At 46.6% G+C, this 68,307-nt stretch overlaps 6 protein-coding genes across 6 annotated transcripts; 4 read left to right on the top strand and 2 right to left on the bottom strand.

Moving 5' to 3' along the window:
* Nucleotides 1–9,258: 9,258 nt before the first annotated feature.
* Nucleotides 9,259–10,075, bottom strand: LOC124678126. The gene is made up of 2 exons (XM_047214050.1): nucleotides 9,983–10,075; nucleotides 9,259–9,861 (listed from the first exon to the last, which is right to left on the bottom strand). Exon 2 carries the CDS (start codon nucleotides 9,818–9,820, stop codon nucleotides 9,488–9,490), a length of 333 nt encoding a protein of 110 aa, XP_047070006.1. The 5' UTR covers nucleotides 9,821–9,861; nucleotides 9,983–10,075; the 3' UTR covers nucleotides 9,259–9,487.
* Nucleotides 10,076–14,590: 4,515 nt separating this feature from the next.
* Nucleotides 14,591–18,207, top strand: LOC124674896 (14 kDa zinc-binding protein). The gene is made up of 5 exons (XM_047210949.1): nucleotides 14,591–14,720; nucleotides 16,236–16,293; nucleotides 17,366–17,455; nucleotides 17,605–17,722; nucleotides 17,811–18,207. Exons 1-5 carry the CDS (start codon nucleotides 14,665–14,667, stop codon nucleotides 17,876–17,878), a joined length of 390 nt encoding a protein of 129 aa, XP_047066905.1. The 5' UTR covers nucleotides 14,591–14,664; the 3' UTR covers nucleotides 17,879–18,207.
* A 422-nt stretch (nucleotides 18,208–18,629) lies between these two features.
* LOC124672635 (probable E3 ubiquitin-protein ligase RHA1A) lies at nucleotides 18,630–19,280 on the top strand. The gene has a single exon (XM_047208833.1). It carries the CDS (start codon nucleotides 18,630–18,632, stop codon nucleotides 19,104–19,106), a length of 477 nt encoding a protein of 158 aa, XP_047064789.1. The 3' UTR covers nucleotides 19,107–19,280.
* Nucleotides 19,281–22,627: 3,347 nt separating this feature from the next.
* Nucleotides 22,628–24,985, top strand: LOC124674827. The gene is made up of 9 exons (XM_047210884.1): nucleotides 22,628–22,831; nucleotides 23,042–23,202; nucleotides 23,311–23,397; nucleotides 23,492–23,548; nucleotides 23,625–23,705; nucleotides 24,153–24,187; nucleotides 24,331–24,420; nucleotides 24,514–24,670; nucleotides 24,773–24,985. The coding sequence occupies exons 1-9, from the start codon at nucleotides 22,705–22,707 to the stop codon at nucleotides 24,887–24,889; spliced, it is 912 nt and encodes a 303-aa protein (XP_047066840.1). The 5' UTR covers nucleotides 22,628–22,704; the 3' UTR covers nucleotides 24,890–24,985.
* A 113-nt stretch (nucleotides 24,986–25,098) lies between these two features.
* On the bottom strand, nucleotides 25,099–28,088 carry LOC124674828 (ABSCISIC ACID-INSENSITIVE 5-like protein 2). The gene is made up of 3 exons (XM_047210885.1): nucleotides 27,282–28,088; nucleotides 27,095–27,166; nucleotides 25,099–25,411 (listed from the first exon to the last, which is right to left on the bottom strand). The coding sequence occupies exons 1-3, from the start codon at nucleotides 27,831–27,833 to the stop codon at nucleotides 25,331–25,333; spliced, it is 705 nt and encodes a 234-aa protein (XP_047066841.1). The 5' UTR covers nucleotides 27,834–28,088; the 3' UTR covers nucleotides 25,099–25,330.
* Nucleotides 28,089–52,484: 24,396 nt separating this feature from the next.
* Nucleotides 52,485–56,547, top strand: LOC124673901 (ELMO domain-containing protein A-like). Its single transcript, XM_047209950.1, has 10 exons — nucleotides 52,485–52,531; nucleotides 53,069–53,215; nucleotides 53,305–53,425; nucleotides 55,023–55,120; nucleotides 55,188–55,256; nucleotides 55,365–55,480; nucleotides 55,572–55,626; nucleotides 55,714–55,834; nucleotides 55,922–56,064; nucleotides 56,167–56,547. The coding sequence occupies exons 2-10, from the start codon at nucleotides 53,075–53,077 to the stop codon at nucleotides 56,266–56,268; spliced, it is 966 nt and encodes a 321-aa protein (XP_047065906.1). The 5' UTR covers nucleotides 52,485–52,531; nucleotides 53,069–53,074; the 3' UTR covers nucleotides 56,269–56,547.
* Nucleotides 56,548–68,307: the final 11,760 nt, after the last annotated feature.

Here is a 68,307-nt window from a genome sequence, read left to right as displayed (position 1 = left end):
TATCCTACTATGGTACAGATACACGGGCAAACTAGCCCAAACTTTGTATACAAGGCCGATTCATGTATTTTCTTCCATGTATATTCTTCAATCGCGGCCCACCTCTGATCCGGTCAAATTCTGGTGATAACAGTTTCGAAGACAAAACCATATAATGGCATCATCTTTTTTTAACTCATTTGTTACATGTGTGTCTTTTTACTCTACTGTGCAAGACTGCAAAATGAAGCGGATAGGTGCAACCTAGATATTGGACCAAATTTTTTCAACAGACTGCGACGGTAATGATGAGGACGTCGACTGCAAGGATCATTGATGTTGCGAGTGAAGATGAAGATCGTCGTGGTGTTGAGGATCGATGGCTACACTTTTTGGGAGCGATTCTAGTTTGGGCATGAAAGGGAAAAAAAACTTGTGGGGTGCCCTTTGTTGTTTTGCTTATCTTTTGTGATCATGTATATATGGTGCTTCCGTGGTTGATTCAATCTTCGCCATAGGATATTCCTAGTTGTTAAAAATATGTGGGTCGTTGTAGTTTGTTTAAGGTATGGTAGTTGTTACTTGGGCTCCGTTCCTTTTTTTTCCTTTTTTCGCATTTGGCACGAGATGCCTGTAACTCGATGTTTTGTTATCATTTGCTAATGGAATTGAGTTCTCCCGCAGGAAGAAGTTTTTTTTTTGAAACGGGCAAAAAAGCTTTGCCTTATATTGATATAGGAGAAGCAAACAGGGGCATGGCAAGAGCCATGAAAAACAAAAAAAAAAAGAGGAAACGGGGGAACAACCTCCCCTCCCCCCCCTGGACTAAGGGAAAGGGACTAGCCTAGAAGATCCGCCATGTGAGACGCTCCGGCAAGGATCCAATCCTTCCCCTCTTCTCTGATCCTATGCATGACCACCGCTGGTAGGGAGGACTTATTGTTGAAAACCCGCTCGTTCCTTTCCTTCCAGATCTCCCAAGTGATAAGAGTAATGGCTGAGCGTAAGCCTTTTGGGGAGGAGGTGGTGGTCTTTGAAGCGGCCAACCAATAGTCCAGAACTTTAGGCCGTCCTTCACCAAGGCTACTGAGAAGGTCTGGACAGGAGAGCCAGGAAGCCGCGGCAGTCCAAATGCACCTGGAGAACCGACACTCAAAAAGTAAGTGTCGAGCAGTCTCTGGGGAAGTGCGGCATAGCCGGCGGTGTAGGTTGATGCGGCCACCCACGTTTGGCCAAGCGGTCGGCGGTCATAGGCGATTTTGCACCGCGAGCCGTGCAAAGAAGCGGCATTTTGGAGGGGCCCAGTGTCTTCCAAACGATGTGCCCGAACTGGCATGGCAAGGAGGCAAGGAACTGAACCTTGTAGGCGGAGCTGGCAGAGTAGCACCCGTTTGGGGTCAACGACCAAGTAATGGAGTCCTCCGTGTCTGGGTGAAGCTGAACATCTGCCAAGAGATCCCAAAGGCCGACATATTGGTCAAGGTGGTCGACAGTGAAGGCCTCGACCGCGATGTCCGAGATCCAGTTATTATCAGCGAGGGCGTCTTGGACCGATCGATTTTTCCTCTTCGAAGCCTTGAAGATCAGGGGGGCCAGGTCTTTTGGAGGGGCACCATGAAGCCAAGAAGATGACCAGAATGATGCCTTAGCACCGTTTCCGATGGTGACACGGGTAGCCGCATTGAAGAGGTCTCGGTCGGAAGCATCGTTGGGGGTTTCAGAACCCACCCAAGGTTTCTCAGGAGCCGTCCATTCATACCATAACCAACGCAGCCTAAGGGCCCGAGAAAACTTCTCCATGTCTAAAACCCCCAAACCGCCAAGATCCTTGGGGCGACAAACCTTTGCCGCTTGACTTTGCATTTCCCTCCGCTAACAGCCTCCTTGCAAGCCCAGAGCATACCGCGACTGATCTTAGCAAAGGCTTTGAGGATTCCTTTGTCCGCCTTTAAAGCTGTCAGCAAGAAGATTGGCATAGAAGAGAGCACAGACTTAACAAGAGCCGTACAACCGGCGCGGTTAAGGAACTTCCCCTTCCACGGGAGAGGGGCAGCCCCATGTACTTGATGGGAAAGGGGGTCGTGGCAGCCGGGAAATCAGTAAGGATCTCTTCTAGGTTTAGGTTGGCACATTGGATGGGGGCAATCGAACTCTTAGCCACGTTGGTCACAAGGCCAGATACTTCCCCAAAACTTTGCAGAATGTTTGCCAAGCCTTCGACATCATGCCTCGTGGGAGAAAGGAAGATGGCGGCATCATCCGCATAGAGAGAGACCCTGGGTCCTAGAATTCCTCCTGGCATAGCAGAAAGCAGCCCCGATTCTGTCGCCTTTTCAAGCAGCCTCTGAAGAGGGTCAATGGCGATGTCGAAAAGGAGAGGCGAGAGAGGATCGCCCTGACGAAGGCCTCGACCATGTAAGATGTCTTTTCCAGGGACTCCGTTGAGGATAATCCTGGAAGAGGCCGTGGAGAAAAGAGTCACCAGTAGGGCTCTCCACCTCTGAGGAAAACCAATACGTTGTAAGAGATCCAGCATGTAGTCCCAGCGAACCGTGTCAAAAGCCTTTGCGATGTCCAGCTTGATGAGGAGGGACGGTGTTCTGGTGCGGTGTAGCCGACGTGCAGTGTTCCTGACATACATGAAATTATCATGGATACTTCTTGTCTTGATGAAAGCACTCTGACTTCGGGAAACAAGGTCGTTCATCTTTGGGCTGAGACGACGTGCCATAGCTTTAGCAATGATCTTTGGGACCACATGTATGAGACTGATGGGTCTGAAGTCAGAGATAGATTCCGCACCGTCCTTCTTTGGCAGGAGCACGACGTTGGCAGTGTTGATGATGTGAAAATTAGAAGCCGACAGCTCGGAGAAGGCGTTGATCACGGCCATAAGGTCGGTCTTAATCACATCCCAACAGGATCGGAAGAAGGCGATGGAGAAACCGTCAGGGCCCGGGGCCTTGTTGGCAGGCATGTCCTCAAGAGCCTCTTTAACTTCGTCTTCAGAGAAAGGCAGGCCGAGGTCCTCAAGAGGGTGGTTTGGGAGGTCCAAGGAATCCTAGTTGAAGTCAAGTGAACGGAGAGGGGGCCGGCCGAGAGTGCGCGAGAAATGGTCAAAGATCAGCCCGGCTTTATCTTCATGAGACACTTCCCATCCGGAGTTATGCTTGAGTCTGACGAAGTGATTTTTACGCTTCCTCGCGTTGACCCTCAGGTGGAAAAACTTGGTGTTGGCGTCGCCCTCACGGAGGTATCTAATTCTGGAAGCTTGTCGCTTGCGGGACCTCTCGAGTGCTGCAAGACCTTTGACCCGGCGTTTCAGATTGGCACGGAGCCAACATTCCTCTTCGGAGAGAGCGCGAGATTCTTGAGCCACGTCCAGCTCCAAGATGACGTCCAGGGCCATGAGCAGTTGTAACTTGCTGTCAGAGAAGAGGCCCTTGCTCCAGGATCTGAGCCCTTGTGCAGTGGCCTTGAGCTTGTGATTGATGATATGAACCGGATGAGTATGGGAGGATGGCACAGACCAGGCTCGTTGGACCACCTCCATAAACCCCGGCATCTTGGTCCAGAAGGACTCAAAACGAAACACCGGAGGTTTCCGCGGACCGCTCTGGTTGGATAGCAGGAGAGGGCAGTGGTCCGACAAAGACGAGGACAGGGCGTGAAGCACATGATTTTCGAACGTGAGGTCCCAAGCCGTATTGCAGAAAGCCCGATCGAGGCGCACAAGAGTGGGAGTTTGCCTTTCATTGCTCCAGGTAAACTTACGATTTTGTAGCTTCAGCTCGTTGAGCTGACAAGTGGTGAGGGCTTTTTTGAACAGGCCCATAAGGCGGAAGTTGAGATTGCTGTTGTTCTTATCTTCCGCTTTGTAGATGAGATTAAAATATCCAATGATGAGCCATTTGGAGTCGTCAGAAGGCTTGGTTGCGATGATCTCGTTGAGGAAAGCTTCTTTTTCGGCGTGGTCTGTAGGGCCATACACAGTGGTAAGCTTGAAAGAGGTGCCGCAGGCCCGAATGAAGATGTTAGCCGAGATCAAGTAAGTGCCGAGGTGGACGTTGGAGACCTCTACATGATCCTCGTTCCACAGTAAGAGGATGCCGCCACGAGTGCCAATGGCCGGCCGATGGGCGAAGGAGCGAAGTCTAAAAACGCCGATGTAAGAAGCCGTTTGTTGATCGATGTGGTCGAGCTTGGTCTCTTGAATGCAAGCAATATGACAGCGGGTATCGGCGAGGAAGGCGTGAACGGTGTCTTTACGGCCTTGGTCATTGAGACCACGAGTGTTCCAATCAGCGATAGAGATGTCCGGACCGATCATAGCGAAGTAAAAACAAGTCGGGGTGGCAGCACTACAAAGACGAAAGCAGGGAGTTGTCCAACAAAGATGACAAGAAGAGGGAAACGCGGCTGGAGAAGCCAAACTAAACAGTCACGTCAAGGGCCCCGGACTCGCACCCTCCTGGGCCTCCCATAGCGATAAGCGACTCTTCAGCATCGGCCATGCTACGGATGTTGAGCTTGAAAAGCTTGGTGAGGGCCTCGATCGTCTTGTCCGGAAGCGGCGTGCGGAACTTGTCGATGTAAGCCTTCCTAGCGTCCAACAGAGGGACACCAACATCGGCCACCCCCATCTTTGTGTTTAGAACTTGGATGGCTTTATCTAAAGCATGCATCTTCGGCTTGTTGCTCAACCGGGCGCTGCGCCTCATCTCAGAAGAGGGCTGGATCTCTGGATGCTTGGGTAGAGGCGGAGCCGGCGAAGGGCATGGAAGGAGCGGCGCTTGAGGAGGCACGAAGAGGTTGCCGATGGTGGCATGAGCATCCTCCACAAACACAGGGTCGTCGGGCGCCTGATTGAAGACCTCCACAGCGGTGTTGTCCGCAGCGTCTTCCCAAGAGTCCGGCACCACGGCCGGACAAAGCGCCGGAGAAGGGGTCGCATGACGAAGAGGCGAGGACGGGGGCGTAGCGACGTTGTCCAGCTCTTCTTCTGTCCAAGAGCTGGGGAGGGGCGGCTGGTTCAGCACTTGAGGCGGGGGCGAGGCCAACCGCGAGAACCCCTGGGTGAAGGCTGGCGGCAGCTCTTTGATAGTGGAAGACCAGTCCTTGCCGGCCGTGTCGCAAGAGATGACGGAGGGGAGCTTCATCCGCTTCGGGGGCTCGTCGCAAAGAGGGAGAGGAGCTTCCTCCGCATCAGGGGCAGCGGCACCGTGCTGCTTGACGAAGTGGCGGCGGTAACCATCGCGACGGCCAAAAAAACCGTCGGCCACGCGCCCATAAGAACGTCCCTCTCTGTTGCCATGGTGATGTCCCGCAGACTTGGCGCGGAGGGAGCGGGAGGAGTAGCGGCTTGAGGACTCACGGCGAGGCTTCCTCCGATCTTCGTCATCGTCGTCCTCCCTGTGGTGGCGTTTGCGTAGCATCCTGTCGTCGCAGCGAGAGCCCTTGCGAGAGCGACTGCGTCGACGGTCCTTAGACTCCGCTGAAGGAGAGCGATGATTGCTCTTGGCCCTGGACAGGGAGCGGCGCGGCGCTCGGTGATCGTCCTCCCGAGAGCGAGAGTGGAGCGTGTCGTTGAGGTCTCCTGAGACAACCGAGTGTGCCCACCCGCGTCGTTCGCTGTCGTCGCGGCGTTGTTGGAAGGCCGGGCCGAGCTCACCCAGAGCTGGGATGGGGGCCGGCAGGATGGAGCCCGTACCCACGTCCACGGGCCGACCGTCGATGGTGCCCAAGTGGCAACTTGGCAAGGAGTGCACAGTCGGTTTGAAGCTGGTGATCGGTTCGCCACCGTCGAGGACCGGAGCGGCGGTGTAGTCCTCGACGCAATCCACGTGAAGGAGAACACGGAAAGAGACGCCCCTTTTCCACTGATCAGGGCGATCCTCGTCGATGCGTACCTTGGAGGAGAGGCCGCCTGCTCCCTTGTTCACAAGCGTGCACCATAGGACTTTGGGGATGCGATGAGGAGAAGGCGTCCAAGCCCAAAGCCCAAAGGAGGAGGTGTCCTCCATGGTGGTGAAGCCGTCGTCGAAGCGTTGGACAGCGCACTTGCGTCCCACGAGTTGGTCCACCACCTCCGGCCTCCAAGCGAAAGGGGGGAGACCGTCGACAACCACGTGGACGCGGAAGTGGAGGTCGGCGTTGTAGGCGTGGGAGATGGCACGCCATGGACGAAAGTGGACGTCGAGGCCATCCATCTTGAAGTTGCAGCGCTCCGTGCGCATGACCTCCTCCCGCAGCTCGACGGAGGAAAACTTCACCAGGTACTGCTCCGGGTAATGGGCGCTCACCAGCAGCTCGGAAGCACGTAGGCGGAACTTACGGCGAAAAACATCCTCCACGTCGGAGCGATCCGTCCCTGACGGCGCCGCGATAACCCACGCCACGATGGCGGTGCTCTCCCAGTCCAAACGCTCGCGGTCGAGGTCGTATGAAGTCGCGATGAAGCAGGTATCCTCCTCCTCGCGTGTGGAAGGGTGGCCGAGGAAGGACATGGCCGTCCGAGGAGGAAGGGGCACGCTCTGTCGCCGTGGCCTGCTTGACGGAGGCGGACGAAGTTGGGGTCGACGGTAACGTGGGAGGGAGCAGGAGGCGACTAGGTGGTGAGGGGAGCTGCAACGATGGCAGACCCTGGCCACCGCTTTTGTAGACGAGGGAGCCGAGCGGGCGACGCCTCGGGTCGAGGAGCCGAGGCGGTAGCGGCCTCCATTGAGTGGATCGGCAACCCTTCGGGCTTCCCGTCGCGCGCGGCGGGACATAACTATTGTCCAGCCGTCTTCCGAGGTGGTGTCGGCCGGATCCAGCCGTGCCGAGAAGCGTGGAGAAGATGAGACGTCCTGTTGGTTCAAACAGCGGTGGTGGGCCCCACGGGCGCGGTCGGACGCAGGCGCAGGCAGGATGAACCGCACGGACTTGCGTGGACCTTGTCTCGTCGGAGCTCCCGTAGCGGATGGAGCGCAGAGGATCCCTGCCGGAGTGGAAGAAGAAGCCGGGGTGGGCGACGATGCTGCGCGGCGCCATGCAGACAGGGATGCGCAGATGGCCTCGCTTTCCTTGCGTGAAGGCTCGTCGAGGGAGGGGCTTCTGACGACCAAGCTCTGGAGCCGAGGAGGTGTCCTCCCGACGCACGCCGGCGGTCGGAGGGCGCGGGGCGGGGCCGCCGCCGCAGATCTTTGATCGGAACTCTTGGATGTTGGAGCTGAGAGAGCCACAACGGTTGGGGAAAAACCCGGTGGAAGGGAGGGAGGCGGTGGAGGGAGGTGGCGAGCCTCAGGGGAGCGTCGCGAGAGGAGAGGGGGAGCACCGTAGGGGAGCGGCGGGGCGCCGTCGCGCCGGACGGCGTCGCGGGAGCGAGGAGCTCTAACGGTCATCTCGCTTGATTCTCCACAAGTGAACCAAGTATCCCGCAGGGAGAAGTTAAAATCTTGTGGAGCTATGAGCTTTCAAAAATTCTTAACTAGTATTCCAAAATTTACAACATTGCTTACACTTTATCTTCAAAATTTTACAATTTTACTAGTAAGTAAAGTTATTTATAGTTGGAAAAGTTACATATTTAGACGTATGACAAAGCTTGCAAAACAAGAACGAACCCGAAGATTGTTGAATTATCATGAGTGACGCCCCATGTCATGGAAAGAGAACGCGAACAAAGTGGGTACTCTTGAACCCGAAATTACTTAGTCTAGAATCAAGTTATATAGTGTAGCAATACCGACATGTTGGGAAATAGGAGTTTCCTTTAGACTGCTTATTAAGGACTTATCATTTTTATGTAAGGTACATATTTTTAAATTTGGGTTTAAAAATTGGCACGCATGCACATACATGCATCTACATGCAGAAATTTTGTGGAGGCACTCATTCCCCCCTTTTCTTCTCTCTCTCTTCACTACAGTAGCTTGGGAGCCTTATCCTCTCTCCCGGGCCGAGCCAAGGCTCTTCCCGGCGGTGATGCCGCCAGGAGGGTGCTGAGGCGAGGCGCCGGCCACCGTAGTGTACAGCATAGGTCTAGTTCTTTGTTTGTTTGGTCCATGATGGCGTCTAGGAGTAGTGCGCGAGATCTCCCTGGCCGGATCTTGTGCGTCCTGTGGACGTTCCTCTTCTTCACGACGCGCTGGTGGCGAGCGCGGTTGGGGAGGAAGGAGCGCGCCCCGGGGATCTCCTTCAATAAGGCTATGGAGTGGAGCTTCTACGTTCTGATGCCCTGGCGCTGCATCAGGAGGTCCTTCTGTGCTTCCGAGGTGGAAGGACATGGAGCGGGATTTGGAGGCAAGCTCGGTCAATAAGTGCTATCTCCAGATCAACGGAAAAGAAGCAGCGGAGCAACTCCTGGCTGGCCGTGGTGGCAAGGAGGAGCGGCTCCGTCGCTTGCTGGCCTTCTCCGACTCTCTCCCCTTGGCCTGCCGTGGTGGCGAGGGAGGGTGGTGAGTCGTCGTCCCGGTTATGATCTGGTACCCCATCGACAACCACCTGGAGCTGAAGCGCGGGTGGGATTGCGGTCTTCCTTCTGCTCGATGCCGTCAAGGAGACGGTGTCCCCGCGGAGGAAGGCTGGCCTCCCCGTCCTCCTCCGGCTCCCCCTTATGCTGCAGATCCTCGAGCACATCACGCGGCTACCAAGTTTGCCGCTGCGTTCTTCTCTGACTGAAGGCATTGGTCAGCTAAAGCGCCAAGAAGGCGCTATCCTGAACCTAGCCGGAGTTACCCCCTGTGTGCTGCCAAGTGGTTTGTCCCCGGCGGTGCTCAGGCAGCCGGAGTTGGAAGCTCTCTGCCGGTGTTGGGATACAAGGACCTGATCGCGTTTCGTTTTCGCTTTCTAGGATCCTTGTTGAAATTTGCCAGTTTGAGTCTGTAATTTTCTTTTATTTCTAGGTCTGGTTTGTAAGTTGTCCCCACCGCTTTTAATATATGCAGCTCGGGATCCTTCGGGATCCAACCCATGTTCAAAAAAAAAAAAAACATGCAGAAATTTTGTTAGAAATTTTTGGAAGAAAGGAAATACGGATTTTGGTGCCCTATCAGGTACCCCTGATCGGGTATAGTTGAGTATTCGTGCTAGATGATATTATAATCCATATTAAGGAGTTCCAGCGGTTGATGTTGCAGTGGCTTACCTAGTAACCAGAGTTAAATTTTTGCTGGGGACAGATTTCTTGAATTCTCATCGAGAATCTTTTCACTTGTTTTTGTTTTATAATCCATATATTCATGTTTCTATTCCGTATTACATAACTATTCCGTATTTATACATAACTAAGAAAAAAAGTGAAATTCACCCTCTTCTCTCAAGAACATAACTAAAAATCAAATACACTTCAAAGAAAACCAACTCTTGAAAATTTACAGAGGAAAAAAGCTGTCCACATATTCAGCGGTAAACGGGGGTCCCTCCACGGTAAGTCACATCAGGCAAACGCACGCACGTACGTAGAGGTACAACCACACACAGAACGACGCCTTCCTGCCGGCCCGCGAAGAAGAACACGCGGTCGTCTTCAGGACGCCTTCTCCTGCTCCGCGGACGACGAAGCTTCTTGGTGGGCCTCGTCGCCGCGCTTCACGTCGGCGTCGGCCGTGGCCTGGCCGGCGCCGCCGATTTGGTAGGCGTTCTGGTTCTGTCGGTGGTGCTTGCAGCGGAATGATCCGGGGTGCGTGGTGGGCGCGCAGACGCAGGAGTGGACGGTGACCCCTCTGGCGGAGCCGACGAGGCTGAAGAGGGAGTCGTTGGACCACGACTTCCTCACGCCGAGGCCCTGCACCCTCGGCGCCTGCGCGTACCGGTACGCGCGCCGCTCGCTCTCCGTCATCACCGGGCTGCCGCTGTCCATGGCCGCCGGTCTCTGCCTTTTCGCCGCTCTCTTCTGCCTATCTGATCATCAGAACAGATAGAACAAGTGATGATTTTAGTTACCTTATGCGCAGAGTTACAATCAGAGGGTAGCTGAAAGATCAAAGCCCAAGTTGAGCAGGAGTATCGCCGAGAGATTTACCTCGCGAGGACGACTGGTGATTGCTGCGATGAAGGGGACGCTCGTGATTCGGCTGTCTGCTGAAATCTTCAAAGGACTGGTTGAAACACCCGGAACCGGAAGTCCCAGTATTAATAGCGGAAGGGGCACGGGCGGCATACTATATGGCACGTCGGCTGTGATGTGTCGTGTGGTTGTTGACGCATCCAACACCGTTTCTTTGGACCGAGCAAGTAACCCGCACCCAGGTGCACGGCCACATGTCCATCATCGGTCCACAGAGAAACTTCTGCACGGCTCGATCACCAGTAATCTAGCCGAGAGAGCGCGCAAATTAATCGCATTAGCACAGTACGTAACTAAACATTCGCTAGAACCTTCTTTTGGCCGTTCCAGGAGGCAACAAAAGCGCAGGTAGCCAACGCATGCACAGCTTGCTGTTGGCCGACTTCATGGCTGCTTCCATTTCTTGGATCTTTGCGTTGCGTCCATCTGAAACCACGATAATCAAATCGGACATTCCAAGATTCCCCCGTCTCCACATTGCTCGGCGTTTCAAGAAGGGTAGGTGCATAGCAGAGCAGCCTTTGACTAACCTAGCTGGCGAACAGGATCCTGGTTAAAGAATACTCTTACATCGGACACGATTGATCGGCTGTGCTCCACTCCATCAGCCGAACATATGCGATGACATACTGATTCTCCAAGAAAAGGAAACACAATACTTTGCTCATCATGTGAGTTTTCTTTAGCAAAGAGTGAATAAGCAGGCATGCAGAAAGGATGGTGCTTCTTCTGCCTGTCCTCCCATTTTTTGTTCTTTCTTTTCTTTTTTTGAACAGGGGAAGGTCCCGAAGGACCTAGAGCAACTTTTCATTATCCGCGGTGGTGATACAAATTACAGAAAGGGTCCAGGAAAAGTAGGAAATTACAAATCGACCCACACATTTAGCACAAAGGACCTTTGACTGAGAAATGAAAACGCGATCAAGTCCAGCTCCGGTTCCACCACCAAAGAGCTCGCCGGAGCCAACCTCCATGCCACCGGGGACGAAACCACTTGGGGCATGGAGGCGGGAGCAAACTCCGACGAAGCAGCAAGGCCTCCGCTGTGGCATCATGGCCTGGAGGTTGATGTAGACCTGCTTCCGCCGACTGGAGAAACCCGTCGCCGACGAAGGAGGAGGGAGTGGTCGCCCTACGACCAGTTGGGACGACTGCCGATCGGGGACAGCCGTGGAGAAACTCCCGGGAGCAGCTGCAGTTGTCCCCCGACGCAAACCCAAGAGGAGGCATAAGAAGATCTGGAGCTTCCAGCCGCTCTCGCCACCACGGCGAGCACCGAGCAGGAAGCACAAAGCTTCAGCCGCCCTGGATCTGCACATAGCTGCAGCCATGACCCCGAATCCGAGATCCAGAGTCCTGACCACACCTTCAAGCTTATTCTTGGACAGGGTATAGAAGATCTTGAGCAGCAGCCAGCAGCACCTCGCCGTCGGCACCACCAGGACCTCTCTCACCGGCCACCCATCGCCGCTTGGAAGCGCGGGGAGCTCACCATCCATCGGCATATCGCCATACTCCACTAGGGGAACACAAGCCAGACCTAGACTACTATATACAGAGGAGGCTCGGCCTCCCCTCTCCCAGTCACTCCGGCCGGCGAGGCCGCCGGAGGAGAGGGAGAGGGGAGCCGGCGGAGAAAGATGGACTCTCAAAACACTGTTCACGCGTGAGAGGGGAGGAGGGGGAAAATTTGTTCTTTCTTTTCAACACTTGTGCCGTAATATAGTTTTTTTTTTAGCTTGAACAACTTTATAACCAACATGAGGATCAAACAGAGTTTATTACGGAGGTTTGAAAGAGGATTGCGGACGCCTAAGCTAAGCTAGGCGGGAGCTAAAGAGGGGGGGGGAGCTCAAGGGGGTCATATCCATTACACCAAGAAATAAGAAAGGAGGTTGAGGAGGAGGTGTTACATCGAAAGGCCCAGAGCCTAACATACTCAATAAATCTGCGAGAGACAAGGGACAGACTCTCCACAATGTTGTTGAAAGTCAGTGCGTTTATGCGCTTCCAGATGTTCCAAGCGATAGTCGTGTTGATGGTAAGTTCCTCATAGCTGCAGTTGCGCTTAAGGCAGAAGTCAGAGAGACTGGTGTAGGCGCGAGGGTCAAAACCACGGTGGAAGAAGTCCCAAATTTCAACCGCCCGAGGGCAGAAGAGCAGCAATTGGTCAGTATCTTCATCGAGGTTGCAGGAGAGGCAAGCAACCGAGGTAGCGAGGTGATGCCGGAACCGCTGTTCGTTAGTGGGGATTCGTTTCTTCCGAGCAAGCTAGCAGAAGATCTTGCACTTTAAGGGGGCAGCACTCCTCCAAACCACGGGCGCCACGTCATCAATCTGCAAATGCCTGAAAGAGTTGACATAGAAACACTTGTTTGAGAGTTTTTTGTTAGAGAGGCGGGTGTCACGTAAGTCCGAAACATCAAGACGGAGGTCCACCAGGCTCAACTCGGAAGACAAGGCTCGAAGGTCGTCTGCCACGACAGCAGTGAGACGTGGTCCAAGGGAGCTACCGAGGCCCAAGGATAGAACGGTCGCAACGTTGATGTTAGGGCGGGTTGAGTGAGAGAAGAGGTTGGGGAAACGTTCGTGGAGGGTTGATCATCAAGCCAGAGATCCAACCAGAAGGCCACGGAGACCCCATTTCCCAGGGAAACCTTGGAGATGGAGCCAAAAGAAGCAAGCCCGGCTACAATGGAGAATTAAATTTTAAAGTACAAGATGTAGGAGAAATTCAATTCGACTCCCCGGTGCGTATGCTCCCTCTACCAAAAAAACATATTTCGAAATGTCAAAAAATTTGGATAAAAAATTCTACATGTACATCTCCATAATGTATGTGCATTCGCTAAGTTTCACGAAAAACCAATATTTTTTTTGGTCTATGTAAAAAGGAGAAACTTTATCTCGTGAAAAGCATTATTTTTAGCACTGAATTTTGTCTTTTTTACACACGTCACATGATAAGTCGATTTTTTATGAAACGACTTTGTGAGCGCGTAGGACGTGAAGATGTACGTACAAATTTTTTGTTTCAATTTTTTGAAATTTAAAATGTTCATAACATGCATTTCAAAATATAGGGAGCATATGCACCCATGTTTCAAAACACCACTCCCATGTACTTATGTAAGTGTCGACTAAGGTATGGAGAAGCACTGATCCTTAAAGTGCAAAATATCAGATGATGGCTAGGAAAAAGCGTATGAGCAGCGGTTTTAGCATCAACTCAATGTCTCTGCTACTTGCCTCTCTTGCCCTCAAGATGAAGACACGGACTGCCTGCTTCTCTCATGCTCCCGGACCAGAAAGTTCGGAACTTCTTCCACCACAATTTCGACGCCCACGATTTCACCAGCTTCACCGACCTTTGGCTCTCGCGTTGCCATAGCTTCGAGGAATCCACTATCAACACAACCATCACCTGGAACATTTGGAATAGGAGAAATGCTCTCACTTCCAGTGGCGTTGTGGATAACATCTAATGTTAGACTTTGGGTCTATCGCTGCAACACCCGTCCTCTAAAATACTTGTAATGTTCCCCTTGTGTAAGGGAGCTCCTATTGCATGCTTTAAGCGGGAGCAAGTCTCCCTCCCGCCTGAAGCATTAGCTTATGGGCCTCCCGGCAGCGGCCCAACAAAAGGTACTCCCTCTTTTTTGGTTCTTTTCTTTTCTTTTTTTTCTGTTTTTTTATTTTTAAATCTGAAGTTTTAGAAAACCGAACATTTTTCAAAAATATTTTTAAAAAGTAAAGATTTTTAAAACTGAACATTTTTTAGAATGAAACAAATTTCTGAGTGAACATTTTTTAAACCTAAACTTTTTCAACGTGTAAACAAATTTTGAATCTAAACAAATTTCAAAGTTGAGAAAAGTTAAAAAATTAAATATGAACAGATTTCAAAAAAATCAAAATCTGAACAAAATTCGAATATGAAAAAAATTTCATAGTCTGAACAAATTTCATAGTTTGAATAAATTTTAAATATGAACAAATTTCGTAGTATGGACAAATTTCGAAATTTGAACAAACTTTAAATCTGAAAAAAATTCGAAAAATTTCGAAATTGAAAAGGTTCGAAATAAACTGAACAAAAGACCATTGAACAAACTTAAATCAGAAGGAATGGAAAAAACAAAAAAAGGAAACCTAAAGCCTGAAGGAGACAAAGCAGTCTCTCCTCTCGTTAGATGGGCCCGGCTCAGAACTGCTTTCCCTAAGTGGCGGCGTCCCAGGTATCCTCCGCATTGAGCGGAGAATAGGGTTTGCCCTTGTGTACTCTTTGCGTGGTTATTTATAAAAGTTCAGTTCAGGCTGGTGTTAGCCCGTTGTAGTCCATGTTAAAAAAAAAAACTGCTGTGTGCCTGCCACGTCAGTCACGCACACGACTAATCCGCTTTCTGCTTCTCTTTGCGTCAACTGGTGTTCCCTACCCTGAGTCCCTGAGATGTGAACTGACCGAGAAGCCCAGGGCTCCAGCGTCCAGCAGAGGCCAAACAGGAAGGGTAAAACGGTAAATCGAGGAGCAAAGCGAGGGTTTCTGGTTTGGGCCTGTCGTGCTCTTTATCTACGGAGCTCCGGCGGCGACCAGCACCACCGGGCGCTCGAGGAGTTGGATCGTTCCCTCACCAACCATGGCGTCGGAGAAAGAGGCGGCGCTCGCGGCCGTGCCCAACGACAACCCCACCATGTGAGTCCCCTGCACTCCCCTCTCCTACTGTCACAGAGCCCGCACTGATCCGTCGCAAGCTTAGCTGTTCCTCTGTTGACTGCTGCTTGATCTACGGGAGCGAGCTTCATTGCCTCATTGGTAGACGCTGTGGGATCATAGATTCGGGTTGTGATATTTCAGTACTGTCTCGATTAATTGAATGGGGATTGTAGGATTAGTACTTGTAAATGGGTAGTGCAGGACTGCAGGGTTGGTGACCTAATTGTCCCCAAATTTGCGCAATGGTTCTGTGGTGCTGGACTGCTGGGAGGTCACCAGTCTCGCTGTTATGAATCATGTCCCTAACCGACATGATGCAGTGTGCAAACCGGAGCCTTCCAAAAAAATGAAATAGGCCTATAGAAGACAATGACATTAGAACAAGCCCATTTGTTCATGGATTCTTTTTTTTAAGAGAAAAGTCTTTGCATCCCTTCTTTATAAAGAAAGCACACAGAAATTTCACTGGGAACACCAGTTTTACAACAGAAGGAACAGAAAGAAAAAGCTAGTACCACAAGCTAGGCAAACTCTTAGGCCTACTACATACACAGCCAGAAACAAAATGCTCACACAGGAGCTGGGCACAGGGTTGTGATTGTTCATGAATGTTCACTGTGTTCTTTATTGGTTTTTGTACAGCTGTATGTATCAGCTAAGTTCTATCACTGCTGGTATTATGCTTTTTTGATCATAATTATCTTTTGAACTAATCTGATTTGTTTGCTAAGACCACAAAATGTAACAACAGCTGGTTCATGTTTACCTACTAAAGTTTACGACTCCTGTGCGATCATAAGCAATAATTTGAGGAAGGCAACGTACCTAGTGCCAAGAAGAATCTGGTGCAATATGGACATTGATTGTGGCTATGGACCAACATGATTTTGGTGAAATCCTCACAAAACATCCTCAAACCACCCAAAGCAATTTACCATGTCCCCACTATGTTCATCTATCTCTTGTTGCCTTCACCTGTTCATCTATCTCTTTGTTGCCTTCACCTGTTCATCTATCTCTTGTCGTTCTCCACAACACCTCGCAGGCAAGAGCTGAGTTCCGTGGAAGCAGGAACTAGGGTGCGGGCATCCATAAAACACTCATGTTTCACTACTGCTGCTTACCAAACGGCCTTTAGATAAAACTGTTAGGTTTCAGTCCCTTATATTATGCCTATGAACTGCTATTGTAGACTTGATTCTTGCTACTGTAGCACCAATGCAAATATTTCTTGTTATCCCCAAATCACTAAAAAAATGGAGCCTCTTGGATCAGTCCTTATTATGATTATGACAGATTAAGGAACATGGCTTGGATCAGTGAGATATGATTTTATCAATAATTACAGTGCAGTGCTAGTTATTTATCTCAGGACGACTTGCTGAAATAGATCAGCTATTGCATGAGAGATACGAAAAAAGTGTAGCATTTAAATTGTGTGTAGCAAAGTCGTTTAGCAGGTGCATCCGTTTCTGAAATTTATTGCATATGCAGATTCGACAAGATCATTAAAAAGGAGATACCTTCCGATGTGGTGTATGAAGATGAGAAGGTATTTGTGTAAATGTAGTAATTGCCTTTATCTATATTCACTTAGGCTGAAAATTTATTACAGGTTAACTTGATCAATTACTGCTTTGCCATACTACTGTATATGCAAATATTCCTTGTTGACTAGAGATGCACATGCATTAAGTTCACCAGGGAAAAAGGGGTTTGTTTGCATGTACTTAGTATAAAGTTGGGGATACACAATTCCTGCGGAATGCGGGACTGCATAAGGAGATACTAGGATGGCCTCATTCAGTTAGGAACTAGAGCAACTAGGCAGATGAGCAATTCCAACTATAATCGTGTTGCCTCTTACTAGTGTTGTTAAAGCCATTCGTGGGCTGCAGATAACAGTAGACTTTTCAATATGATTAATCCTGAATGGTAATCTGAAGTTCTGAACCTTCCTGCTACAGTTTAGTTCTTGAGTTGTACCGATTTCCAAGAAAAGAATATGTACCTTAAGGAGAAACGGTAATAAATGGACCCACGTGTTTTCTTGTTTTGTCGATCTTGTCTGTTTTCTACAATGCCATTGTCAAGATAGAACAAATGAAAGATTGAAGTTTTATATGCATAGCTACTCATAGATGCTCCAGTCTTCACGCGGACACACAGCATGTACACATAATTTTACGAGACAATTTTGCGCATAATTTTGAATTGTTCCCTCCTTGTATTTTCACATATGCATTGGAGGGGACTAATATTTTGTTCTGCCAGTCAATCACTCAATCCCCGTATCCATGCATACCATTAGTTCGATGCTAGCATTCTTTGTAGGCCTTAAGAGAGCAAAAGCCATAGTTTCATTTTGTAAATGACTAGGCCACTTTCGGTACAAGACTATCAGGGTATGACGTTCTAACTACTAAAATGCCATCAGAATTGACTAGGCCACCTGGGTTGAATTGAATACTACTGTTTGTTGCTTTGGGATCTCCTAAATCCTCAATGTTCATCGATCTTATGTTCTTATGGGTCAACTGAAAGCTTTTGTGTCTTTGTTATTCCCCGTAGAATTTGGCAGCTGTACCCTAAAATGATAGAAGCGAACTGTGTATTCTTTCCAGGTTCTTGCTTTCAGAGACATAAATCCTCAAGCACCGATCCATATTGTAATCATTCCCAAAGTCAAGGATGGACTAAGTGGCCTTTCAAAGGTAAATGCTCATCAATTATCGCAGTTTACGGTTTCCATTTTAAGCCAACTGCTCATGTAATGGGTTTACTATAAATCTTGCCTGAAGTGTACTTGTCCTAAAAAGAGAATACAATTTTACTGTCATTTTACTGTAATCATTGTCCCCAGGCAGAAGAGAGGCACGTAGAGATACTTGGCTTGCTCCTCTATGCTGCAAAAGTTATCGCAAAGCAGGAAGGACTGGAAGATGGCTATCGTATCGTCATCAACGATGGCCCTAGTGGATGTATGTCCCTTTTCCATGCCCTTGGATTAGTGAACATCTATTTCCTGACCCCTTTTTCCGTCGGTGACCTGATATCCTTATTTTGCAGGCCAATCTGTTTATCACATCCATGTCCATCTTCTTGGAGGCAGGCAGATGAACTGGCCACCGGGCTAAGCAACGCCTGCTTGATGATCAGTCTTCATGTCAAGGATGTTAGTTGCATCTCCCTTGAATAAGAGTTCCTGTAACTGACATAACAGACGGTGTGCTGAACTTGTGCTATATCCTACTATATCTATGCATTACCGGCACGATCCTCCTGTGATCTATGGACTTGAACTTGGTCCTCTTATTATTGACGTGTGTTGTGTTCTTGTTAGTCTGGCACACCTGTGAACCTTGTTACCTGTCAGTGGAAAAGCCAATGAACCTAGTGTTGTGTGCCTTTCTTTGGCATGATGATCTAGAGAGAATCAGTTGGTATGATTTTTTTTGGATCCTTTTGGGTCATGTGTCGTTTCAGTAATTAAATGTCGGCTAACCCTCTTGATTACAATATCTGGTGATTAGACCCCAGGTCTCCTGAATGCGATGCTGTTCAGACTCTTCTCTGACAGCTTCACTGCAGGGCGCGATGTACTTGAAACCAGCGAACGTGTTTGTGTGGTTGTAAGGCTTCAATTTCATTACGGACGAATGGCCTAATATAAACAGAAGCAATGTATCAGTCTGATTGTGTCCTTATAATCCATCAATATATAAAGGTACGCAAGGAAAAATATGCTCCTCGTCCTCTGTACCAGGAAACAGCCACTCGTTTCTGTTTTTGACGTTGCTCTGCTCTCTCACACAATACATGCTACTCCTAATCTCAGGCAGTAACACGACACTTAGAGAACCACACGACACTTCAGAGAACCACCCAATGCCAAGTCTTCTTGCCACGATCCTGCACCTCCTCTCCTTCGTCGTCGATGCCGGCCGTCTCCTCCTGCGGTTGGCGTGTTCGGCGTCGTCCCGCTCGTCCGAGGAGGAACGTCCGGAGGTGGCTGCGGCATGCTCCACGGAGCTTCGCGACCGAGAGCTCCCCGTGGCGCGCTACGGCGAGCAGCGTGGAGCGGAGCACGAGCGGTGCTGCGTGTTCTGCCTGAGCGGCATCGAGGACGACGACGAGGTGAGGGTGCTCAGATGCCTGCATCTGTTCCACCGCTGCTGCCTCGACCGGTGGCTGGCCGCGCGGCCGGCGGCGACGTGCCCGCTCTGCCGTGGCAAGCTCCTCACGGTCACGGCGGCGAAGTACTGCCCCGGCGGAGAACAGGAGGAGTGGAGGAGCATCGAGGGGATGTGCATGGTCATGCTCATGGCCTGCGTGCATAGGCGTAGCTCGGCTCCGGCGGTTTAGAATGCCACGGCGGCCGGGGGGGCGGCGTACGTGCATTGAGGGGATGTGATAGGGTGTTGCTTTCAACAAAATGAAGTTGATGTGATCAGCATTTGGATTTGCAGTTGGGAATGTACATTATTGTTCCATAATTCAGTGATATTACTTTTTGAATACGGCTCGTGGCCCCTAGTCGCGGCAGGACGAGCCTAATTACGACTACGATGTGCAGCGGCACCATATGACAAATAAAATCCGGGCGTGACTATTTCTGAGTTGAGTAAAAACTAATATCCTTCTTAGTGAGATGATATCGTCAAATCCCGATTCAGTTACAGTTTACAGTTACAGTTGTAATTGTTACAGTCAAATATCGTAAAAACTAATATCCTTCCATAATTCAGTTACAGTTTACAGTTCATGTTGTAATTGATGATTAGCGAAATCACGATTCAAATTTAACTGTCTAGATAATTTTTTCTTAGTTGTATCTTCACTTGCAACTGAAAAATCTCATTTGCAACCTAACTTAAAACTCGTATGGCACAAATCACTATGCAATCAAACAGTGTAAAACTTGACTGAGCACGAACTTAATCCTTAAGGGCATGTGCAATGGTTCATAATATTGTTTTATCTTGCCACTACGTAATTTAGATATATAACAAGCATGATGTACAAATGAGTTATTTTTTAGTTTTATATTTAGTATCATAAATCTTAAATTTGTGATGAGAGAGATTATGCTAAGAGATAAGGCAAACCTTTTTTCCACGTTCTCTCTACTCTACCTCAACATTTACCCTATGTGTGGTATTGGGTTGTTTTACAGTGCAATTTACTAATCTCATGGACTAGTAGTATTGAGTAACATTAACCAACGTATCAGAAAAACATGCACGCGCAGCAGCCGCCTCAACCCTAGCTGTCTCCACTTTATCCTCCTTCATAGGTCGGTTCCCCCTCCTCCGGTCGGCTTTGCCAGCGTTAAGAGGAGTGGGGAACCCGATCTATGCGTGGAGTTTTTGAATAAGAGTATTATTTTCATTAGATTATGTTAGGATTTTGGTACCCGTCTTCTCGTTGGTTTCCCCTCAATGGAGATGGCATCGTCTGCAATAAGTGATCTTCGGCCTTTCGTTCGGCGACGAGATCTTCTTCGCGACGTCAATGGTGGTGTTGAACGGTCATAATTTTCTAGGTATGGGCCTTCAGATCTTGCTTCGCCAGATCGATTTTGGATCCTTTTTCATTGTTGTCGTGAGGAGGATTATCCTTGCAGTTTTTGTCCCGACTACTACGTCCTCGCCAATGGTGATTCGTACTCTCGGCTCTCCATCGACGACGACAAAGCTAGTTGGTTGTTATTCCCTGATATATTGGTGTTGTACTCTTGCCGATGTTAAATGACCGCTTTAATGATTGTGTGCGTGCACACAACCTTGGCATTGCGGCTCAAAAGATTATGGGAGAACTTTCGTCGGTATCTACAGGGTTATTCGTTATTTATCTTTGGCTGCCTTCAGAAGAGTACAAGATTGTGTTCTGGAAAAAAAGATTTTAAAGACCTCGAAGATTTGCTACTACTTTTAGACTTTATTTTGTAATCGTTGGAGTCAGTTCATGTCTCTATCATGTACTATTTGTTACTATGAATATATGTGGTATTGATTGTCAAAAAAAGAGCATCTCCAGTCGCGTTTCCCAAAGCGTCCCCCCAAATGACGCCGAATTAAGTGTTTTGGGACGCCTCCGCTTCATGTCGCGCTTGGGCTGCGTCGTTCCCTAGCCGCGGCCCGCAAACGCGCCCCAAACTTATTTTTACATTAAAATAACTATGTTTTTTGCATTTTCATTTCATTAGAGAGAAGGAACATTATACCAACTAATACGTAGTTTGGGACATGGTTAAAACGTTGAAAAATGAGAAAACCTAACTAGCGTTGGCCTCGCAGATTTTCTGTGTTCGTTGCCAAGAAAGAACACTCTCAGGCACTCTTAGTCACCCAAACTGAAAAAGTCAGCTGGCTCTGAGAGTGCCCGGTTGATATTCTTCGATGCGCAGGAAGAACATCCAGAAACCTACACTAGTGGCTTCAATTTTCCGGTGGCCATCTTCGCTGCAAAGAAAGAACACACGCCATGTTCAATCATCGTCCTCTTCGTCGTCGCTGTGGTAGTGTCGGCGGCATAATGTATCGTCGAACACCTTCACACTCATCTCCTCGTCGCCTTGGTAGCTGAATGTGAGCACGCAACCGGCTTGGATGTCGTGGGAGCGCGTGAACTTCTCCCAGCCAGTATGGAGGTACATCTTGTCGCGCCCGTCGAAGAGCACGTCCACCGGACACCGACAAAAGTTGCAGCTAGCCTCCCACGGCGACAGCGCGGCCGGCTCGTTGCCGACGACAAACTTGACGAACTTGTTCGGTAGCCTCTGGATGCCGAGTGGGTCGCCATTGAGGACAGCGATGAACTCGAACTCCCACTCCCCCTCGGAAGACGATGACGGCGCAGGCGACGGCGACCGTGCAGGCGTTGCAGCTCCAACACGGCTGCCGCGGCCATGGCCGCGACCTCGACCTCTACCATCCATGGAATGATCCTCGACTCCTTAGATGGTGGCGGCTAGGGTTGGGTATTGAGGCGCTAGGGTTTGTGTGAGGTGTGATGCGCGAGCACCCCTTTTTATACGCTGGAGGGAGGCGAGGGAGCGGTGTCACACATTAACGCCGTCACACAGAGCTAGGCGCGATGAGACGTGTCGCTGCGCCTCTGCGAAAACTGCACCATCGTTGCGTGCCATTAACTTCCGTCGCGAGGTAGGCGACGGTTGTGTGTCGTTCGTGTGTTAATGACGCGTCGGCCCGGCACTCCCCACCTCGCTTCGCGCTCTGTCCAGCACGCTCGAAGCGTTCCCTTGGAACGGGGACAACCTCGAGGCACCAGACACTGTATTAGACTGCGTTGGATAAACAAGACCTTTGAACGTAACCTTTGAACGTGAGACTGAAGCCGGTTAAATATTCCGCACACTCAAAAAGCTTTGGAAAACGGTTTAGGAGACGCCTAAGAACTAGCAAATCTCGTAAAATCCAAATGAGTGGTGGTCCGTCTGGGCTAGACAGACCATGGAACATATTCCCAAAATAGAGATATTTCTTCAAGTTTTGACAACAATGTTGACTCCAAACTGTAGAATTTATTTCATGATACAAGCAAGAGATGAGGGAGAGAGGCTTCACCATCCGATCGTGAACTTAACGGCCCAGATTGCACCTCCGTCGTACTCTTATCCACCTGAGCCCGCCCGCTCCACCGGTTCTCTTCTCCAGCGACGCTCTCCCTGAGAATCCCTCCCTTCCGTCCTGGCCGCTGCCTCCATCGAGGAGGCAAGGTCGGAAATCCTTCTTGGGCAGCAGCTCCCGCGGTGGCCGGTCAAGCTACAGCGCGGAGGCGGCGGCGGCTCGCGCAATCGAGTGCGGAGGCGGCCACGCGCGCAGACCAGCGGCGGGCGGCAAGCAGGCGCGGCGAGTGGTGAATCGATCTACGACGTGGCTCCCTCGTTCCTCGCAGTTCAGCAACCAGTTTTGCTGCCAGTTGAACAGATTAGTCTGGCATGGCAAGGCTTCCCGGCCTACGTTGTTGCGACCTCGCCGCGCGCGGTTCGCTCCCTCCCCTCGGCTTTTCCCATCGTCCTCGCGGGTCGCTGCGGGTCCCAGCTCTCCGCTACTCGTCTCTCCAAGGTACACTTCCTAGCTTCACCATTTCTCAGAGAATTGTATGGCGAGGAACTTGCGCCTGCACCTGTTCCTGTGTACTTCAGTATTCCAATTAGAATTGTCTTTCTACATAGCGGATACACTAACTTAAACTCTACACCAAGATGGATTGGCATTTCTTTGTTGGTAATGGTAATGGTACTGACCCTGTGACTTGCTTGTTGGGGCTGATAGCTGGTGACAGTCTTGGGGAGCAGGAGGTCATGCGCATGTTCCTTGAGGACAGGCAGGAGAATGGGGACTTCATCTCCAAAGTCGCCGACATGGTTTTGAGGAGAAATGCCACGGGTCTTGATGCGGTTGAAGCTACCACGTATGAAGAAAATGCTGCAAATGTAAGCTGTGCCAATAATGTCTATGCCATCCCCGCCAAACAAAAATCATGTCTCCGCTATTGTTACTCTTGCCAGGCATAGCATAACTGATAAAACAGTGGAATGCAGTTCAGGGACGATTTTACGGGTGAGGCTACTGGAGATCAGGTGGCCGTTGACGGCAGCCTAAGTGTCAGAAGGAGGCTTGCTTATATGGTCTGTCATGGTGGTGTTTTGGGATTACCGTTCATTATTCATATTTGTTGTAGACGTAGCTGATAGCTGGGAATGTTGTCGCGAATGATGGCAGGAAAGGAAGAAAGAGAGCGACAAGAGGAGGGAATTCAACCTTATGAAATATGAAGCAGTAATTTCATTTCCTGATGCATTTACTACAAAAATCGAATACATATCCATCTTCTCATTTTAGTCATTCCTCACAGATTAAGGATGAGCTGTTGCTCCTGACAGCAGGAATTGGAGCTGCTTGCACTGTATATTGTGCTCTAGTCTTCTCTCTGCAGGTATTAGATTTGAACTTTATAGCTGACATAAAATTAGACACGGTCTTTTGTGCTAACAATACATAATTAAATACTTTCATGTGACTAGTGTCACAATTAATTAATCTCCCGTTTAACTGACGTTTCCAAAACAAACCTGATTTGACATGAAAATAATCTCAAATCTACCAGACACTGAAGATAAATAACAAAAGTGCATCGGTATGTGAATCTGAAGATATGACATTGTGAATGGTTTTGGCATTTAGTGTCTGCCATCGACACCCAGAAAACCTAATAAGCTCTTTTAGGACATACTTTTAAAGAGCCTATGATCTTTAATTTCATATCGTCCAGTAAACTAATGAATGACAAAATGGTATAGCTTTACCTAAATAATTGTAGCCGATCACTAGATAAAATTGAAGAAGGATTATCTGACTAATCTTTAATGTTCTGATTGAACAGGCTGGTATCAGTTATGCTTTTGGAGTTGCTTTCAGGTTAGCTCAGTTACCTTCCTGCAATTTAAGATGATGTTGCTACGTCTCCTGTCTAAAGATTGGCAAATATCACATAAAGTTTTAATTTGTGTTTCAATGCTCTAAAATATTATAAATCTTACCACTTACATTCTATCGAGCAGCTGGTTGTATCTTCAACTTCTGTACCGACGCGCAGATAACTTGTCAAAGGAAGATGTGCCTGAAGTTTTTCGGAGGAAGACAGTGAAGAAGTAGGTTTGGACATGTCTTTGTCTATACTCAGACTTGTACCCCTCACGTTCTGATTCTTTGATTTATTATTATTGTATATATGCAAATGCTAGAATTGGCATTCGAAGCGAGGATCTGAAGAATACAGTAGAGAAGACATTGGGTGGCTCTATATTTGTTCTTTCATCCCCAAGGCTTATAATTCCTGCTGTGATTTTTGGACTGTCAACGTTTTCTAGTCACTTTCACAATAGCATTTTTAATTTTGAGGTAAAAGGGCAGCTCTTTATTATTGTTGTCAGATTTATGTTGACATATACAGTATATTTTCTTGCAAACTGATATCCTGAATGATGGTTTCTCGTTGTGCAGCTTGTTCCAGGGATGATGGGGTTCTTCGCGTACAAGGCTGCAGCTTTGGTACAAGTCTACAGAGATAATGATGATCTGAGATTGATACTCCCGGATGATGATCCTGACTACAGCTGAAATGTTATCAGTGAGAGATTTTGTTCACCTAATTTTTGATAAATCAAAGAGCACATGGATGTATAGCTTACGGTATAGTTACAAATGAATTCTTAATGATCTTCTGTGTTGATGAAAAAATAGAACGCACTGAAAATTTGTTTGTTTTGTCTAACTTCCTTTTGCAAGGATGGTAAAGAGTTGAAAACTTGAAACACGAACCCTGCCGCTAGGCTAGCAATTATGTTTTCATTTGAGAGAACGACACAACATTACAGCTTACTCTTGCAATCACAGGCTGCAGAAAGCAATGCACTAGTTGGAGAAAAGGCACGAGTGCAGCAACCAGCAATTGCTACACAGCAAGTTGGAGACAGCAGAGTTCTTAGTACTAGCTAAATATTGTTGGGAAGTCAGTTACAACTTGAACCAACATAATGCTGGTCACTACTATTAACTTGATCAGAAGCTGGCCGAGTTCCTCCGCCGGAGCTGGTTCGTTGGCTCCTGCTGCGGCACATACTGCACTTCCGATTCAAATGCCTGAATGAAACATAAAACACACAATTCAACACGTCAGCCCAGCAAAAACTGAAGATACACAAATATCCATCTAAACATTTACATTTGGGAGGCCGGAAAGAGTATTTGTTTGACAGTCTGGAGGGATTTTCGAGACTTTGAGGTCAGTATCTCGTACGCCCAAGAAATGCAGAGTAGGACATAAATCTCAGCTTTCGGAGAAGTTGTCACTGGCAAATTTGTACATGCTGTCTTCAGATTTCATGACACGGGCATAGAAAGGAGCACAAGACAAGTACACGAACTACAGAAAATGAAAGATGTGTGTTTCGAGGTAGATGTGCAAAGTTTTCTAGTACACGGATAATAGTATTTTTTGCACATCCAAGCTGAAGCAGATGGGCAATGGTATTATTTATCAGCATGTAGCTAGGAAGGAGCTCATCAGCAAGTAGCAGTAGGGTGATGCAGTGATGCTGACTGATAATGAAAGAATTGAGTTGGCAGACAATGAGATCAAATCTTCCCAAAGCCCTAATTTATTCCATCCTATGGGTAAAAAGAATCTACCCCCTCTTTTACTTTTAGCCTAGTGAGTGGTGATGCCTGTCTAGTGTCCAATGAGCAGGGTTTAGGCATTGACTACTGTGCTAACAGATTGTGAGATCGATGGGAATGATTGATCCTCCACCGTGTCATCCATAAAGTATCAAGCAAACGTTCAGATGTTACCTCATCCATTAACCCGTGGTCCTTTTTTTCTTGTATAAGGAAAAGAAAAGAAAACAACCAACACCGCAGACTTCCAAAAGGTAGTTTTTATATGGTGAAAGGTAATTTGACATGAGGCTAGGAGATAAGTTTTCGTAGAAGAAAGTGAAATGGAAAGGCCAGTTGATTTTTGTAAGGAAAAAAACAAGACAACTAACACCACACATTTCCAAAAGGTAGTTTTTACATGGTGAAAAGTAATTTGACATAAGGCTAGTAGGAGATAAGTTTTTCTGGCAGAAGGTGAAATGGAAAGGCCATTTGATTTTTGTAAGGAAAAAACAAGACAACCAACACCACACATTTCCAAAAGGTAGTTTTTCTATGGTGAAAAGTAATTTGACATAAGGCTAGTAGGAAGATAAGTTTTTGTAGAAGGAGGTGAAATGGAAAGGCCATTTGATAGGGCAGAACTTTATGGTCCATCCATGATCTGACATCCTCTGTAACCACTCCAGAGCCAAAGCCAATGACGCAGAGACAGCTAAAGAAACACAGAGCTCACTAGCAGGAGCAGCAGACCCTATAGGTGCATCAGCACGACAGGAGGAGTAAAAAAAATGTTCAGAGATGAACTGTTTAACTCTGTAGGTGATTTTTTTTTTTTTTGAAACAAGGCACTACCAGATCAGTGCATTATCTCATTCTCCAGTAACTAGCACAGGCAATTAATCTGTGCAGCATTAGCAGTTGAGTGGCATGAGGATTGAGGACCCCCGCCGCATGCAGAGCGGTTGTGTTAGCTTTGTCCTATGTTAGGGATGGATTCAAAAATCAAGTTTAAGAAACATAAACTTGATTAGACAGCAGTTGCCTCAAGAAGAAGAAGAAAACATGATTGGACAAGACGGGCATGAAATTGGAAGGACCTGTTTTTCTGTTTCGAGCCTAGCTAGCAAACTGAGAAGTGTGCTGGTTGGTTGTTGGTGTTACCTTGTGATTCCTAAGCCGCTCGTTCTCCTCCTCCAGCAGCGAGATCTTGTTCTCCAGCTCGTTCGTGTAGGCCTGCCAGCCAAAGCCAAATCCAAGCGAGTGAGTTAGTGTGCTGTTCAGTGTGGGGTGCAGAGTCCAAACGCACTTGCTGAGATTTGGGGTTTGAGGAGGGGGAGGAGGAGCCCACCTGCTTCCTGGCGCGCGACCTCGCCGCCGACTCCCGGTTCTTGATCATGCGCTTCTTGCGCCGCTCCACCGTCTTCTCCACCGGGCCACCCACGGCAGCAGCAGCACGCTTCCGGCCAGACATGGCGGCGGCCACGTCGTGGTGGTCGTGGTACAGTGCGTCCAGCAGCACCGGGCCGGCGCCCACGCCCAGGGGCCGCGGCAGGGGGCGGCCGATGCTGTGGCGCTGCTGCTGCTCCGGCACCGGCGGCGGGGGGTTGTACTGCTGCTCGGTGGCCCAGCCTCCTCCGCCGCCGCCGCCCCCCGCGTCGGCCGCGCTGCCGCCGCCGGACCTGGACAGGAAGTCCTCCAGCGTCATCTGCGCCGGCTGCGGCCGCGCGCAGCTGGCGGCGCCCTGGATGTCCCGCCACACCTCGTCCACCGTCCTCCTGGAGCCTGCCGCCGCGCGGAGGCCGTGCAGCTGGCCCTCGACGTCGCTCAGCGTGAGGCTGCACAGCGAGCCCTGCCGCGAGATGGCCCCGCCGGACGACGGCATTGCTGCGTGAGCCCCCATTCGCTCTCACCAGCACTCGCTTGCCGAGCGGCCGCCGAACACGCGCCTGCAAGGAACGAACACTTGCATGGCAAGAACGGAGGCAGGGGAGTGTTGGCTCCACTTCACTTCTCCTTTCCCTTGTATTGTAGATTTGTAGGGGAGGAAGGTAGAAGAAGAAGCAGAGGAGGCTGGGGTGTGGGAGGCAAGAATTGTAGGATTCCACAAAGAGGGTGTTGGGCTTGGGCCAATGGGGGCAGACAGGCGATGCCTCAAGATGGGAAGAATCCAAAAAGAGCGAGGGGGAGGCGACGGAACAAGCTCCTCTAACTTTGCTCTTGATAAGTTAGGTTGCTACAGTACCCTGACTTGGTGTGTTATTTACCATTGGATCGTAAGTGAATGGCTCAGATCTACGTGAACAGTTCAAGGCTACAGTGTTAGAAACAGTGCTGATCCAGAGTGTCTTGGCTACAGTACAAAGACAGTTTTTTCATCTATAGTACATAATTTTGGCCTCTTGTTTTAATCCAGCAACTATGTTAGCCTAACTTTGCAAGAGCTATGAGCATCTCCAGTCGCGACCTCCAAAATGTCCCCCATATGGATCTGGGGCGCGCCGGATAAAAAAACGTTCCTAGCCGCGTCCTCCAAAGCTTTTTTTTTGTCTGGCACGGCTCGATACGGTGTTCGGCATCCCGAGCTGCTCCCCGCTACACAGGGGACGCTCCGGACACACCGGACACACCGAAAAACAAGACGAAGCGACGCGGGCCCGATGCGTCAGCGGCACAGAGAAAATTCGTCCGCCGCTCCCACCAAATCGCGCCTCTCCCGCCACATCGCTCCTCTCCCGCCGCGCATTTCTGCCATCCCAACACATTTGACCTATCCCGCCCGCCGATTCATTTCTCCCTCCCGCCGTCGCTACACTGTTCCTCCCGCCGCCACCCTCTCCCCATCCATGGCGCCACCGACTACCCCCAAAAAAATAGCCAAGAAAGGGACCAAGAAGCCACCGGGCAATGGGACGAAAGGGGCGAAGGCGCCCTTCGCGAAGCCGCGGAAGGCGCCGGCTCCGAAGAAGAAGCCGGAAGGCTGGACCGATGATCAGTGGCATCAAGACTGTCTGCGCTGGAAGTTGTCGACGACGGAGCAGAAAGGACGGAGAGCGGCGCAGTTGGAGAAGAAGGCGTTGGCGGCGCGCACCAGCACATTATGGCCGGGTGGAACGCTGCCACCAACGCGAGCCCATGGAGTACGACTATGCTGCCGTACATTCCGGGAGTGCTGTCCCTGTCGACATCTGGGTTCTACAACGACGGCCCCTCCGCCACTCCCGTGTGCGTGACGCCAAACTTGTCGCCGCGGTACGAGTATGCGCTGCCTCATGGCGGCTTCAACCCCGACGATATGTTCTACTCCCCGACGTACGAGCCAGGGTGCCGGTGAGGATGCCGATGATCTCGTGGAGGTTTACGCGGACGGCGTGAGGAAGAAGAAGAAGAAGAAGAAGAAGAAGAAGAAGAAGAAGAAGAAGAAGAAGAAGAAGAACAAGGCATCGGGCACACGAGGCCCCAAGTGGACGCCTCTAGAGGATCAATGTATGTGCGAGTCATGGGCGACGGTGAGCCATGACTCCACATCGACGCTGATACGTCCAAAACGTATCTACTTTCCCGAACACTTTTGCTATTGTTTTGCCTCTAATTTGTGTATTTTGGATGCAACTAACACGGACTAACGCCGTTTTCGGCAGAACCGTTACGGTGTCTCGTTTTTGTGCAGAAATCCAACTTTCAGGAAAAACCTCGGGATTTTGACGGAAGGCCCTATTTTCCCAGAATACTGACGGAGCCAGAAGGACAAATTAAGTGGAGGCCCGAGGGCCCCACACCATAAGGCGGCGCGGCCTAGGGGGGCCCGCGCGGCCCTATGGTGTGGCCCCCTCGGCTGGCCTCCGACGCCCTCCTTCGGACTACTTATTCGCCTCGACCTAAAAACGCACGGGGAGAAGTCGAAGTCGCCAGAAACCCTCCAGAACGCCGCCACATCGCGAAACTCCGACTCGGGAGCCAGAAGTCTCCGTTCTGGCACTCCGCCGGGACGGGGAATTGGAGGAGATCATCGCCGCCATCACCGCCAACGCCTCTCCATCAACCAGCCATGTTTCCCCCATCCATGTGTGAGTAATTCCACCGCTGTAGGCCGAAGGGGATGGTAGAGATTGGATGAGATTGGTCATGTAATAGCATAAGATTGTTAGGGCATAGTGCCTAGTGTCCAGTAGATGGTACTTTTATGATATTGTTGCAACTTGTTATGCTTAATGCTTGTCACTAGGGCCCGAGTGCCATGATCTCAGATCCGAACATGTTATTATTTCATCATGATATTCGTTGTTTATGATCTTACCTGCAAGTTGTATACACATGTCGCTGTCCGGAACCAATGGCCCCGAAGTGACGAAATCGGGACAACCGGAGGGAATGGCGATGACGTGAGGATCACATGTGTTCACGGAGTGTTAATGCTTTGCTCCGGTACTCTATTAAAAGGAGTACCTTAATATCCAATAGTTTCCCTTGAGGCCCGGCTGCCACCTGGCTGGTAGGACAAAAGATGTTGTGCAAGTTTCTCATTGCGAGCACGTACGACTATAATTGGAACACATGCCTATTGATTGATTAGTACTTGGATACCGTTTTATTATTATCCGCAAATGCCCCGCTATGATTGTTACATGAGTTTCTCTCATCCATGCAACGCCCGTCATCCGTCCCCGTGCCTACGATATTTTAATCCTGCTGTTTACTAAAATCACTACTGCTGTCTTTGTTACTCTGCTGCTTGTTATTTCACTACTTGCTACTACTATAAAGCTGTTACTACTCGATAAACTCTTGCGAGCAAGTCTGTTTCCAGGTGCGGCTGAATTGACAACTCCGCTGTTAAGGCTTTCAAGTATTCTTTGTCTCCCCTTGTGTCGAATCAATAAATTGGGTAATACTTCCCTCGAAGACCGTTGCGATCCCCTATACTTGTGGGTCATCAAGACTATTTTACGGCGCCGTTGCCGGGGAGCATAGCTTTATTTGGAAGTTCACTTGGATTGATATTGTTCGCTGCAAATTCTCCATCATGGGTAAAACTCGCGATACTAAGGTCGCCATATTACCATCCACTACAAGAAAAGGTACAACTCTGAGTACCTCTGCTGCTCTTGATTCACCATCTGTGATTGATAAACTTGTTTCACCGCCACATGCTTCGCTTGCTGGTACTTCGCTGAATCTGAAAACTCTCATAATACTGATAATATTTCTGCTTGTGCTTGATGATAGTGGTTCATTGGGAACTTTTCTAGATGCTAAAATTGCTAGGTCTAGACAAATTGAAAATGCTTGAAACTCCCGATGCTACTACACCTGTTAATTCACCCGAACTTGAATACTCTAGTGATGATCTTGATGAAGATTATGTGGAACTTGATGATGATTTTATTGAAAAATGCCATGCTACTACCGATGCAAGAAAAATTAAAAAGTTGCTTGCGGAACATGCTGTTAGATATAAACTGTCTCCTGATCCTAAATTTGCCACATCTCCTATAAACATTAAGGATAAAAATTATGATTTTTCTCTTGATCTATCTCATATAGCTATTGTTGAGAAAACACCCTTTTGTGGTACTGAAAAAGAAAGTGCTGTTGAACACATGACTGAATTATCTACTTTGAGTAGCTTGTTTTCTGATGATGTTAAGAAGCGTACTTACTTTGTTGCTAAAATCTTTCCATTCTCATTAAAGGATGACGCTAAAACTTGGTATAATAGTTTGCCACCTAGTTCTATTAAAAGTCCAAAAGAATTGCTTGCTGTTTTCTTTCGGAAATACTTTCCTGCTAGTGCTCAACATGTTGCTTTGCAGAGAGTTTATAATTTTGATCAAGGAGATGAAGAGAAATTGCCTGAGGCTTGGGCGAGATTTTTCTCTCTTATTAGAGCTCTGCCTGACCATGATTTGGAAAAACATGATTTACTTGATATATTTTATAGTGGACTAACCATTGAGTCTAGGGCACACCTGGATAGTTGTGCTTGGTTGTGTTTTCGGAAAAGAACTCCGGAAGAAGTCGAAGAATTATTGGCTAAAATAGGCCGGAATTATGATGATTGGACTACGCCTGAACCAACTCCAACGCCGATAGTGAAGAAGAGGGGTTTAATTAAATTGAATGATGAAGATATGAGGGAAGCCAAGAAGTCTCTCAAGGAGAAAGGTATTAAATCTGAAGATGTGAAGAATCTACCTCCCATAGAAGATATATGTGAGATAATTCCCCCTTCATCCATGATTGAGGTAAACTCCCTTCGACGCTTTACTAGGGAAGATATTCCGTATTCAAAACCTCTCGCGCAATGCTTAGATGAGTTTGATAATTATATTGTTAAGCAAGAAAATTTTAATATGAGAGTAGAGAATCATCTAATGGAAAATTCTCAAGCTATTAGTCAATTGCATGATATTGTGGAGAGAACCTCCAATGATGTTAAGATGCTTGTTAAACATTTTCATATGGTTCAAACTCAAATTGATCAACTCGCTAAAGTGCAAAATGACTTGTTAGGAAATAATGCTAAAGAAAAACATGCTTATGAAGTAACAACTAGAGGTGGTGTCTCTACCCAGGATCCTCTATATCCTGAAGGGCACCCCAAAAGAATTGAACAAGATTCTCAACGCATTGAACCTAGAGCTCCATCTAAGAAAAAGAAAAAGAAACATAAGAATGTTGTAGAATCCTCTGAACCTGTTAATGATCCTAATAGTATTTCTATTTCCGATGCTGAAACTAAAAGTGGTAATGAACATGATAAAGATAATGGTAAGAATGATACTCCTGATAAAGAAGGGGTTGAAGAAGAACCTGAAAAGCATGCTAAAAATAAAAAGTATACTAAAGAAGATTTTATTGCTCGAGAAACATGGTAATGAAAGAGAACCTTGGGTTCAAAAGCAAATGCCTTTTCCTGCTAAGAAACTAAAATCAAAGGAAGAAGAACACTATAATAAATTTTGTGATTGGATGAAACCTTTATTCTTGCAAATCCCTTTGATCGATGCTATTAAATTGCCTCCTTATTCAAAGTATATGAAAGATATTGTTACTAACAAAAGGAAAATCCCCAATGAGGAAATTTCCACTATGCTTGCTAATTACTCTTTCAATGGCAAAGTTCCAAAGAAGTTGGGCGACCCGGGTATACCTACTATTCCTTGTTCTATTAAGAATAATTATGTTAAAACTGCTCTATGTGACTTGGGAGCCGGTGTTAGTGTTATGCCTTTTTCTCTCTATAAGAGACTTTACTTAGATAAGTTGATACCTACTGATATATCTCTGCAAATGGCTGATAAATCTACTGCTATTCCTGTTGGTATATGTGAGGATGTTCCTGTTCAAGTTACTAATAACTGCTTGATATTAACCGATTTTGTTGTGTTGGAAATGCCTGAAGATGATAATATGTCTATTATTCTTGGGAGACCTTTTCTTAACACCGCAGGGGCTGTTATTGATTGCAATAAAGGAAAGGTTACTTTCAATGTTGATGACAAGGAGTATACCGTCTATTTCCCCAAGAGGATTGAAAAAGCGTGCGGAGTTAATACTATTTCCAATATGAGAACTATCAAAGTTGGAACTATCGATTGTCCTATATATGAGCCTAAAGAAGAATATCAAACTCTTGTGATTGGATCCATATCAATACAATTTAAGGTAACATGATTGATTTGAGGTTTATTTCTTCTTATGCTATGTAAAATTTATTTGGTGGCAAGACTTGATCAACCTTGTTAACAAATTCACTTTACATGCATAGAGGAGTTAAACAACATTTCTTTCTTCCTCCACTTATTTTACTTACTGTAGCAATACATTTGTATCTTTACTTTATTGCATTATTGTGCTAAGTAAAGTCTCTAATAGAAGGTTGATGCTAGATTTGGATTTCTGCACAGAAACAGATTTCTTGCTGTCACGAATTTGGGTAGGGTTCTCTGTAGGTAACTCAAAAAAATCTGCCAATTTACGTGAGTGATCCTCAGATATGTACGCAACTTTCATTAGTTTTGAGTTTTCTGATTTGAGCAACGGAAGTACCTTTTTAAAATTCGTCTTTACTGGCTGTTCTGTTTTGGCAGATTCTGTCTCTGTTTTTTGCATTGTCTCTTGTGGACTTTAAGCAAGGCTTTCTAGACGTGGAGAGCTGTAGCTAATGTTTTATTGAGTTCTTGCAATGTGTCACTACAGGACTAAAGTGGATTAAAGTTTTTGAGTACTAACCCCTCTAATGAAGTTTATGAGAAGTTTGGTGTGGCAGAAGTTTTTAAGGGTCAAGAGAGAAGGGTGATATAATGTGATCAAGAAGAGTCAAAAGCCTAAGCTTGGGGGGAGGTATACCGGCATCACTCATTCTTTGCATATTATGGTTGCTGGATACTTGTACATACTTGTTTAGTCTCTTTGAGTGGTTTTCTAATGAGAGGGAGATGATATTTGGGGAAGTGCTGCCTGAAAACAGATTCTGGACTGTTACTAGAAAAATTCGTGCGCACAGCCAGAGCGTTATTTTGAGCTGCCAATTTTTGTGCAGGTTCCTCAGGTTGTTATCTAACTTTCATTAGTTGAACACTTTTCGAGCTGAGCAACGTAAGATTTTTGTAAAAATCGATTTCTGTACTGCTGTCAGGTTTTGGCAGATTTCTGCCATTTCGCTTTTCTGTGTTTCTTTTAGTTTGCTATTTCTTGCTTTCACTTTGTTTCTTTCCCAAAACACAAAAAGACCAAAAATATTTCTGTTGTTTCTCTTCACCATTTGTTTATCTTGGTTTCTTGCATTTGTTTCGCTTTATTTGCTATTGCTAGTTTGCTATAAGAAAACCCAAAAAGATTTTGCTTTATTTGCTTGTTTCTTTGTTCTTGTTCTCAAATTCGAAAACACCAAAAATATTTGCTGTTCTTCTTTCGTTTGTAAAGTTCATTATGAGTTCAATGGTCTTCGGTGGCTGGAGCGTGGTTTTCATTTCATATTATCCAAGCTACACAAGTGAAAAGTCAATAATGACGATCTACGACAATCTGATTGTGGTGAGAGGCTGGTATGAACTCTATTTGTTTTCATTTTTGTACATATACTCATCCATGTGAGCATGCTTAGTTGGTTCATGTGAGGTATATGTTATTTAAGAAAGTCTAGTAGTTCATGATCTCTCATGATTAGCTCCAATTTATTAATATGAGTAGCATGTCATAGATGTTTGCTTGCATTGTTTTATTCATAAGTAAGTATGGCATTGTGGTATCCTCCTCTCGAATAATTCATTTATATCGACTTGGCACATGCTCACGCATGCATATGACTGAACAAAAGTCAATTAAGCCTCAATGATTTACATTGCTTCGAGTTCTTGTATCACTTTTATGCCTCGGTTAATTTATTTTGCCGCAAGCATGATTATGACGATTCATTGCTCTCTTGATTTGTCGCTCCCTAGTCTTTTGCTAGCCTTCACTTGTACTGAGCGGGAACGCTGCCCGTGCCTCCAAACACATGAAAACCAAGTTATTCCAAAGTGTCCACCATAAATACCTATGCATGGCATTTCAAACCATTCCAAGTAAATTCTCATGCGCTACCTTTAAAACCTTCAAAATGCTTCTCAATTTGTGTTAATGTTTCGTAGCTCATGAGGAAGTATGTGGTGTTTAGCTTTCAACCTTGTCATTTACTTTTGACGGACTCTCATACGGACTAGTGGCACATCCGCTTATCCAATAATTTTGCAAAAAGAGCCGGCAATGGGATTCCCCAGTCCCGAATTAATTAACTTAAATAGACACTCCTCCATGGTTTGTGATTGTTGGACGGCACCCGAAGGATTCGGTTAGCCATGGCTTGTGTAAGCAAAGGTTGGGGGGAGTGTCATCATCATAATAAAACTAAACTAAAAGGCACTCCTTCATGGTATGTGATTGTTGGCGGGCACCCGAGGATTCGGTTAGCCATGGTTTGTGTAAGAAAGGTTGGAAGGAGTGCCACATAAAAATGCAAATAATTCATGGGAGCCGCTCTTGGGAGTCCGGTTGGCGAGGTAGTTGGTGTACCCATTACCATTCGTTGACAACAACAAACACCTCTCAAAATAATTTACTTCTGCTTTACAAATGAAAAGCTCTAGCGCATATTAATCCCTGCTTCCCTCTGCGAAGGGTCAATCTTTTACTTTTATGTTGTGTCTCCATCCTTTCTTTGAGCACTTTCTTGAGAGCACAACTGTCATTCTTAGTATAATATGCTTGTCTCAAAATATGATTGATTGTGGTATAACTTTGATGCCTTTATCTTTGACAATCACTACTTCTAGTCTTTCTATGAACTCCGGAGGTGCCCGGGCATTTATGTTTTGCCGATCAAATACGAGGCAAGCGAGATACCACTTTATCATACTCTCTTATGAACATTGCAATCCTCGCTTATATACATGATTCATGATGCTTATTATTAATTGTTGGTACCTCTTCATGATTGACATAGCTCGTTAGATGATCTTATTTGCATGTACCCTATTATGAAATGCTCAAGTATTAGCCATATCATGAGAATATATACATCATATGAGCAAATGTGTTCGTGAAAGTTCTTTTATCGCTCGCTTGTTAACCGAATTGCTTGAGGACAAGCAATAAGCTAAGCTTGGGGGAGTTGATACGTCCAAAACGTATCTACTTTCCCGAACACTTTTGCTATTGTTTTGCCTCTAATTTGTGTATTTTGGATGCAACTAACACGGACTAACGCTGTTTTCAGCAGAACTGTTCCGGTGTCTCGTTTTTGTGCAGAAATCCAACTTTCAGGAAAAACCTCGGGATTTTGACGGAAGGCCCTATTTTCCCAGAATACTGACGGAGCCAGAAGGACAAATTAAGTGGAGGCCCGAGGGCCCCACACCATAAGGCGTCGCGGCCTAGGGGGGGCCCGCGCGGCCCTATGGTGTGGCCCCCTCGGCTGGCCTCCGACGCCCTCCTTCGGACTACTTATTCGCCTCGACCTAAAAACGCACGGGGAGAAGTCGAAGTCGCCAGAAACCCTCCAGAACGCCGCCACATCGCGAAACTCCGTCTCGGGAGCCGGAAGTCTCCGTTCTGGCACTCCGCCGGGACGGGGAATTGGAGGAGATCATCGCCGCCATCACCGCCAACGCCTCTCCATCAACCAGCCATGTTTCCCCCATCCATGTGTGAGTAATTCCCCCGCTGTAGGCCGAAGGGGATGGTAGGGATTGGATGAGATTGGTCATGTAATAGCATAAGATTGTTAGGGCATAGTGCCTAGTGTCCGTAGATGGTACTTTTATGATATTGTTGCAACTTGTTATGCTTAATGCTTGTCACTAGGGCCCGAGTGCCATGATCTCAGATCTGAACATGTTATTATTTCATCATGATATTCGTTGTTTATGATCTTACCCGCAAGTTGTATACACATGTCGCCGTCCGGAACCAATGGCCCCGAAGTGACAGAAATCGGGACAACCGGAGGGAATGGCGATGACGTGAGGATCACATGTGTTCACGGAGTGTTAATGCTTTGCTCCGGTACTCTATTAAAAGGAGTACCTTAATATCCAAGTAGTTTCCCTTGAGGCCCGGCTGCCACCGGCTGGTAGGACAAAAGATGTTGTGCAAGTTTCTCATTGCGAGCACGTACGACTATAATTGGAACACATGCCTATTGATTGATTAGTACTTGGATACCGTTTTATTATTATCTGCAAATGCCCTCGCTATGATTGTTACATGAGTTTCTCTCATCCATGCAACGCCCGTCATCCGTCCCCGTGCCTACGGTATTTTAATCCTTCGTTTACTAAAATCACTACTGCTGTCTTTGTTACTCTGCTGCTGTTATTTCACTACTGCTACTACTATAAAGCCGTTACTATCGATAAACTCTTGCGAGCAAGTCTCGTTTCCAGTGCAGCTGAATTGACAACTCCGCTGTTAAGGCTTTCAAGTATTCTTTGTCTCCCCTTGTGTCGAATCAATAAATTGGGTAATACTTCCCTCGAAGACTGTTGCGATCCCCTATACTTGTGGGTCATCAGACGCCAACCAAAAATACGGGAAGTATTGGGCGAGGATCAAGGCCGAGTTCGATGAGCGCAAGCTCATGAAGAGCGAATACAACAAAGTGACAATGAAGAGGAGCCAAAAGGCAATGTCGACGCGATGGGCCATCATCCAGGCGTCGGTGAACATGTTCCATTGTTTCCATCATGACTTAGAGACCAGAGGCGACATCGGCGCCGACGTCGCCCAACTGGTACGACTCTTTCTTACATAATCTGTAGCGCCTACAATATGTTCGATGAAATGATTGCGCTTCCTTTGGTTAGTTTGACAAGGACATGGATTTATACCGGAGGAACTGGGATGGGCATAAGTGGTTCGCGCTGATGCATTGCTATACCAAGCTCAAGATGAACCACAAATGGAGGTTGACGCGCGTTTCGTTGTCGAAGGGGAAAGACGCCATTGATCTGGATGCGCCGCTGGCAACATCGATAGGGCGCCCTATCGGCAACAAGGCTGCCAAGGCCGCCTTGGCCGACGCTGCGTCGGCCGAGAAGACGCATGCTCGCTCACGCAGTGCCTCGTTGAGGTCTCCTCGACCTTGCTCTCCCGCGACAAAAAGGCCGAGGAAAGGTGGGCGGCGCTGCTCAAGAGGCAAGAGGAGAAGATGGGGCTGAAGAAACGTAGGGACGCCTGCTGAGACAGTCGACAGAAGGAATGTCTCCCCGGACGCGGGCGGCGCACAACTTCTTCAAAGGCCAGATCCTCGACGACATCGAAGCCAAAATGGCCGCGGCCGAGGTGGAGTTCGAGGCGGCGGCCCAGGCAGCTGCAGCGGCCCCAACCCCGGAGCAAGAGCCGGCAGACGCATCCGCTACTACACCTGCGTTGGCCTCTACCTCGACGTCGGCGACGGAGCATGTACACCGGGCAGATCACGACGAGTTCGTCGTGAACGACGTGCCAACGTCGACTCACGATGCGCCGTCGGCGTCGGCGTCGGCATCGCCTACAACAACCCCTTCTTTTAATTCTATCGACGGCCTGTAATATGATCGCGCGCCCAGTACTTTGATCGCCGCTACTCTGATCGCGATGACTTCGACGGGAACGATCTCTTTTGAATGCAAACTATTTGAATTCCTCGTTGGGAACGGCGTTTGGGGGACGCGACTGGGAAGCGACGTTCCCCAAACGCGGCACGAACAAAACTCGTCCCCCAAAGGCTCGATCCGGCGCGGTTTGGGGGACGGTTTAGGGGACGCGACTGGAGATGCTCATCTCCAACACATGCACGATAATCTTGCGCAGCAAAACCAATTTCGCGCGCGCTGTAAACACTTAGCGCGCGCTGCGCCGAAAACCCTCCACCGGACGCGCTATTTCGCAGCGCGGGTGGTCCGCTGAAAATAGCGCCTGGAGCGGAAGCGCTATTATGCAGCGCCAGAAACATATTTTGATTTAACCTAGTTCAAGTATAAGATCTACAGCACCAGAAAAACATTGAAAATACATAGATAAATAAAAACAGTCTACTCGTCATCATCGTCGGAGGTCGGAGGTCGTCGCAGTCCAAATGTTGTCCTAGCGCGGATCATTTTCGCCCCAGGTCGTGTTCGGGTTCTCGAGCTTGAACTCGGCGGTGGCGGCGCCTGGCGGATCTACGCTGCGCCCTGAGGTCTGTGAAGAACGCCTCCGTGTTGTCGACGTCGCTGGGAAACTGCTCCCTCCACTGGCACATCAGCTCCTCGTCGCGTTCGGCGATGGCGATGCGGCGCTGCGCCTGGCGGTGGCGGCGGCGGTCCTCCTCGCTGACGAGGCGCGACGCGGGGGCCAGAAACTCGGCCTCCTCCAGCGACTCGATGTCCTGGAAGTTGAGGTCGCGTCGCGGCCGCCGGAATCGCCACGCGGCCGCATCGTAGGCGCGCACCGCCAGCTCCGGCGTGGTGAAGGTGCCGAGGGTGACACGGAAGCCGTCGGCGCGAATCTCCGCGTAGAACGTCCCATTAGGACGCGCTCGTACGCCGCGGAAGCCCGACGATCCGCGGCGGCGCGGCGGCATCTTGGCGACGGACGAGCGGAGGCGGCGGCGAGGAAGAGCGGCGGCGACCCATGGCGCGGGAAAGCGGCGGGGCGAGGCGGAACGTTCCGTGGCGGTTGGGGGCGCACGCACGCGATGCTTTATACCGCACGCGCGAAGCGTCAAGTTTGCCGTTCGGGATGTCGCGATAGCGGCGCGCGGGATAAATTTTATTTCGCGCGCAGGTTTAACTTAATGGCGCGCCGTTTCGTTGGAGATCCTCTAAGTTAGAGGAGCCGGTTCCGAGGCGATGTCGAATCCTGGCTTTGCTTTCAATTCAATTCCGTCGCCTTTTTTCTTTTGCCCGGTCGAATTTTTGGTTCTGTGGTGGGTGCCGCAGTCGCTCTGCAGGCGAGTGACATCGACGCAGTCAGTGCCACAGAAACCGGGTACCTCCCAGGCCCCACGGAACAGTCCGTTCCGTCCTCGGACGTTCCCGCCATGAATATTTCTCCTGGAATTTGGGCCTAGCAAACAGTATACGATACGGTCAGACCGTATTTCTTCTTATCCAAAGTTTATGGCATTCCGGGCGGTACCGAAAGTCGACAAGGATTCAGGGGCGAATGCGAATCCCGTGTGTGAGTGTGAATGAATATACCGGTTGCGTGAACCACAACGGCTATGTTAGAGAGTTGACCTAGTACGACGCACACACTGCTGATTGATGCCAAAGTTATGGCTGCCGAAATATGCTGCTTGTATCATTTTGCATGGATCAATCAGGAACAGTCAGTCGCCGGTATTATGTGCTTCCCTGTTTCAAATTAATTGACGCAACTTTGACTAGATATGCATTTATTTTTTTTCTCTATAACATACATACATGTGTATCTAAACAAAGTTGAATCAATTAATTTAAAGTTAGCACTACATTAGATGATTACGGTTGCATGTATCACAAGGCTTATATTGATTAGAAGCAGCTAGGTTTGGAAATAGGCGTCGCCACTTTTAAATATTTATTTTGAGTTGCTCTCAAACGCAACATATGATGATTTTGAATATAAATTTCTTGATAAAAAACCTTCACCCAATTTTGAATTATCAAAGCAAGAGCTTTATGTAAGAGTGGAGGCCCCAAAAGATGAATTAGGAATTTATCTAGTAGGAGGTGATAGTATTTTCCCCTGGAGATGGAAAATTCGTCTGTCCGGTTTTATTAATTTGCAAATTCTTCCTCAGCTAGTTAAAAGAATGAAATTTGTTGATATCATGACGATATTAGGTACTATAGATATCATTATGGGGGGGGGGGGGAGTTGACCGTTGAAATGATAATATATAGGGTAGAAGTAGAAACTATCAATTCTTTTTCGAAATTAGAATTATTAAAAGAAGTCTATAGACTCATATCGATTCTACCCATTTTAAGCCTCCTTTTGGGAATCACAATAGAGGTACTCGTAATTGTATGGTTAGAAAGAGAAATATCTGCATCGATACAACAACGTATTGGTCCTGAATATGCTATCCTCCTAGGACTGCTTCAAGCTATAGAAGATGAGACTAAGCTACTTTTTAAAGATGATATCCTACCATCCGGAGGAGATACTCCTTTATTTAGTATTGGACCCTCTATCAGTCATATCCATTTTATTAAGTTTTTTAGTTATCCCTTTGGGATATCATTTTGTTTTAGCCGATCTTAGTATTGGTGTTTTTTTTATGGATTGCCATTTCAAGTAGGGATTTCTATTTTCGTGCCCTCCGGTCCTTAGTTGTACTCAGTTTTCCCCAGCTCCTTAGTTTTTCCTCAGTTTTCCCCAAGCCCTTGTTTGAAACCCGCGTAGCGGCTCGGACGGCGAGGATTCCCGTTTAGTTGACCGTTCTGTCACGTGTGGGGCCGCGTCTTGTGGGGCCGAGTCGTGTGGGCCCGCGTCGCGTGGGGCTGGTAGAAAGGGCCCGCGTGGGACAGGACGAGAAGCGTTTGGTTGCACGTGAGCAGGAGCTGGGTTCCGTCTCTCTCGGCCCCAAATTGGCATCCCTATTAAGTGCACCTTTTTCCCCTCTTTCTCTCTCGTCCTTTTCACCAAATTAGTATAAAATCTAGAGAAGCTTGCATTTCTGACTTTCTTCAATTATTTGTGCCTTTTGGCCCTCGTTGTTTGCCCAATATGGCAGCAAATCTAGTACTCCCTCCGGTTCATATGTATGTAGTTAAATCTAGAAGCAAATCTCCAGGATAATGTACGATAAATTCACGAGTCATAGTAAATCAAGAAAACTAAGTACGGCCAACAAAATATAGTAGACTAGGGATAGATAATCCCTAGATAATATGGATAGATAATAGGCTGCATACACAAGCAGCCAACATAGTAACGAGTTCTTCACAAGCACCATCATACTAACATAACAACAAGGGATCCCTAGCTAACAACAAAGGGATCCCAACAACAAACTAGGAGGCAGCAGCAGCAGCAGCAGCACACGTCCAGGACTCCGCCTACCCCATCTGGCTCTCCCTCCACTTGTTGCTCTTGCTCCCCTTGGGAGCCTTGGGCTTGAGCGGAGGCATGCGCCCGGCGGAGATCTCCACCCGCTGCAAGCCGCGGAGGGGCATGCCGAGCGCCCCGTGCTTGGCGCGGAAGGAGTGGACGTTCACCGTCGTGCCGACCTTGGGGAAGGTGTTGCCGATGTTCTCAGCATGCGTGACGAGGCGGTTGAAGTCCGTGGCGCCGAGTCTCCCGGTGCAGAAGGGGCACCTGTACACCTCCTTGGCGAAGTAGGAGATGTATCGGCCGACCTGCAGCCTCCGCAGCACTCTGGCGAGTCTTGACGTCCTCCTGCTCTTCGTCGCTACCGACGTCGCTGCCAGACATCTGATCCATATCAAACAGAAACTAGTGAATGAGTTGCAACAATGACTAACGTACATGATAACAAAGTTAAGAAAAACAGAGTCAGCCTCAGTTAGAGTGGACATGATTATATATCTACAGGGAAGGGGTAAGCGAACTAAAGCTCATGCACAACAGATTTGTACACAGCAATGGTTCGCTGAACCCTCACTGTAAAAATTTGTGCCCAACCATTCATCATAGGCAAAGAAACAGATTCTAGATCTGAACTAGATCTGAACTTGAACACATTCGAGATTATTTGCAAAATTAAACGGTTGATATCTTTTGATTAGTGCATAAAATAACCGATTGAGATCCCATGATTACTTGCATAAATTAACTGATTGAGATCCAATATTACTTGCATAAATTAACCGAACAGCCGAACCCCAAATCAAGAAGTGATCAAAACAAAATGGAATAAAATCGGCGCAAATATTAGCCCAATACTCATCCATCTACGGATCCATCTACACCAGCAAAAATAGGGTTCAAAAAGGAATGGGGAACAAAAAGGAAGCAAACCGTAGTTACCTCGTTCCATGGGTCCTCCAGGGAGGTGTCGTAGGGGTTCGGGGGCGGGACGTACGGCACGGGGTCGTAGGGGTCCCATCCCGCCGGGATCTGACTGCCACCGGCGGCAGCAGCCTCCGATGCACCGGCGGCGGCGGCGTCCGTCGAGGGGACGGGGCCGAAGATGGAGGCGTCGCGCTTCGAGCCAACCTCGACGATGGGATTGGCATTCTCCTTGTCCATCTCTCCGGCGGAGGAAGAGGAAGAGGAAGAGGGAGAGGGAGAGGGTTTTTGCTTTGGAGAAGATGATGGGACGTGGGAGAGAGTTGGCGATGCGTGAGCGAGTGAGAGTGACAGAGACAGCGTGCGAGGAGGCGTCTATAAAGGCGAGGGGTGGTTAATGCGACCCGCGTCCTACGCGTGCACAGGTGCACGTCTGCACGTCTTGGACTTCTGCAACGCGACACGCGTCCACGATTGCACGTCTCGACTTCTCCACCGCGACCCGCGTCTACGCGTCAACAATTGCACGTGTCCTCGAATCTAACCCTGGAAATTTAGATATACTCGGTATACCCTCGAGTCTTATACTAGCATTTTTTGTGTGCTCAATTTTCCCCTCGAGTGCTAATACCGGCTAGTGCAATATACTCAGTTTTACCCTCAAGTGGCTGGTCAACAGAGAGTCAACAAATGGGATTAACTAGTTAAATGAGTCATTTAATGTGCAAAAAAATCCTAAAAAGAGTGGCACTTACTCATGGAGTCTTTACCACAAATTGACACTTCTCAAATCATAGATAAATCATAGATAAATCAAGTTTTACCACAAATTGCCACTTCTCAAATCACCTAGTAGCTATGAAGGTGCATGGTTTTCCACAATAAGCCCTTCCCAAAACAGCTTCCCCCAAATCATACTTTGTCTAAATGAGGCCACAATTCTCACACCGATGTATATTGGTATTGCAAATAGTTTGAGGTAGGCCAAGATGGGTTTCATTGTACAAAACACGCATTTTCCATTTTTTAAATCTCATATTTGAATCCCTTAGTCTATTTACTACTCAGGTGCCCTTGGTTTCTTGATAGTACTCGGCTTTTGCCCTCTCTCTTCACAAATTCTCGCAGACGTGCATCATCGCTCCGATTGGTCTAGCCCATGTCACGCGGATCGTGCCCACCGACCATTGATCGTATGATATAGGGAACGGGCAGGATAACCCCTCTCTCTCTCTCGTTGGCGGTTAATTAGCTTGCCGAAGGGCGATTTTCCGTATTATTTTTCACGCGCTAAAAATTATAAACTGTTTTAGGCGTTATTTTTCACGCAAAAAATGATAAACCATCACCGATTTGTTGTTACCATTACTTTTCACGCAAAAAAAATGATAAACCATCACCGATTTGTTGTTGCCATTACTTTTCACGCAAAAAAATGATAAACCATCAACAATTTGTTGTAGCCATTACTTTTCACGCAAAAAAAAAATGATAAACCATCACCGATTTGTTGTTGCCATTACTTTTCACGCAAAAAATGATAAACCATCAACAATTTGTTGTAGCCATTACTTTTACGCAAAAAATGATAAACCATCAACAATTTGTTGTTGCCATTACTTTTCACGCAAAAAATATGATAAACCATCACCGATTTGTTGTTGCCATTACTTTTCACGCAAAAAATGATAAACCATCAACAATTTGTTGTAGCCATTACTTTTCACGCAAAAAACGATAAACCATCAACAATTTGTTGTAGCCATTACTTTTCACGCAAAAAAATGATAAACCATCAACAATTTGTTGTAGCCATTACTTTTCACGCAGAAAAACCTAATTTGTTACAAAAGCTGGTTTCAAGTGAGACCTAACCAAGTTTGGCATACATGATGGCATACCTATAACAACAAGGAATATCTAAAAGGGAAAGTTTCAGAAAATTTAGGGTGAAAATGATGCCATACATGATGTCATGTTTTCGAGGTTTTGACCTGAAAATCAATTGGGTATTGTAAAGGGAAATAAAAAGTTCGAAAAATGTAAAAACAAAACAATCTATCTATCTATGTATAGAAGATCAGCTGTATGAAATTTGAGGTTATTTAGAGAAGGTAGAAAAAATCACCTTGTTAGAAAAGCTGGTTTCAGCCGAGACGAAACGGCATGCGCTTAAGCAAAGTGATTTTTTCGAACATCTCCAAATGACCCCAAATTTTCCATACATGATGCCATACGTGTAACAACAAGGAACCCTATCTAAAAAGTGTCAAAAAAGTTTGCCCAACCGTATAGCTCTATCAAAAAGAACCTCACCATGGCGCTAGTATAATTTTGGGATAGTTACAAACTTTCGTTACCTAACCTTCAACATGAAACTTGTTTCAAATTCATTTTGGCCTACAAGAAACAAATCCCAACTTGATTCGAGCACCACAGCTCTCCAAACGATGCCGATGCCGATATCGGCATGGTCGAACGGCTATGCTCGCCGCCACCGCTAGGTCAACGTCGGGATGCACCCTCAATCCCGTCCCCTCATTCGATCACCGACACACCGTAGATACCGCCGAGGCCAATGCCGAACGTACATGCCGATGCCAATGCCGATCATGCATGCACGCCGCCGTGGGCACGGCCACGCCGACCCGCTATGCCGGACGCCACGGACCGCCGCGAGGTCTTTCCCTTCGCCACCACACTCTCCTAGCACCCACCTATACACGCCAGAAAGGAGAGACACTAGTTTTCTCTACATTGCTTGCGTTCGTGTCCGACACGGTCAGTCAAAGTTTTGAGGTGGTCGTCGATGTCGTCGACCATTTCTTCTCTTCTTTGCATGGTTAAACGCGTCTAGTTCATATCTATCTAATGCGTCTGGTCTCGCCTCATGCAGTTCTTTGTGGACGTCGATCTCATCTCGGCACCCCGCATGCCACCTCCTCCGTGCCATCGCTCGTAGAGCTCCGTTTAAAAATCTAATCCTACCCGTGTATTGCCCCTTGTATCAACGTCATGGCCGTACTTGTCATTTGATATACCGAAGCCCCACTCGTTCGCGTTTTGGTCGTGGATACAGCGATGCTTACGGTCAAACAAAGATGGATGGTCCGACGTGTCTTTGCAGGCTCTACGTGGCCCCACTAGTCGGAAGATAACGGTCAACCGTCGGGCAACCGGCCGTTACATCACGTGTGATGGTTTCAGACAAACGCTTGGGTAAAACTGAGGAAAAACTAAGGAGCTGGGGAAAACTGAGCACAACTAAGGACCCGAGGGCACGAAAATAGAAATCCCTTTCAAGTATTGCTCCTATTGGTCAACTGTGTTCTTGTTTTGACAAAAAAAAATCCGATTCTGATTTGTTTTTCATGCATTCTACATTAGTTGTGATTCTTTTTGCACTACATTTCTCACTCTTTGTCGTATTAGTTGTATTGCATAGTTCTGCTTCTCTATTGCGATTTGAGGACTTTTTTGTGCACTTGCTAACGATTGTCTATAGCACTTTTTGTTTTCTACCGAATTTGTCAACGGCTACCAAATGTTTCTATCACATTTGTTGATGATTGTCTATTTTTTACTTTCCCTGTGCACTTTGTTGATGCTTATGCACTTTATTTTCCCCTTTTTGTGACATTATAATATTTTTATGATGTATTTATGATTGCCCAAAGTATTTTATAGCTACTTTAACTGGGTGATTCCCCGTGTGAATATACCAGCCGTGTGAGTGAACCATGGCAGCTACATTGGTTGACCTAACATGAATAATACACAGGTGAGAGAGATCTAGGTTGATGGAAAGGGCGAGCAGGGAGAGCACACTCAATGAGTGGTTACCAAAATATGTTGTGAGCATCATTTTGCATGGATCAATTATGAGTAGTCGCCCGTATTATGTAGTGAATGGCTTCTGCATCCGCTATCACATTACACTATGTGGCTTCTATTGCATTTCTTCTGGGTAGGTTTAATCGGTTAGAAGCATCTAGCTTTTAAAATAGATGATGCTACTATTTTTTTATTCAAAACCCAACTTTGAGAAAGTCGTTGTTTTCAAACACAATTCTATTTTTTCTTGATTTGTTATGTTCTTGTTTTGAAGAAATCCTCAATACGGATCTTGTATTTGCTTTAGAGACTCATTTTTTATAGTGTATATTAGTTTGTACTCTTTTTATGCTACATTTATCTCATTCTTGCTGTATTGGTTGTATTTCATAGTTATGTTTGTTTACTGCACTTTGAGTCACTTGTCTTACCACTTGTTAACGATTTTTTGGTAGCGTTTTATTTTTCCACCGAATATGTTGATGGCTACCAATGTTTCTACTGTATTTATGGATGTTTGTCTATTGTATTTTTTGTTAGTTTCTACTGCATTTGTTGATGTTTGTCTACTTTATTTTTCCAGTTCATTTTTTAATGGTTGTGTACTTTTGTGTGTGTGATTTTCTATTGTTATGGCAATCTTCACTTCTTTGATGCTTCTCCACTGAATTTTCTAGCTGTTTGAACGACACTAGTTAACGTTTTCCATTGAATTATGTTTCTATTTTGCATCATCTATGAGTTTTTTATGTATTTTATACCATATTCACCCACAATTATTGTTGCATAATCCATTTTCTGTTACTTTTTATCGTCATTGTTGATGATTCTCTATTACATTTTCTACAAGGTCTCACTACTCTTCTTGATGGTTGTGCGTTGCATTTGTATTAGTTTCTTCTGCACTTATTGATGACCGTCTACTCCAAAAAAAACATGAAGGAAACAATATGGTTATCTGCATCTAAGTCTCAGACCCTATGAAAACAAATTGTTCACTTAGTATATCGAATTCAAAGCTTACATATAGACGTCTGGTCGAGAATTGTGAATCTGATCATACAGACATGTGGGCTCCCTTTGTGGGATCCTTCCTAATGAATAAACAAATAATGAAGATAGCTTTGTAAAATTATACTTTCTAAATCTTAGGAAAACACATTTTATGTTTTGTAAAATTATAAAAGACAATAACAGATATTTAGTAGAAATTTATCCAAGTAATACAACCATTTGCTATGTTTTTCAAAAAAATAACAAAATGAGAAAGTAGATTTTTACTAAAATTACCTTCGATTCTAAGCTTTTAACTAAGTTTAAATGTTTGCCCGGAGGCCCGCATCGACTGACATTTCGAATCATGAACTGTTCCAAGACTGTGATCGTGTGAACATGCATGACTGAGTTCTGGAAATATGCTCTATGTGTTGTTTTGCACCTCTAGCTGCACGGGCCACCATGGTGGTCCGCACGTCCACCCACAGTAAATAAAACTCGTGCACCAGCCAAATGTCTCTCACCAGAAAAAGGTTGTGTTTTTTTTTTTGTGGATAAAGGGTAAATATTGATGAAAAATCAAATCCGGGACTCCCGAGTGTGATTTCTACCGACCAACGTGAGTTTCTTTTTGAAAACAGACCCGCAAGATCTGCAAACATGTCTGTGATGGTCGCCGGGGCAATCCATTTCACGCACCAAATGTATTCACTTTGGTTCGTTTGGAGCGGTTCACGGATAGAAAGTGATGTCATGTTTATTCTCTCGTTCGTCTAGGTCGGGAGTGAACCCAACTGCAGAGGTGAACCCAACCTCCTCGCTATCGCTAGATCTAGCGATTTAGAGTGAAAAGCAAGAGGGGTCACGGTAACCGGTTGAACAGGAGCCGCACAGGAGGCAAAAGCGCCGGGCTGCAGCCCGCAACCAGGGGTGGCTAGTGGCCAGGGGGGATCGGTTCATCCGCATCACACAGGCGCTGCCACCGGTCGGAGGTCCAGCAACCAACATCCCTACCAATATACTTTTCATCTTGTCCCCGAATTCTTGGTTAGCAATTGAAAATACAAAAGATTGTTTATCCAATTTGTTTCTTCAATTTCGCAATTTTCAATAGCCATAAGAAAAAACCAATGATTTTTGTGCTTTTTGATAGCTTGGCCCACCCATGGATTTTTTTCAAGCTCCACCACTAATGGCTGGACTAGGACCAGCTGTTGCGGTGCAACGGGAGGCATGGCAGGGCGTTGTTGCACCAACGCCGATTGCGCAGAGTCTCCGCCAGCCTGAACCACTTGCCGAGCTCCTCCAGCTAGCTCGAACTGCTCCAAGGTGAGCTCGAGATCCTCCTTCTCATCTAGCTCGGGCGGTTGCAAGGGACCTCCTCGTGCTTGACGACCACCGCCTCCAGCTCTTGACCATACGGTAGGAGGGCCGCATAGTCATCAGTGTAATCATGAACGTCCTCCTATTGCTCCTCACCGTGGCCCAGGTCCTCGGCGGTGTTCAACTCCTTGGGAGCTGGAGCGTCGCCCAGGAAGTAGGCGTGGCGCCGTGCATCGTGCTCCCACTCGAGCCACCTATCCTACATGGGCGAGTTGAGGCTGTAGGCGGGGTTGTGCCGCAGATCCATCGATAATAGAGTTGTCAGCATTAGATCTCGTGGCGGTGCCCCGCCCGTTCGGCGGCACTAGAGGCACCAGGATCCTATTCCGATTTAGGTGCCAACCACGAGGGAGATTGGCGTTTGGCCATGCCACCGGCCTCTTTGCCTCCCTGCAGGTACGAGCCAGCCACCTCCATGGTGACGTAGACTTGGTTGCGGTCGCGGCGGCGAGGTCCCAACAAGGACTCAGCCTTGTGGTCGTTGCAGCCGCCCTTTCTCCATGGCCATGAGCATTTCTCCATTGCGGCTGCCGACTGAAGGGAACTAGGGTATGCGGGTGGCTGGAGGTGGAAGCGACATTAGAAAGGACGGGCACGCGGCTAGCATGAATGGCGAACGTCACAGACAAGCGGTAGTGCCCTTAATGGCGACACAGAAGACGAGCGGGCAGTGGGTCACTGCCAAGCGGTTCCGGAGAGAACGCATGGATGTTACCGCATTTTAGACCAAATTTAAGACATAAATAGATCGGTTCACGCCCATTGATTCGTTTGGATCGCACCAATGATACCCTCACTCTAGATCGCGCCGCTGGAGACGAACTTACTCTTGTTGAGAAAAGAAAAGACTTGACAGCTCTGTATGTTGTAGTGCACCAATACGCTGACTAGGATGACAGTAATATATTGGTCGTTGGATAATTAAGGAGGTGGATAACAAAGCTGGTCGCTGTCTTTCATCTTATGAATATTATCGGTCAATTTTGGGGTGGTTAGGAAGAAAGCGAAGTAAAATCTATCAGCAGCACTATCTTTCCTGAAAGCTTCTTCATGGTAAAGTAAACAAATTTGTTTTGTTTGTGCGATGATGATACCTTACCTAGCATAACTGCATCGATAGGTACTCCACCCGTTCAGTGCCAGTAATACTGCCTGCCATGCCTGCCAGTCGAAATTAGGCAGAGAGGATTAATGCATAACAATGATACTGCATTTTAACGAGCAGTGTATTCGGTAGCTGGTATGTGAACTCTTTTGTTATTCAATTTAGGAGTCTCCCGCAAAGCTTTTCGGCAGATTATATAAAGTGTCATTGTAGTTTTGATAATTGAAAGGCCGTCACATAGAAGCATTTATTCCGTTTACCACCAACATGTACGACTCGGATCTTTTAAAAACATATTGGATTCGGATTCTATTTCTTGGTTTTGTTTTGATGCGAGCTTCACTTTATTATATCCAGTACATGTGGTATAGAACATTGCTTTTATATATCCTGATTCACTGGGAATACTTCCAGCACACATGGTGGTTTGTACCAGATTCTAAAATTGTAGGTTACGCGCTGACATGCAGGGGGGAAATCGTTTTTTTTTCGTTCATCCACAAAATCAACGAAATTTCAGAAGTTATTACAGACGAATCAACAAAAAGTATTTCAATCTTAATAACTTTAACACAAACAAAATGGATTTAAATAAATATAGCATCATATTTTCATAAAATCTTAATTATCTTAATGGTTTGTCCACTACGACCATCTTGTTTTGGTGCAGGTTGGATATTTAGCGAAACTTTTTTCTCAGGATAAAATTAAACTGAACAACAAAAATATTGATCTAGGATTAGAACTCGAAATCCCAAGATCAAAAGGTGGAAGACTTTCCGCCCTGTGGGGAAAATTCCTGCTTTAGAGTATTGATTTCATAGGTTTTTAGTCAGCAAGTTCAAACGTACCAATATTTTTAGCAAAATCCAAATACTTTGCTACCATTTCAATCAAAAGAGAAGAGACTAGACAATTATATTCAACATATGCGGGTTGACGTTTTCGTAAATAAGACACCGGCAAAAATAAACTTTGTATTACGTACACTGTCTGAGATGTACATTATTTTGTCATTTTAAAACCGAAGAATCTCTTATGGTATTATCTTTCTCCACCGGATTTCATGTAACGTAAAAACTTTGGGAGAGAATTGTGCTAGTATTATTTTCAACAAAATAGTTATATTTAGGGGTGGAGAAACCTCGGCTCGACGTTTCCAAAGGTGCCTCTAGGAGTGACACACAATGGACATACGTTCTTTTCTTAGACAACCCATGGAATTACGTTGCCCGTGTTGTTTTATTTTTCTTTTTCCTGATCTCTTTGAAGATCCTCTATACATAAACTTGTTTTCCTAATCTAATCGAATGGGCAGAGCGCCTGCGTTAAGCCCTTAATTCCTTAAACCTCAAAAAATATGTTGCCCTTAACAAAACATATTTAGGCCGAATGGGTAGGTTGGTCCTCGCCTGAGGCCCAAACATGAAGAAACTTAGCCTAGAGGGTGGGCTCGGTTTTTCAACAATTCCGAGTGCCACGCGATTACACTACACGATATGTTGCACGGTCCAGCTCCTTTAAAGCGGCAAGTCTGAGCCCATCCGGCCCAAACTCCTGGGGAGCCGTGTCGTATAGAGGAGCTCGCCGAGTCATACCTTTGGATGGAAGGTTCCTTCCGGCAGAGCTCCTTCTCCAGCTGCCCGCACGGCCGCACTCGCTCTTCCAAGTCTTTAACCCCCCTTCCCTCCTCCCCTGCTCGTCAAAGCTTCCCAGCCAGAATCAATCCCCTCCATACTCCAAAGTCTCCCCCAACGCAAGGCATCCTCGCAATCGCCGGTTCCCGGAACGCCTCCGGAACCAACCAGGACCCCTCGGTACGCGAGCTCGATCTTTTCCCCACCTTGCCAATTTCGTCGAATCGTAAATCAGGCGGAAGTTAGGCACATGGTTTGGCGAGTTTTGTCAGACCTCCAACGGGCTAGGTTTTGAAGTTAGGGGGGCGAACCTGTCGGGGTCGCTGCATTACCGGAGGATGGAGTTTGGTAGTACTAGCTGTGATTGTTAGGGCTCTGTTTGGGGGTAATCGAGGTAGCTTGCTGCGGTCCCAATCTCACTGATCAAATCTTGTAGGATTCTGAATATGTCGACGACGTTTTAGGGGATGACGGTTTTTCTTTACACTAAGGGGGACTTTAAGTTATTTTTTATTACTTTAAGAACCTGCATTTAGGCTACTCTTGTGATATTATAACATTGGTTATTAACAAATTAAGAATCCAATTCTACGAATGAAATGTTGCAGATGATTACTTGAGGTGCTCTATGCTGAACATCTGTATTCTTAAGATGTTTATTTTATACCGTCCTGCTGTTGTTGTTCTGACCTTTTTTTTTTTTTTTTGATATACCAGTACTTCATGGCAACGGGCAATCTGAGGCGGAGGCTCCACCACGCGGACGTTGATGGAAGGAAGAATGAACATGTAGACATAACCGATGTAGATTCCCTCGATGAACCTCTGTTAGGGAGGTCTAGCTATGACAATCGCGGATCGGAGGTTAATATTTTCTCAACATAATTTATTTGGTATTATTACAACCTATTTTGGTGAATGCAGAATATTGACAGTTTTCTTACCTTTTGCAGGTGTATAACCCCAGAAGGCAAGATCTGTGGGATGATGATGATGATGATGATAGGAAAAAGGAACTACTGCACTGGTCATTCCTTTTCTCAAATTTGATTGCGCAGTGGGCACAGTGGTTAGGTATTCTTCACATTACCCACCAGATTCATGTACTATATTTTTTTCTGTAATGCTTGACAGTAATGGACTGTTAGTGTACTTTAGTTTCATGATTTCTAGCACTTACATATTTATCCTCATTGCCAAATATTGATTCAGTTAGTAGTTTGTGTAAACAGTTAGTCAGTTGCCTGTTGATACCCATTCACTAGTGACATTCTTGGTAGATATGATATATTCCCTGTGTATGCACTGCTGACTCATACAGCCCCACACTCTTGAGTTTGGAATAACAAATGCACATTGGTTGGTTCTGCTTTTGTGTTTACAAAATCCACGACCTACCTCATTGCTCCTATAGCAACTAAGTAAAGATATGATGTAAGAAGCTGCTCTTAGTGCTATGATAGTCATCCTACTATTTGTTACTAGCAAATATGCCCGTGCTTTGCTGTGGGATGATTTTTATAGAAACATTTTTTAGACCATTTAGAATTTAGTGTGAGTTCGGTCTTCATTTGATTCAGTTTCTCATTTAGAATTATCGACGGTAGCTCCTTATTACACTTATCTGTTAATGTAATACTCCGTACTAAATTTTTTCATTATGCCCTTAGAACGTTTTCATCCATTATTTTCGCTTCTCAAGTTCATGTAAATTTGTGTGGCTTAAGCATCTTTTGTAAATTTATTAAGTTCCATTTTTGCAATGTATTTTGCATCGAACAAAATATTGTTTCCTAAATCAACTTCATCTCCTTCCTAAATCAACTTTTATATCTCCTTCCCTGTGTTTTGCATCGAACAAAATATTGTTTCCTAAATCAACTTTACCCCACTCTCATTCTCCCTGAGATTTCTCTTCAAAAGCAAAAGATAACAACATCAACCGCCTTTCTTCCTCACTCAAGTCCTCTCCAAAATCGCCACCAACAGGGGCATCTGTCCCCATGACCTTGTGCACTGACTGCACTCCTCTGTGCGCGGTGACCAGTCCGCCCAGGGTCCATCCCCCTCCGCTCCGCCTCACCTCGCGGCATGCCCGCCTCTCTCCCTGACCAAGCCGATGGCCGCCATCTCACCAGCTGCAGGCTGCAGCCCCAGCCACATGTGGTGGATCTAGAAGAATCTGAACCACCTCCTTGCATAGGAAGAAGCTGCACTACGATAGCGGTACCACCGTACCAACAAGCATGGGGGAGGGAAGCTTAACGAACTACGGGTTGAGTTTCAAATTTCTGAGGGGCTAAACTGAAAAAATCCACGATTTTGGATGAACGATGTACACCTATGAACCGGCGGGTTTCAATTTAATAATAAAGGTTGTCATCATTTTAAGAAATCCGAACTAGCAAAGTAGTAAATTTGACTAGGCAGAAGAGTTATCAAAACGAGAAGTAATCTTTCTATTTTTTGTAAGGCCATGACATATCCATGGCTGTATTAATTAAGTCATTTATACAATAATTTGATGTAGTAATGATCTATCTTGAAGTCCATCTTGAACTTTAGTTTCAGGCAAATTCCTAGTTGATATTTATGTAATTTCTTCCTACACATAATTTTAATTCTTTGTTAATACTCATATTCAACACTTTTATGCTATTTTTATTTGCAGCAAATATTATTGCAAGCTCCGGGTCAATGTTTGGCAGATTGTTTCCCTTTACTTCAGATAATGAAAACGGCAATCCAGTATATCTTACCCCTTTGCAGGTAAATCTAGAAGAAAGTTATAAATATGCAGTAAGAATTGTTTAAGTTCTAAACCTTTATTTTACAGGAAGAAAGATTGGATAATTTAAGACGCAGATTACAGATATCTTTTGATGGCTCCCGTATTGAGCATCAAGTAAGTAAACCTGTTTGGATAACTCAAATGGTTCCTTCTGTTTATGAGAAAATGCACAAGCCATGCCCTCATACAAGCAAAGCAACTAATCTGTATTTTTCTTACTAGGATGCCTTGAGACAACTTTGGAAGTTAGCTTACCCTAGTCGCGAGATTCCTCCCCTAAAATCAGAACTATGGAAGGAGATGGGTTGGCAAGGCACTGATCCATCAACAGATTTCAGGTCTTTTATGAATAATCTTGAATACCACTGTACTGGTCTGGTGTAGTGTCTTCAATTAATAAAGCATCTAACACAGATAGTTTCCATGCAGAGGTGGTGGATACATATCGTTGGAGAACCTCATATTTTTCGCTAGGAACTACCCTGTAAATACCACTCTAGAGTTCAAAATTGTTAGTCAATACTTGAGTTTTCTGCCTTTATATTAAATCGTCCTGTCTGTTCCATCTCAGGGTTCCTTTCAGATGCTTCTGAACAAAGTACAAGGGCAGAGATCCGATTGGGAGTACCCATTTGCAGTTGCCGGTATCAATATTTCGTTCATGCTGATCCAGATGTTGGATCTACAGTCAAGTAATACTCCATGTCCCCTGAACGTGTATTTACACTGTAACTGTATTGTTCCTAACTCCTGTTCTTTGTGCTCCGCAATTTGTGCAGCCGTTCCGTCTTCAAAGCCAGGAATTCGTTTTGTGGCACTGCTTGAACAAGATGAGAATGCGTTTGATCACCTGTACTGTGTAGCCTTCCGGATGCTTGATGCCCAGTGGCTTGTGAAACGGGCTTCATATATGGAGTTCAATGTAAGCTTTTTGGCAAGGCACCTTGTGAGCTAATCCTGCTTTTCATTTACCTTTAATTTTTTAATTAGCTTCATTACTGTTTACTTGCTTTGATTGCACCAGGAGGTGATGAAATCCACGAAAACTCAGTTGGAGCGTGAGCTGGTTTTAGAGGATGTACTGGCGGTGAAGGACCTGCCGTCTTACACAATGCTGGACAAGTGATATTTGACCTGTTGCATTTGGTCACTAGGACATACATCTGACTATGCTGGTGGCAGCCGGATGGGTCGTTTCAGACTGAAGGGTTACTTGATGTGCTAATGCTTTGCCGGTGATAAATTGTGTATTGTCCCTTTGTTCTGGCTATCTTGTCTGCCCATTATTTTAACTTACCGAGAGGGAAATTTCAGGCGTTGTACATGTATATATGTAGACATGTGGTGCATCAGTTTATGCAGCTTTCAGATTCACCACCAAGAAAATAAAGCAACATATTTGCCATCTTCTGCTTATGTGCCTTAGGGTTTCTGTGAAAATGATTCGTAGTGTATAGTCTGCAGCGGAGATTTTGATAGGTTCTGCTGAAATGCTCCTGTAATCTGGTTCATCTATAGACCGCATGAACTTGTGAACTCACTCGGTGTAAGTACTAAGTCAGGTCATTTACACGAAGTCACGAATTCCATTGAACATTTTAATTGACAAAAACTTCATTTAGATTGGTCCCCGCCCCCGATAGCGGCCCCGATAACATTTTGGGGGCCGGCAGCGAAAATGGGCTCGCACCGGCGCCGGCCAATTTTGGAGCCCAATAGAATCGCCAGCAACCCCGTGACAGCGCCTTCGCCAAGGGCACGAATCGGGCGCACCGGCGCCTCGCGGAACGTCTGAAAACCAGTGTGGGCTCCGCCTGGCAGGCAGACACACCGTTTTCCCACCTCCTACACACGCCCGAGCCGGCTCCCACCCCTCTAGATCGCCGTCGCTGCCGCGCCCACCCTGCTTGCAATAGACACCGCCGACTGTCTAGGAACCATCATCCATCGACACGGCCGCCACCCCCTCGACCGGCGGCCGCTGTTCGCCTGAACAGAGCTCGCCGCCACCGCCCCGCCCGCAAGGTGTTCGTCCGATTGCCGCGATGGACAGCGACGACGAGATGATGATGCAGCTGTTCACGGAGGAGCAGAACACTCAGGCTGTTCGGAGGCAACAGCAGCAGCTGATTCTGTCGAACATGCTGCACGTTCGCCAGCCTTTCTTCGTCGTGTCTCGGCGCGGCAGCTCAAAGCCAGGCAAGAGGAGGAACATCAACCGGCATCGTGAAGCCGGCGCAATGCTGCTTGACGCCGACTACTTCAACGACGACGCGACTCATTCGACAAAGGAATTTCGGCGCCGGTTTAGGATGAACAAGGACCTGTTCTTGAAGATTGTCCACGGCGTCAGGGAGTACGACACGTACTTCATGGCCAAGAAAGATTGCACAGGTTTGTGGGACTTCACCTCAATTCAGAAGTGCACTGCTGCAATGCGCTGTCTTGCATACAGAGCTCCTCCAGATACAACCAATGACTACCTACGGATGGCAGAGTCGACATGCACAGAGACTCTCTACAGGTTCTGCCGAGCCGTCATAGCGGTGTTTGGTAAAGACTATTTGAGAGCACCAAGAGCAGATGATACAACTCGGATCCTGCAGAAGAATGCAGCAAGAGGGTTTCCTGGGATGCTCGGAATCATTGACTGTATGCATTGGGGCTGGAAGAATTGCCCTTTTGCTTGGCAGGGGATCTACAAGGGGCATACTGGTGAGTGCAGTGTCATTGTTGAGGCGGTGGCAGACCAGGAGCTTTGGATTTGGCATGCATTTTTGGCATGGCAGGAACAAACAATGATATCAACATGCTGCAACGCTCTCCGGTGTTTGCCAGGCTAGTTGAGGGACAAGCTCCAGCCGTGAACTTTGAGGTAAACGACCACACATACAACAAGGGGTACTATCTAGCTGATGGTATCTTCCCGACGTATGCTACATTTGTGAAGACAATTCCCTCTCCATCAAACGAGATGGACGCCTAGTTTGCAACATGTCAGGAAGCAGCACGCAAGGATGTTGAGCGTGCTTTTGGGATGCTTCAACAGCGTTTCGCCATTGTCAGGTACCTGCTCTCACTTGGTCTAAGGCACAGATTGTTGGAGATATGCCCAAGAGGCAATAATAAAGTGGTTATTATAATATATCTTTGTGTTTATGATAAATGTTTGCATACCATGCTATAATTGTATTAACCGAAACATTGATACATGTGTGTTGTGTAAACAACCAGAGTCCCTAGTAAGCCTCTTGTATAACTAGCTTGTTGATTAATAGATGATCATGGTTTCGTGATCATGAACATTGGATGTTATTAATAACAAGGTTATGTCATTAGATGAATAATATAATGGACACACTCAAATAAGCATAGCATAAGATCACGTCATTAAGTTCAATTTGCTATAAGCTTTCGATACATAGTTACCTAGTCCTTCGACCATGAGATCATGTAAATCACTTATACCGGAAGGGTACTTTGATTACATCAAACGCCACTGCGTATATGGGTGGTTATAAAGGTGGGATTAAGTATTCAGAAAGTATGAGTTGAGGCATATGGATCAAGAGTGGGATTTGTCCATCCCGATGACGGATAGATATACTCTGGCCCTCTCGGTGGAATATCGTCTGATTAGCTTGCAAGCATGTGACTGGTTCACAAGAGATGATATGCCACGGTACGAGTAAAGAGTACTTGTCGAAGACGAGGTTGAACAAGGTATGGAGATACCGATGATCAAACCTCGGACAAGTAAAATATCGTGTGACAAAGGGAATCGGTATCGTATGTAAATGGTTCAATCGATCACTAAGTCATCGTTGAATATGTGGGAGCCATTATGGATCTCCAGATCCCGCTATTGGTTATTGGTCGGAGCGAGGTCTCAATCATGTCTGCATAGTTCACGAACCGTAGGGTGACACACTTAAGGTTTGATGTCGTTTAAGTAGACATGGAATATGGAATGGAGTTCGAAGTTTTGTTTGGAGTCTCGGATGAGATCCAGGACATCACGAGGAGGTCCGGAATGGTCCGGAGAATAAGATTCATATATAGGAAGTCACTTTCCAAGTTTGGAAATGATCCGGTGCATTTATGGAAGGCGCTAGAATGTTCTAGAACTTTCCGGAAGAAATCACCATGGAAGGTGGAGTCCCGGTTGGACTCCACCAACCCCAAACCAGCCAACAGAGTGGGAGGGTGGAGTCCATGGTGGACTCCACCTCCTTGGCCGGCCAACAAGGGGGGAAGGGGAGAGTCCCTGTCCCTCTAGGTTTCGTCCATAAGGCAGTTTTTGAATTGGGGTCTTATTCGAAGACTTTGGGCAAACCCTTGGGGTTCCACCTATATAATGAGGAGGAGAGGGAGGGGGCAGCCCTACACTTGGCCGCACCACCATAGGGAGGCCCCTGGCTGGCGCCCCTACCCCCTCTCTCCCAAACCCTAGCACACCTCCCTCCGCATACACCTCCCGTAGCGCTTAGGCGAAGCCCTGCCGGAGATCTCCATCGCCACCGACACCACGCCGTCGTGCTGTCGGGATTCCGAGGAGGATCTACTACTTCCGCTGCCCGCTGGAACGGGGAGAAGGACGTCGTCATCAACACCGTACGTGTGACCGAGTGCGGAGGTGCTGCCCGACTGTGGAACCGTCAAGATCTTCTACACGCTTTCAAAAGCGGCAAGTGATCGACTACAGCAACAACGAGATCTAATCTCGTAGGCTTTGGAAATCTTCGAGGGTTAGTCTCATCATCTTCTCGTTGCTCCCATCTTCTAGATTGGATCTTGGCTTGTTATTCGTTCTTGCGGTACGAATTTTTTTGTTTTCTATGCTACAAATCCCATCACAGATGTGGGAGGTGATGAATGTCTGTGTGATCATCCACAACATGATTATTGAGAGCGAGCGTGACGCACCTGTGCAGGATGATCATCCATTTGATTATCAAGGGCCACTAGCTGAGGTAGAGCATGTGCCCCAAGAATTTGCTGCTTTTCTTCATATGCACAATGAAATTCGAGATACAGGTGCCCATGCATAGCTAAAGGCGGATCTAGCTGCGCATTTGTGGGCGAGGAGAGGAGCAGCGAACAATGCATGATTTTTATTTCTATTTGTTTGCCTGGAGGAATAATTTAAGTACTATTTTTTTGTTGGGTTGTACGAATAATTTAAGTACTATTTGTTTGTTGGGTTGTATGAATAATTTAAGTTCTATTTGTTTGATTGATTGTATGAATAATTTAATTCTATTTGTGTGATTTTGTGAATAAAATGTAATTGATATGTTGTTTCAAAATATTGTAAAAAGAAAAGAAAAACTTGGGGGCCATCGTTTGGGAGGCACTGGTGTGGAAACAACGTCCCCAAATGGAGGATGCTGTGCCGGCGCCTCCAAACGGAGATGCCGACGCTGTAAGGGTATTTTACCCTTATCCATTATTTTGGTAACAATGACACCGTGCTAGAGTACTTGGCCTAATATGTTTATAAGGATAATCTCAGGTATTAGGCAAAGAGGCATAAATGGTGTGTCAAAGGAACAAGAAGGCTAAAGGAGACCCCCCACTTCAACAACAATCAAAAAGGGGTCTACAGCAGAAATCTTGTCTGCAGCCCGGTCCAACCGGCCCACCAACCGGCCAGTCCGGCGTGCTGGCCGGTCAACCGGTCGCCAACCGGAGCGAGTCCGGCGCGTGGCCCGGTCAACCGGTCGCCAACCGGGTTCCAAACGAGGACCCAACAGTTCCGGTTGTCGACCGGTCAGCCGGCCTACCAACCGGAGAGTCCGGCGTGCGGCCCGGTCGACCGGTCGCCAACCGGACGTCAACCGGCCGCCAACCGGAGGAGCTCCAGGACGACGCGAAGTGAATCCTGTCCCTGGTCCGGTCCGACCGGACTCTGCACCGGGCAATCCGGTCTGTGGTCCGGTTGACCGGGTTTGTCGAGAGAAAAGCAGAGGTGGCAAGTGACCAACGGCCATATTTCGAAGAACACTATAAATAGGTCTTCTCCTACCTCTGAACAGTTAGGCACTACACTACAAGCTGTTCTTGAGCTCTCTCTCTCTCTCTCTCTCTTACTCCATTGCTAGAAACACCAAAAGCCTCAGATCTCCCTCCTCCTCCACCCAAACTCAAATCCCTCCGGGGTCGTTAGAGGAGGACCCGATCTACTGTTCTACCAAGCCAAATCTCATTCCCCCTTGTATTCATCGAGAAGCTTGCTTCCTAGGGTTCCTTGGAAACCCTAGGTGGGCAAGAGGAGTCCGAAGCATCCGGCCGTGGATTTGCTCCGGCAAGATTGTGAAGGTTTGGAGGCTACCTCAAAGTCTACCACAAGTGAGTGAGCTATTCCTTTGTGGGATAGGCTCCGGAGAATAGGGTGAGCCTTCGTGGCGTGGGGAATCCTTCGTGGGACCTCCACCCCTCCAAACGTGACGTACCTTGTTGCAAAGCAAGGGAACACGGGAATACATCCTCGTCTCCGCGTGCTATCGGTTATCTCGAACCGAACTCCTTACTTGTGATTTAATCGCCTGTGAGAGCCTTCGTGCTCGAGTTAGTTGTATCCTCATATAGGTTGCTTCACCTAGTTTGCATTAGGCTCACCTTTATATTCCGCAAAGCCTAATATTGCAAAGAAAGAATTGAAATCTGTAGAAACCTATTCACCCCCCTCTAGGTTTACCATCTCTATACTTTCAATTGGTATCAGAGCCTGGACTCTTATTAAGGGCTTCACCGCCTTAAGAGTGAGATGAATAAACTCTTCGAGGGTCTAGATGACGACTCTAACCTTTCGGTTAAAGAGATGAAATCTAGACTCTTGGCATATGATGCCAAGAAGAAGAAAAAGGAGGATGAGCTACAAAACCAAATGACAGAAATGTCTGCCATGCTTAAGAACTTGACTAATGGACCTCCTCCTAGTGCGGCTTCGGCCTCTTTAGGGAGTTTCCATGAAGTTAATCATGACTATCCCAAAAACACTTCACCCATGCCTCATATAAACCATAGTGGGAATGTTCCCCATTTTGATGGAACTCACTTTCCTTTTTGGAAATCTTCTATGGAATCTCATATTCGCAACTGCAGCAGTGGAGTTATGGGAGATCATTGTTCATGGATACCGGGAGCCACAAGATCCCATTCGGTTGACCTCCACCGAATTCTACAACCATCAACTCAATGCCTCCGCACGTGACAAGATTAGAAGTGGCATCAACCGCAAGCTTCTTGATCAAGTCAATGACATCGACTCCGCTAAAGAGTTGTGGGATCGGATCGTAGTACTCCAAGAGGGAACCGATTTGATCCAATCAGCTCTTTATGAGACCGCAAAGTAAGAGGCCCACCAGTTCATGATTCGAGATGGAGAATCCGTGGCCGATGCCTATGCTAGGCTTGGTGCTCTTAGAGTAAGAGTCAAGGGACTTGGTGTTGAGAAGTACAATGACGGCTTCGAGATGAATGAAGCATTCATAAATTCCAAGGTCATTGGTATGATTGCCGTCAAGCAAGAAGACACCAACCTTGCACTCAACTTGCAAATCATGACCAAGAGTGCCGATCTCAACTCCGATGATCTAGTCTCCTATGTGGCCGCTAATGAAAACATGGCCAAAGCGGGAAAGAGGCTCATGGCAATGAACCGTGTTGATGAAGCCTCACACAACCATGAAGCGTCACACAACCTTGCTCTCAAAGCTAGGGCCGATCATGGAAGCAAAGAAGACTATGAAATTGAAGAAGAAGAAGAGATGACTTCAACTAGTGACATTGCTACCGACTTTGCTTTCTTTGCCAAGAAATACAAGGCAAATTAAGTTCCCAATGCTCCTCAATGACAAGAAGAAGAAGAGAACTTGCTACAATTGTGATGAAGATAACCACTTTGCAAATGAGTGCCCTTATGAGAAAAGGGTAGACAAGCCAAGATTCATCAAAGGGGTCAAGCCAAGATTGAAGCCAAACCCAATCAACGATCGATACAAGAAGAACAAGGGAAGAGCCTTTGTTGGGGCCGAGTACTTGTCCGATGATGAAGAGGAAGATGAGGAGAAGGAGGCCGGGGTGGCGGGTTTGGCTTTCTCTAAGCCCGGGTCACTCTTCACATATGACTACTCCAAGGACTACTCCACGGAGAATGATGTTGGATCTTCCTTCATGGCAAGAACAACTCAAGATGATGACTCCGATGACTCTCCCTCCTCTACAATCGTTGGCTCTTGTCTTATGGCAAGGGAAACCAAAGTAATGGAACCTCCACCTTCCCTATCTAGTGTTCTTGATGATGAAAACGAAAATCAAGAAGAATTAATTGTGCTTAAGGAACTCTATGATGTTAGATGCACCCTTCGTGGTGAAGCTCTTGTCAAGTTTGATTTCTTGATGGACTCACTCAAGGAAAAGGATGAGTCCATTGAGGAATTAGAATATCATTTGAATGAGAAGGAATGGAGATTCAATCTCCTAAGACAAGAGCTAAAAAACGAAAGGTGCATATCTCAAGGTCTTAAGCAACAAATTGAAACTTATGAACTTGATAAAGTTAAGGACCTAGAAACTATTGATAGGGCTCAATCTTTGACTCAAGTGCTCCATACCTCAAAGGAGGAACTTGAAGTTGCTCATGCTTCTCTCACTAGGGATCTTGACCACCTTGAAAGAGCTAACAAGCTTGTTAAGGATGAGCTCAAGAAACTTGGAGAGAACCATGACCTACTCCAAGAAACCTACACAAAGGCACTTGAATCAATGAAGGATCCCATTGTTGTTGAAAAGCATGCTAGTTCACCCTACCTCTTTTACTAGTGAGCATGCTAAGCTTGTTGAGGAACATGTTTGTTTACAAGAGGAACTCTCTTTGCATGTTGAGACCAATGCATATCTTGAATCCTTGGTGACTAAATATGGTCTTGACTATCATCCTAATGATTCCTCTTGCGAGCATGCATCTATTCTTGAGGAAAATGTTAGGTTAACAAAGGAACTTACAAAGTTCACCACCGCCAAGAACAAGATGGGACTGGATGACCTCTTGAGTAAGCAAAGGTCAGACAATCAAAAGTTTGGACTTGGATATGTTCCCAAGTCCCACAAGAAGAAGAACTACAACAAGGAGAAACCCGCTCAAGATAAGAACAAGAAGGTCACTAATAATGGCAAAGCCTCAAAGGGCAAAGCCACTAGTGGTGACCGCACGGGGCCAAACGATCACTATGCATTATTTGTTGATTATTATGGTGATGTCTATGCTAACTATGTTGGCCCTCCTAATGGCTATGCTTATAGAGGGTACTCAATTTGGGTACCAAAAGACATTGTTGCCATTGCAAAGGAACCCAAAATGGGTGTTTGATAGTGGATGCACCAATCATATGACCGGAGGAAGAGGTGTGCTTGATCAATTCATTGAAGATATCAACAAGAAGTCAAGCATTACCTTTGGTGATAACTCAAAGGGAAAGGTACTTGGGTATGGCAAGGTAGCAATCTCTAAGGACTTGTGCCTTGATACGGTTATGCTTGGTGAATCCCTTGGCTATAACTTACTTTCTATATATCATCTTGCCGATGCCGGTTACAATTCATATTTTACTAGTTATTGTGTGAAAGTCTTTAGGAGTGACAATCTCAAATTGGTCCTCGTTGGATATGTGGAGAACAACCTTTACGTGGTTGACCTCTCGAAAGAGAGCTCCTCTCACTCCACATGTCTAATGGCGACCAAGCATGACGAAGGTTGGTTGTGGCATCGCCGCCTTGGTCATGTCAACATGAGGAATCTCAAACAACTCCTAAAGGGTGAACACATTGTGGGACTAACCGACATTTCTTTTGAGAAAGATCGTGTTTGCAGTGCATGTGTAGCCGGAAAGCAACTCAAGAAGAGACATCCTATCAAGAGCATCGTCACCACATCTAGGCCTTTGGAGCTCCTTCATTTGGATCTCTTTGGGCCATCACATTATGATACTCTTGGTGGGAGCAAGTATGGACTCGTCATTGTTGATGATTACTCAAGATACTCTTGGGTCTTTCTCCTTAAGTCTAAGGACGAGACCCATAGGGAGTTCATCATCTTCGCCAAGAAAGCTCAACGTATGTATGAATCCGAGATCAAGGCGATAAGAACCGACAATGGCACCGAGTTCAAGAACTACACCATGCGAGAGTTTGTCGATGATGAGGGCATCAAGCATGAGTTTTCGGAGCCATACACCCCTCAACAAAATGGTGTTGTTGAAAGGAAGAACCGGACTATCATTGAAATGGCAAGAACCATGTTGAGTGAATTCAACTCACCCCACAACTTTTGGGGAGAAGCCATCTCTACGGCCGTCCACTACTCCAACCGGCTCTTTCTCCGTCCCCTCCACAACAAAACTCCATACGAGCTTCTTACCGGTAACAAGCCTAATGTCATGTACATTCGTGTCTTTGGATGCAAATGCCTTGTTAAGAACAACAAAGGAAAGCTCGATAAATTTGAAACTAGAACCATAGAGGGCATATTTGTTGGTTATGCGGAGAACTCTCACGCCTATAGGTACTACAACCGGTCCACTGGGACTACTGAAGTATCTTGTGACGTGGAGTTCTTGGAGGATAATGGCTCCCAAGTGGAGCAAGTTGTTCCATGTGTTGCAGGTAATGATGATGATCCATCTAGTGCCATCAAGCATATGGGCATTGGACACATTCGGCCCATGGAAATTCATAATGATGATCAAGATGATGGAATAGGAGATCAAGCACGGCTCAAGTGGAGCCTAGCTCAACTCAAGCCGAACCATCAAGTGCAACTCAAGAACCATCCTCCACTCAAGATGAGTCACATTCCGAAGAACAAGAAGGAAGTCCTCATTCCACTGAGCAAGACCATGATGATGATCAAGAAACATCCTCAACTCATGTTCAAGCTCAATTGGTCCCTCATGATCAAGCACTAGCAAGAGATGAATTCATTGATCATGAAGGAACCATTCTGAAGATCAAGGCCGCTACAAGGGCAAGTGACATGAAAGTAGATCATGTCCCTCGTGAGCATCTCAAGAGGAGTGGTAACTCGTAGACACCATGCATTACTTATCACTTATTGTCAACACCATGCTTTTGTGTCTAGTTTTGAACCACTCAAGGTACATGAAGCCTTGGTTGATCCGGATTGGGTAATTGCCATGCAAGATGAATTGGAGTGTTTCACTCGTAATGAAGTGTGGTCTCTAGTAGAGAGACCCAAAGATCATCGCATCAATGTTATTGGGACCAAATGGGTATTCAAGAACAAGCAAGATGAGAATGGCATTGTCATACGAAACAAAGCAACGTTAGTGGCGCAAGGGTTTGCCCAAATAGAAGGTATGGATTTTGAGGATACCTTTGCGCCGGTAGCCCGTCTTGAAGCTATTCGTCTTTTGCTTGCATTTGCATCTTTCCACAATTTCAAACTATATCAAATGGATGTGAAAAGTGCATTTTTGAATGGTCCCCTAAAAGAAACCGCATATGTGGCTCAACCCCCGGGCTCAAGACCCATGCCGACCCAACCACGTGTATTTACTCCATAAGGCACTCTACGGTCTCAGGCAAGCTCCACGTGCTTGGTATGAGTTCCTTAGGGATTTCTTACTACATGATGGGTTTTGCATGGGTACGGTCGATTCCACCCTTTTCACCAAGCGGGTTAAAGGGGGTGGCCTATTTATATGTCAAATATATATATGTTGATGATATTATCTTTGGTGGAACTAACCCCAATCATAATAAAGCTTTTGAGCTATTGATGACTAGGAAATTTGAGATGTCCATGATGGGAGAGTTGAAGTTCTTCCTAGGCTTCCAAGTGAGGCAACTTGCAAAAGGCACCTTCATCTCTCAAGAAAAGTATGTGAAGGACATGCTCAAGAAATTCAACATGACCAATGCAAGCCCAATGAAGACACCCATGCCCGTAAAGGGGCAACTTGGCTCATGTGACGGTGAGAAGGATGTGGACATAAAGGTATACCGCTCCATGATAGGATCCTTGCTCTACCTTTGTGCCTCTAGGCCGGATATCATGCTAAGTGTAGGGATGTGTGCTCGTTTTCAATCCGCTCCCAAGGAGAGCCATTTAATGGCGGTCAAACGGATTCTAAGATACCTTGTTCTCACTCCTACTCTCGGCTATGGTATCCAAAGGGGTCAACCTTTGAACTCATTGGCTATTTGGATTCCGATTGGGCCGGTGATAAGGTTGATCGGAAGTCTACTCTCCGGGGCTTGCCAATTTATTGGCCGGTCATTGGTGAGTTGGTCATCCAAGAAACAAAACTCCACCGCTTTATCCACCGCCGAAGCCGAATACATATCCGCGGCATCTTGTTGCACTCAATTGTTATGGATGAAGCAAACCTTGAAAGACTATGGCGTGTCTCTTGGTACGGTGCCTCTTCTTTGTGACAATGAAAGTGCAATTAAGATCGCCAATAACCCGGTTCAACATTGTCGCACCAAACATATTGACATTCGCCATCACTTCCTACGTGATCATGTTGCCAATAAGGATATTGATCTCACTCATGTGGGAACAACCTACCAATTGGCGGATATTTTCACTAAGCCTTTGGATGAAGCCCGGTTTGTTAACTTGAGAGGAGAACTTGGTATTCTTGATCCTAAAAACTTGGATTGATTAACTTCTTGCACTATATTCTTGCTATCTAGCTTAGAGGCATAGCACATATGGGGATAGTCATCCTACCATGTCTTGGTAAGATGCATACCTATGTGTGCAACATAAATAGACCCAATGTCATTATATGGACCCAAGCATGTCTCTTCAAGGTCTCATGACATTAGCGCTTTGACATAGGGGGAGTAATCCCCCGCCACTCATTGAGCCTTCATTACAACTTGATTTGACTATATAAGGCCAAATGATCTTATTGCAAAATTCATTTCAAAATGACTTATGATTCTTGATATATATTTCGAATCATGCCCATTGTTGCTATTCACATCTTGTTTGGATTTTCTCTCCAATGGGTATGCCTAGAGAACTTTGTGTTTCCAACCCCATGTCTATGCTCATCTCATCATCATCTATCTATCTATATGTACATGTCATCATCTGAGCATTCACACACATTTACACAAAGCATAAGGG

Source organism: Lolium rigidum, chromosome 7 (assembly GCF_022539505.1).
Source record: "Lolium rigidum isolate FL_2022 chromosome 7, APGP_CSIRO_Lrig_0.1, whole genome shotgun sequence".
Classification (NCBI taxonomy): domain Eukaryota; kingdom Viridiplantae; phylum Streptophyta; class Magnoliopsida; order Poales; family Poaceae; genus Lolium; species Lolium rigidum.
This window is presented reverse-complemented; position numbering and strand designations above follow the sequence as displayed.

Coding starts and splice junctions, on each gene's coding strand:
- LOC124678126 (XM_047214050.1), bottom strand. CDS start 9,820: ATGGACAGCGGCAGCCCGGTGATGACGGAGAGCGAGCGGCGCGCGTAC.
- LOC124674896 (XM_047210949.1), top strand. CDS start 14,665: ATGGCGTCGGAGAAAGAGGCGGCGCTCGCGGCCGTGCCCAACGACAAC. Junction 16,294..17,365: donor TGGTGTATGAAGATGAGAAG/GTATTTGTGTAA, acceptor TATTCTTTCCAG/GTTCTTGCTTTCAGAGACAT. Junction 17,456..17,604: donor GACTAAGTGGCCTTTCAAAG/GTAAATGCTCAT, acceptor CATTGTCCCCAG/GCAGAAGAGAGGCACGTAGA.
- LOC124672635 (XM_047208833.1), top strand. CDS start 18,630: ATGCCAAGTCTTCTTGCCACGATCCTGCACCTCCTCTCCTTCGTCGTC.
- LOC124674827 (XM_047210884.1), top strand. CDS start 22,705: ATGGCAAGGCTTCCCGGCCTACGTTGTTGCGACCTCGCCGCGCGCGGT. Junction 23,203..23,310: donor ATGAAGAAAATGCTGCAAAT/GTAAGCTGTGCC, acceptor AGTGGAATGCAG/TTCAGGGACGATTTTACGGG. Junction 23,706..24,152: donor CTCTAGTCTTCTCTCTGCAG/GTATTAGATTTG, acceptor CTGATTGAACAG/GCTGGTATCAGTTATGCTTT.
- LOC124674828 (XM_047210885.1), bottom strand. CDS start 27,833: ATGGGGGCTCACGCAGCAATGCCGTCGTCCGGCGGGGCCATCTCGCGG. Junction 27,167..27,281: donor GGTCGCGCGCCAGGAAGCAG/GTGGGCTCCTCC, acceptor TTTGGCTGGCAG/GCCTACACGAACGAGCTGGA. Junction 25,412..27,094: donor AGCGGCTTAGGAATCACAAG/GTAACACCAACA, acceptor TGTTTCATTCAG/GCATTTGAATCGGAAGTGCA.
- LOC124673901 (XM_047209950.1), top strand. CDS start 53,075: ATGGCAACGGGCAATCTGAGGCGGAGGCTCCACCACGCGGACGTTGAT. Junction 55,627..55,713: donor TTTTCGCTAGGAACTACCCT/GTAAATACCACT, acceptor GTTCCATCTCAG/GGTTCCTTTCAGATGCTTCT. Junction 55,835..55,921: donor GATGTTGGATCTACAGTCAA/GTAATACTCCAT, acceptor CAATTTGTGCAG/CCGTTCCGTCTTCAAAGCCA.